Source organism: Motacilla alba, chromosome Z (assembly GCF_015832195.1).
Source record: "Motacilla alba alba isolate MOTALB_02 chromosome Z, Motacilla_alba_V1.0_pri, whole genome shotgun sequence".
Lineage (NCBI taxonomy): Eukaryota > Metazoa > Chordata > Aves > Passeriformes > Motacillidae > Motacilla > Motacilla alba.
Genome location: NC_052046.1, coordinates 70,226,374 through 70,297,404, shown reverse-complemented (window position 1 = coordinate 70,297,404; position 71,031 = coordinate 70,226,374). Strand labels below are relative to the sequence as shown.

The 71,031-nt window shown below is 44.0% G+C and overlaps 3 protein-coding genes across 6 annotated transcripts; 1 reads left to right on the top strand and 2 right to left on the bottom strand.

The window, feature by feature from the left end:
- The first annotated feature begins 37,285 nt into the window (after positions 1-37,285).
- On the top strand, positions 37,286-43,373 carry LOC119696078 (ketosamine-3-kinase-like). The gene is given in 7 exon segments (XM_038125596.1): positions 37,286-37,333; positions 37,629-37,814; positions 39,622-39,773; positions 41,160-41,251; positions 41,720-41,802; positions 42,206-42,328; positions 43,035-43,373. Coding segments are annotated over 7 exon segments (1,023 nt in total).
- A 9,575-nt stretch (positions 43,374-52,948) lies between these two features.
- Positions 52,949-63,523, bottom strand: RIOK2 (RIO kinase 2). 2 transcript variants are annotated; one of them, XM_038124559.1, is made up of 10 exons: positions 63,165-63,523; positions 62,490-62,628; positions 61,687-61,803; positions 60,686-60,861; positions 59,109-59,197; positions 57,795-57,986; positions 57,352-57,444; positions 55,864-56,385; positions 54,851-54,947; positions 52,949-53,264 (listed from the first exon to the last, which is right to left on the bottom strand). In XM_038124559.1, exons 1-10 carry the CDS (start codon positions 63,336-63,338, stop codon positions 53,103-53,105), a joined length of 1,761 nt encoding a protein of 586 aa, XP_037980487.1. In that variant the 5' UTR covers positions 63,339-63,523; the 3' UTR covers positions 52,949-53,102. The 2 variants fall into 2 exon arrangements, with proteins under 2 accessions (XP_037980487.1, XP_037980485.1); XM_038124557.1 differs by having other exon boundaries at positions 63,153-63,350.
- Positions 63,524-68,128: 4,605 nt separating this feature from the next.
- On the bottom strand, positions 68,129-69,550 carry LOC119695657 (39S ribosomal protein L50, mitochondrial-like). 3 transcript variants are annotated; one of them, XM_038124578.1, is made up of 2 exons: positions 69,394-69,550; positions 68,129-68,644 (listed from the first exon to the last, which is right to left on the bottom strand). In XM_038124578.1, the coding sequence occupies exons 1-2, from the start codon at positions 69,519-69,521 to the stop codon at positions 68,245-68,247; spliced, it is 528 nt and encodes a 175-aa protein (XP_037980506.1). In that variant the 5' UTR covers positions 69,522-69,550; the 3' UTR covers positions 68,129-68,244. The 3 variants fall into 3 exon arrangements, with proteins under 3 accessions (XP_037980506.1, XP_037980507.1, XP_037980505.1); XM_038124579.1 differs by having other exon boundaries at positions 68,129-68,641; positions 69,394-69,547; XM_038124577.1 differs by lacking the exon at positions 69,394-69,550 and adding an exon at positions 69,200-69,387 and having other exon boundaries at positions 68,129-68,641.
- Between the last annotated feature and the right edge of the window lie 1,481 nt (positions 69,551-71,031).

Genomic DNA, 71,031 nt, shown 5'->3' with positions numbered 1-71,031 from the left:
GGGTTTGGGCTGATAGACAGGGCAAAGGGGCTGGGTTGTCTTGAGAGACAGGGAAAAATCTGGTGAGGAGGGAGGAGATTCCTTGAGGGCCAGTTGGGCAGGAGGGCATAAGGCAGGGGAGAAACTAACTGTAATACCTCAGGGAACACTTGAACACACCATGAGATGACGGAACATTCGACTCAATAAACTAACACACCGCAACACAGAAATTCAGGCTTTCAGCTGCTGAGAGGTGGCAGTATTAGAACCCACAGCAGCTGGTGAAAGCCATCTCTCTCCTTCAGGTACTTGCTGTGTGGGAAGGTGCTGGGAGTTGTGGTGGCTGCACTCACCCTTTGCTGGGAGGATGATCTGTACCAGGGGAGAGCAGAAAGCTGCCAGGGTGAGCAGAACATGCTCAGAGCATTACAGTTCAGAGAATGATACTGCTGCCCCTGAAGTGCAAAAAGCTTGAAAGCAAAAAATTCTGTGCAGAAGTATTGTACAAATTTTCTCTTCTAGAACGTGCCCATTTTTGTATTCTGTAGATGAATGATCTGGTTTTATAGAATACATGGGGGTTTTTTCTTAAGGTTTTTGGGAGAACTCTCAATTTTCTTTTTATTTGCATTTTACATCCAGCATGTCTACAGATTTTTTTTTTTAATTGTTCTTTTGTAAGTACTTAGGGAACAAATACCCAAGCCATTTTTATTCCTTTGGGATATTGTGATTAATATTCTTAGAAAGAAAACCTTGTGGAGCAAGTGAGAAAACACAGAGAGAGGGAAAATAGCATAAAAGTCTTTCAAACCAGGGCATGTAATGAGGACTGCAGAACTGAGTAAATCTTCCCAGGGCAGAATTAGCAAGATATATTACCAAGGATAACTGCCAAGATACTTCCTTAAATCCAGGGAAATGTGGCCTGCAGCCACACCAAGTACAGCCAAAGCAAATGAAAACCTTTTGGATAAGAGGGAATTTTGCCATCAATCTGCCTGGATAACTGAGGGATGCCCATTGTCCTGGCAGCACATTCATCAATATTTGCGGTGTCTTTTCTCCCAATTTCTCTGAAGTGAATAAGCAGCTGCTGTTGCTTTACCATTAATTTAAGCTCTTAGGGGAATTAGCAAGCACCAGAAATGTTTTTTTTGTAGCTGAGCAGGACTTGAGTTTCCCAAATCTTCTACAAAGCAGAAGGGAACCCCACAGTTACTTGTGCTAATGGTAAGGAAGGGTTTCATGAAAGCAGGTGAATGAGAGCATTGCAGTATGCAACTTCCACATTCAAGAAAACAGGAGTGCACTTAGAATAAAAGATATGAGGCTAGCATAACATCAGAACAGGATAAAATGAAATCACTAGACAGGAAGTTCTGTAGGGATAAAAAAAGCCATTTCTGATAGACCTGCATGCATTTGCAAGCTAAAAGAGAAAAAGAAAGGCAGAGGTAAAAGGGAATGAAGATTTTAAAATTGCACTGTGCAGAAGAGACACAGGAACCAGCAGTGTAAACACAGCTGAGAGATTCAGCTTGGAGTTGGATATGAGTGGAATCCATTCACTGAAGGATTCTGGTGCACGTGAGTGCAAAGACTGAGGAAAAAAGGAGAAAAATTTAATTTCTGGAAGCCATTTAGATTTCTGGAAGCATTGTGTGGAGATCTGAAAAGCTAAAGCCTCAGAGAATCTGAATCTCAACTATTCCCAAATGGATTGATAAGTGTTCTAATGGGCTTTTATATTTTGTAATACTTTGTAATAGCTTTGTTTTTATATCCCCTCCTTTTTCCCAAGTGGTTTACCCCAGATTATACCCCCTCTGTCTACCTATGTAATCATTCTCCTTTGCTGAGCTCATCCCCAAATCCCTGCCCTGGCTCTCTCTCTGTCACTCAGCATCCCATCCTTTCTATCTAGAACTTTCGGTCCAAGTCGTCGAGTGATTAGTCCGAGGCCAGGAGTCAGCCCCCCAAGTATTATCCTATACGCTATCCAAATGTCCATTCCCTCAGGTTTCATCCCTGGAGGGTCTTTATTGGTTAGCAAATGTATCTACCTTTGGTTTCCTCCCACCCTTTAAATGTGACCTTAGCATTTCTCCCAGGCACTCTGAGCAAGAGGCCCACTGAGGAGAGGGGCCCCCTCGGGAGCTCTAAATCAACCTTGGACTGGCCCCTGCTGAGAGTCGGCCTTTTATCCTCTACGGCTGTCTCCAGTGTCTCTTCTGCTGCAAAGGCGACTAGCCGAATAGCCATCAGTACCCTCGGGGCACAAGAGAGTGTCCCCCCACTGTCGGCCGCTTCGGGGCTGCCCCCTCCCCGTTGTCTGCCGACCCGGGGCTGGCCGGGAATGCTGAGAGGCTTCCAGAGAGATGGAGACAGGGGACGATGGGAGTCAAATGGGTCCAGGAGATGAGAGTTTGGGAAAGCTTTGCAAAACAGGGGCTGCTGTTTCTGTGCCCTGCTCCTCTTCCGAACAAGAAGCCGCCAGATCTTGTCCTGAAGTTCTGCAGGCGGGGTCTGCCAAGGGGGGCTCTGGATCCATTCTGCTTTGCCGAGGGGCTGCGGGGGTCACCCCTGCCACGGTTTCCCCTTCCCAGGAAGTCACCTCCTCACATCGGGCTCAGGCGGGCAGTTTGCTTTGCAGCACTGAGGACTCTTTTCATATACATTCCTCTGGCAAGACTCTTCCGGGATTTTCAGCACTTGTAGCTCCCCAGCCTCTGGTTACAGCAGGTGGGGGGGCTTTGAACTTGGCTTGGCCTGCGGAGGAGTGGGCATGGGGGCGGACAGAGGCAGCGGGCAGCAGGCAGGGGTTGAGCAGGGCAGGGATGGCTCTGCCCACAGGGATGGATGGGGTGGAGGTGAGAGAGTAGGAGTATTAAGAAAACACATATTAATACACACACTAAGGCTTCCTTGATGCACAGCGGTAATTGCCCGAGACAGAAATAGAACATTTTCTGAATCATAGGATTATTGATTTTGGTGCTAACAATTGCAAACCCCCACAATGAATATTGTACTAGGAACTCTAAGGCATATTTTACAAACAGTTGCATACTTTTCTGACTTTTGTATGATAACACTTCAGTGTGTTTATTAGAGTTTTTGGAAGATGATAACCTTGATTTTTCAGGAGCTGAGGTGGTTGTGAGGTTTTGAAAAGCTTTGTAGGGCAACGTTGGCTTCCTGTTGGACTTGGTGAGAGAGTGGCTCTCTCTTAACTGCTGGGAAATGGCTGTGGCGTGTGGCCAGCACCATCTTTTCAGGATGGCGTGGTTGCTATTGCTCGCATGGCCCCACACCCTGGCACGCTTCTTTCCACTTTTTTTGGCTGGTTGGGCCCCCTGCAGGGGCTTTTCCCACACTCTGCTTCTGAGGTTGGTGTCTGCAGCTCTTCTCAGATCCATCCTTGGAGGAAGGCTCGGGCGCAGGGCCACTCCCGATGCAGACACGGCTAGGCTCCACGGTAGTGTGACGCTGGAGCCAGCCCACTCGCTTTCCATGCTAATGGGAAGAGAGGGTGGACCCTGTGCAAATGGCAGGGGGCGATCTCAGCAGCCACGTGGCATGGTGTAATGGCTGCGGAATTGTCCTTCAACCTGGGAGGGCTCAAAGCCGCTGCATGGCATGGTGTCCCCAGCCAAGCAGAAGCGCCCACCATTTGGTCTGCTCCCCCACAGCAGGGCAGTGTGGTGTGCCCGCCTGGGTCAGCTGCCGGAGCTGTGGCGGCCGCCATCTCTGCACGTGTCTGGATGGTGCAATTGGTGCTGCCAGGTCACTGGACAACGTCAGTGTCCTCGGCTCGGGCAGCCTCCAGATGGTCTCTGTTTTCCGGGATTCCCCCACTCCCCGGGGCTGCGCTGCTTCCCACGACCGCTCCACATCGGTCAGCCACAGTCCCATTGTAGTAGGGCACGTTTGCACAGTGGCCAGAGCCCGCCGGCTCCCGCGGCAATGCCAGCTCATGCAGAGAGTGGAACGAAGAGGCGGCTGCACTGCTGCCCTTCCCCCTCTGCCTTTCATAATTTGGTTTTTTAATAAGTCCAGAAGGAACATTCATGGTTCTATAATACCCATGGCTGCATCATTGCCAAAGGAGACTGCCTCAAATATATTTTGTCCAACCCTCTCCCAAAAGGGCAAATCTAAAACGTCCGCTGCTGCTATGTGCAGCTCTTGGTTTTCGCACCACGTGAATAAAGCTTGTAGAGCTCGTTCATGGTGGTTTATCCCTCTTCTTCGAAAGAAGAAAATCAGTACCTTCATGACAGAGTTTTCTGGTCCTGACATCCAAGCTCCCATGTTCTCCTAAGTGATTCCAGTCAGAAGAACAAGGCTAGAAACCTCATAGCACTTTACACTACTTAGCAAAGTGCCGTGTTTTCACCATATCGGCTCTGTCATTGTTCCCAGCTCCCAGGCTGTATTTCTCCTGTTCCAAACAGCAATCCAGGCTCTGACGCCCTTGATATCTGGTTCCCACACCGTTTCCCAGCTCTGACGCTGCTTGTAATCCGGTTCTACACCGATTTCCAGCTCTAACGCCGTGTGTCTCCTTTGCTGTCTGCTTCTGAGTTCTTATCACTTTGGGGTTCACCATGTGTTATGTCCCATGTGGGGGTTGCGGGTGCAGGAGACAGAGATTGCTCAGCCTTGAGGTTCGTGTGGCACAGAGAGCATTTATTTGCCCGGCTACCCCTTACACAGAGCATTTGAAAGACCCGGTCTGCATATTCTCATTGGTCTTGATAGTAAAAGGTTTTAAAATCATAAAATGTGGGGAGCTAGAAAGAAGCTAGACTTAGTGGGACCCTGGAAAAATGTTAGAAATAGACTCTGAAAATGTTGGGCTTTGTGTGTGCCAGATCTTGTGAAATCGCACCTGCCTAAGCGGTACATGATAAATGATATAATTGTTAGATGTGATGATTGTGTAGTAATTAAATATAATTATTGTTCAATCGTAAGAAGAATCATGAGAAAACTATGCTAGAAGTTTGAGGGGGACCGTGAGAAGCCATGCTTGGATGAAATCTATGTATACAATAGAACAGTATTAGTTTATTAATTAACATGAGAGTTATAGATCAGTAGAATATAAAAAGCATGTTCATCCCGAAGACATGTCGGAGTCAGATGTGGGTTTGTACCCTTGACACCCAGAGCTCTTCAATAAAAGCACCTGCATAGAATCATTTTGTGATTATGTGTTTCTGAACGCTAACAGTCTGAACTCCTTGCCCCCTCGGGATCTGGCCAGTGAAATGCTTGCAGCTCCCTAAGAGATCGGACTGGGAGAAGCCGCTGGCAGTCAGTCCTGGGGCTTGGTAGCAAGCTCATCTATGACATTCGGGAACACCAGCCAATGGGTGCCTTCTTTCTGTTCAGTTCTGTTAGGTCTGCCTTTGGTTTCAGTTATGTCAGGTTGAGATTAAAGGCATAAAAAGGGTGTGATTTTTACAATAAAGGGATCTCCTTTGGATGCTGGAGGGGCTCCGTGTCACTTTGTTCCACAGCGCTGCATGCAAATCTGCCTTTTGGGAGTGCTAATTCAATAAACAGTCACTATGCATAAAGAAAGCATGGGCTATAATGCTCCAAAACCTTAGAATTGTCTCAAGGAGTTTGGTTTTATTTGACAGAATACCTTATGAGTGGGGTAGAGAGTTCTATCTTACAGATTGCCTTAAAATAAGAGATACTGCAACCCCACAAAATCAGATCAACCAAAGCACTCCTAATCTATTAGTAAGAATTAACAAAGTCGGAACTTATGTTTTCTATCTCAAGGCTTTGTACATATATCCATCCACACAATAGCACTGGGATTACCTACACTGACACACAGGCTAGCATAAATATTATTTTCCCAAATATAGTGGAGCATGGTAGAGCAAAAGAAAATATTGATTGCAGCGTCTAAAGACACTGCATGTGGTTAAATATTGCCTTTGTGTTCACAGCTTTAAATTATAAAGAATAGCAAGCTTTATAAATAAAGGTACTAAGGGTATTATAAATAAAGGTACTAGAGGTTCCAATGAACTCCATAGATCTCAGAGAGGTGTTTGAAGGCTAGGTCTGTAGAAAGAGAGGTGTTTCATTAGCAGGTTTCAGTTGCAGAGTTTTCTGACTGAGTATTTGCCACCTGTCACTTCTGTTTACAGTGTCTATAAAATTATTTTCATCTTGAAAATGACTAACAACTACCTTGCATATTTATTCATGGTTAAGCACTCATGCCAAATCCTGTTGAAGTCAATATTTTCTTTTTTTTGAACCACATTATGACCATGGCTTTTAACATTGGGTTTTTGCAGCTAAGTATGCAGATGCAGTAATCACAGAACTGAGATAACTGGAGATTACAGAAAGGCAAAAAACTATGCACGGGAAGGTAATAACAGGAATTTCTAACTAACAAAGAATGGTTTGTCCTGCAGCCTTGAGGTCATGTCCTTAGACCCTTCCTAAAAGAAAACCTATTCGTTACAGTTGCATCATCATCTCAAAAACATGTTTAAATTGATTGGAACTGTGGACTAGCCCATGTCAATTAGCACCTTCCTTTTCATTTTCACTGACTAACTCTGATTCAATTTCAAATCATCAATCTTTCAAGGAAAAAATATAGCATGCAGAGGAAGACCCAAGGCATAGGCCTCTGTACATAGTACTGCCAATCCCTGTGTGACAGCCTCCTGCTAGCTTCCTGCATCAGACAGAAGGCAACTTCACTGCAACACAGACTTTCTTAATACTGGTGACCTTTTAAAATCCAAAGACACTGCTTGTTTTAAAGAAAGAGCATTCTAAGTTCCTGAAAGCAACCATAGAGGCACTAATTTGGTTTAGGAGAGAAGGTGTTTGTGCAGTTGGATAGCAGCTTGCATGCTGACGTGTCTGGGGGGATTTCTATGGTTGCGCTCACCTTGTTTGAGGCAATGAGCGCAACGTCGCCTGTGCATAGCCGGCACCAGTGTTTAAGACTCTATGCCTTGTAGGTGCAATGCTTAATTTGTAATCAAAGGGGAAATGTGTCTAAATTTATTAGCATAAACACTTTGCAAATAGACTGATCTAGAAACTTAGCCATTTTTAAGGAGTAGAATCCCAAGGTTATAAGGAAAATGCACAGAATTCACAGAATCCCTAGGTTGGAAGAGACCTTAAAGATCATCGAGTCCAAGCCATGCCCTAACACCTCAACGAAACCATGGCACCGAGTGCCAAATCCAGTCTTGTTTTAAACACATCCAGGGATGGTGACTCCACCACCTCCCCAGGCACACCATTCCAGAACTTTATCACCCTTTCTGTAAAAACCATTTTCCTAATATCCAACCTATATTTCTCTTGATGCAGCTTGAGACACAAGCACATAAGCTTTTCACTGCTTTACAGAATTTCCTTTGACACAATTTGATTTTCTGAAGCTTGACTTGTACACCTGCAAATACATCCTAAGGGTCTTGTTAAATTTATTTCAAAGGTAATTCAGACAGCAGGAGTAGCAGTAACATCTTTGATTTCAACAATGCTTGTTGGTTTCTTTTGTCGATGACTCCTAGGCTACTCATTTCCGTAAAATAGGATTGAATTTTTATACAGAGATATGGTATTGTTTTAGTCTACAACTGTTAATCAAAATTGAGTTTTGCAAAATGAATGCTCACAGAAGTGCTGATTTGACAATCTTAAGTAGTGCAGCACTTAAAGGAAAGAGCTCTCTATGCACATCCAATAAATGTGGAGTAGAGACCCCATCACCTGTGACTTCCTTTCTCAGTTCACAAGAATAGAGAAGTAGCTGGCCTTTAGCTGTGTGTCTGGATATGAAGCCACATGAGATTTTTGGATGGCTCCACACAAGTTTTTCAAGTTTTCTCTGAGTCTGCAGTTTCCCCAGCCCCAGGACCACCACTGGCCGCTTTTGTTGGTTTTGCATGGGTTACTTTTTGGAGAGGAGGACAGAAGGCAGCCACGAAAGTGGCATTTCTCTGAGGAGCTGCTGGAAGCTTTCTCAGTCCAGGCAAAACCAATCCCTGTCTGGCTCTGAAAATAAGCCCACTGCTAAGGCTCTGAAAATAAGCCCACTGCTTAGCCCACTGCTAAAAGCTGGTGACGCCCCTGGGTCAACATCTTTAAGAGAGGAAAAAAGCACAGGAAGCTCTCTTTCTTTCTGCCTGCCGAGGGGGGCTGCGGGCACAGCTGAGCCCCTTGCCGGCGGGGCCGGGGGCTCTGTCCCATCAGGGCCGCCGGGCCACGCTGCCGGGGCTCATCCCAGCGCCGCGAGCAGCTGCGGCCGAAGCCAGGAGTGAATGATTTTTTTTTGTGGGTGCACTGATGTTTGGCCAGCATTAATACCCAATGCCAGTGCATGAGCCCACAAAGTGCAGTGGAGGGAGCAGCTGGCCAAACTCAGGCTGTGCAATCTGGGAGACTGCACATTGTCCTAATGCAAATCCTCTGTGGGCGTCAGACTGAAAGGCAGGATAGGTCACAGGAAAGGCTTGACTAGATGCTTGGAACGATCAATTTCTGTCAAAGTACAGGCATCACTTTTCCTGCTTAATGATGTCATCATCTCCAAAATGTAACTTTTCAGAGGGTGACTGTGTTTTCTTCTAGATTGGGGATCAGGAATCAGTTTCAAACACAAAAACCACTCCCCAAAGCCCTGCTAAACACACTTCATCCTGTGTTCAGAAAATGAAACTGTTTCTTCAAAAGAAAGGAACTGAAAGCTCTAGCATCCAGTTCCCACCACAGAGTTTCCAAGGCATTTTTGTTCTCTGCTTTCTATGTCCTACTTCATAGCAAATGTGGTTGCTCCAAGCACAGTGACATGGAGACAGAACAGTCGCTCATGAGGAGCAACATAGCCTGGTGCTCCAGCCTGAAAGTTGCAACTTGGAGCCCACAAAACCTTGCTTTGAGGTGCAACTGACAGCAACCAGGGAATGCAGCCAGGGGTGACTGCTGGGGTCAGAGAAGGGCCCAAGGTGTTGCACAGAACCAGGAGAAAAGGCAGCATTGATTTAACAGCTGTAATAATTCCTAACAAATCCTCCCACATTTTTGCATTTTGATTGGACATTCCCAGGACTCCTGCTCATGTTAGTCTGCACCTCTGGCCCTTTTGGAAGCAGTCAAACTGGCAGCATCTGCCCGTCAGCAGCAGCTGCTCCAGGCTGGGAACGCAACTGGCGGTGCTGATTTCCAGAGGCTTCTGTGGCCCAGGTGAAGCCCAGGCAGGAGCGGGTTGAACGGTGATGCTGCTGCTGAGAGAGCCTCAGCTGGGCAGGGCACTATAGTAAATCAAGGCAACCCTAACAAGGGGGAGAAATTATGTACCTGATTTCATTGATATCAGAAGGTTAATTAATTACTTTATTATACTCTATTATTCTATACTATATCACACTATATGTCATGGTTTGACGCTGGCCCAATGCCAGTGCCCCCATGAAAACCCATCTTCCCCTGGTGTCTGCTGTGAGATGTGATCAGAGACAGAGCAAAGCAGGCCTCCACTTGTAAACAAAAGGAAAAAAAACTTTATTATCATATAACTACAATAAAATTAACACACAGAGCAGAATGGAAACCTCTCAAACATTTTCTCCTCCCCCCACTCAATTTCCCACAGAATAACACAAAACCTTAGTTCTTTATCCAGTCCATCACTCTTCAAATAATCAACACAGTCCATCTCCACCCTTCCGACAATCACCTCTCATTTCATCGAGGAGGGATGAGCCCCTCTTGTGCTACCACAGGTTTCCCCTGGAAAAAACACAGCCGAGTCCAGCTGTGTTTCCCCGTCACTCAGCACTACACATCGTGACTTCTTCCTTCCATGTTCAGTGCTCTCACCACTGCACATGGACCAGAGCTGCTTTTAGGGTTTCCCCTTTCAAGGATGCCTTGCCCAGTTCCAGAAGAGAACGACAGTCTCTCACCTTTTCGGGACACCAGTCCCCCCCAATATTTCACCCCCTGGGGCTGAGGGGTCTCACCATCACTTCATCACCTGTCGTCTCCGCTCACATCACTCCTTTGGCACCTCCTCCCCCTAAAATGCAGTCTCTGTATTACAGGAAAGGTTCTGTCCATGGCTATACAAGAAAAGTCCAGCCAAAAGCCACTCCATCATCTCCTCCACTTAGGATTTCTCAACATCTCTCAGTCATTCTTCACTTGCACAGCTCTCATCACACTTGCACATTTCCTCTTATCCGTCTCTCTCCTCCCTCGACTCGCGGAGGATCAGCATTTATAAGGTTTCCATCGTCCCACAGAAGGGTTAAAATCACAGTCTCTGCTCATTTCGAACTCCCACACTAGCTCACCGGGCACTCTTCCCTTGTCGGCCCCCCCTTCTCTTCCTCGGCCAGGCCGGTGCTATCAAGTTCAAGATAGCACTGGCACCTCTCTCCTTCTCTCTCTCTCCTGAGAAAGGGGGGCTGCCCGCTGCCTCTCTGAGTTCTTCCACCCCTCCGTCTCTGTGGGGAACTCACTCTTGTCCAAACCATCGCCTCCCGTCCTCTGCCCAAGGCTCCGGCCTACCTCCCTCGGCCACGTGATTTTCCCCTCCCCCGCCCAGCCCGAAGCTGGGCAGGGCAGGTCTGAACTCTTCCATCCACCGGAACCAAGAGAACGTTCCCCTGGGAGCTCCTCGCTTTTAACCCCTGTGTTCTCAGAGGCGTATCCATATCCTCAATGGTCAAACCAGGTGTCAATATCCACATCTGAGCACCTATTGGTTTGACCACCACCACCTCCCAAAAACTCATTTCCTCTCAGACCACGACACTATATTACACTACATCTGAACTGAATCTGCACAAGTCCCCAACTGCACATTATCTCGTGACTGGCTGCTGACAGTCCCGACACACACATCTGGATTCAATTGGTCAGTGAATCAAAACACTCACACCAGAATCTAATCAAGCAAATTCCTTCAGGTAAATAAACTTCCACAATGCTTTCCACTTGTGAACAACAGGAGGAGCACCAATTGAGATAAGAATTGTTTTTTCTTTCTCTGAGGTTCAGAGAATGTGAATCCCAGAAATATCCTTGGGAAGTTGTGCCTTGCTTTTCTCTGTGAAGAGAAATGCAGCTACAGGGCACGGTGCCCACTGCACTGTGGGCTCTTTCTCCTGCCCGAGCTGGGTACACCTGGGAACAAGGCATGACAACTTGTGGGGAAACCAAGGGATTTGTGGGGCTGCATTGCTCTGCACACACCCAGGCCACCCGCAGCACAGAGCTTTGGTGCCTAAAAAGATAAAGCAGAGGGGAAACAGCTGGAAAAGGTTTCATTTTGACCTGTCTTACCTGCTCAACAGAAGTCGCCAAAATGAAAGTTACCAAGCAGGCCTGATCCCTTCTCCTGCAGGAGGGGCCCTGCACTGGCTCCTGCCCAGGGCTGGTGCCCTTGTGCTGACATTCAGCCAACTGGGAGCAGAGCTCCTGGGGCCCCACAGGGATACACCAAGCCCAGTCCAGTTGCCTGGTAGCTATGCAAAGCTTGGGAAGGAAAAGATTTGAGTGGAAAAATGTAACTGTCATGATCACAATATTTTACTATGTTTACGTGCTGTATAGGACTGCAGTTTTATATATTTGCAGTATTTTCACACATTTTCGTCTCTGAAATACTGTCAGATACAGTTTAATTACTACTGGAAAGTCTTCAACTTTTAATTTAGCTTATAAAGTGAAGTCACTGACAGTAAATATGTACTTTGTAGTGTAGAAGGTTACAGTCATAGTGCGAGTGCTTATGATTGCTCAGGCACAATTGGCCTGGGTCTGTTCAGGAATGTGAATTTTGCAAGAAGAGAATATTTTCCCTACGTTTTGTAAAATATTTGAGAAACACTTCTTGTTTGAAGTAATATGTTGCAAACAACTTTTTACTTAAAAGCCAGAGGCAGGTTCTTACTTTTGAGAGCAGTACAAGTTTACATTTTAAGAAGAGAAAAATGTAGGCAGCTGATGAACTTCAGAATTATTGCAGACCAAATTTAGTCTTTCAGAAAGTATTAGTGATGTATATCTGATTCAATGCAGCTTTTAGCCAGGTTTATTTCATACCCATCTTTTCTTTTTATTGGCTATTGAATGTATCCAGTATGCATCAAATAAATCGGGCAGATGCTAAATCCAAAGTTGCGGCTTCAAGCAGATTTTAACAGTACTAATACAAATGGTTTCCTGTGTAATGTGAAAAGTAGCTGCAGCCTTTGACTCTGATTAACTTTGATATCATAACTTAATTGAATGTGATTTTGTTCTGAGAGCTGTTAAGTAGATAAGTGGTTAACTGGTTATTGAGCTAGTTAGATATGGAAATAACGAACTTGCTGGCATGAAAGAAGTGGTTTTTTAAAGACACTGGAAATTGGAGACTGGAGGAGTGTAATCAAAGCCTCCTTAGCCTCCAACCAACTTGTTTTATACCTTGCTTTCCTTTGATTTGTTTTTCTATCAGTTCCCTGTGGTCAAAAGGCAAGAGAATCTAGATTATCTTGAAACTGGAGAAAATCCTCTCCTCCTGGGGCTGGTCCTGCTCTGCAGCAACAGGCACAGAAGGGGGTTTGCTGGGAGCCCTGCTGGGTGGGGGTGGTCTCCAATGTGCCAGCTTCTTCCTGCATCTCTGCCACTGTACTGTGCAGGATGCTGCTCTCCACGGCCCCTGCCAGCCAACTACCAGCCCCAGTGTATTCCATCCTGCCTTTGCCTCAGCCAGGGCCGCACAGAGTCTGGAAGATGCCGTTTTCGATGGATTAGTCCTGCCCACCCAGGAGCACTGGGCAATGGGGGTTGTTCTCAGGGCACTGGCCCAGCCTGGCTGCTGGCCCCTGGTGACCCTGCCACGTCTGTCTCCATGGCAACGTCTGCCAGTAGCCCCAGAGCTGTGTGCCGAGGTGTGAGGGAATGAAGGTGTGCCATGACGTCCCATTGTGACATCACTGGATACTGGAGGATAACATCACTGGGTGGTGGATCATGATGTCACATGGGAGTGGCTTGTGACCTTGCACTCCTTTCTGCTTATATTCAGGTGCTAGATGTCCCTCTGTGGCATCCACCATTGAGTGGTGGATTGTGACATCACTGGGAGATGGCTATGAGGTCTCATCCTTCACTACTTGAATTTTGGTGCCAGCCAAGCTTGGATTCAGACTGGCTTGATCCTTGACTCCTGCCAAGCATGCCTGGTCCTCATCTCTCCCCTCCTGCTGCAAGAGACAGGCATGGCCACGGAGACAGAGTGGAGTTGCCCCATCTGCCGGGACACGCAGAACGACGTGGCTTCTGCTCTGCCCTGTCGCCACCAGTTCTGCCTGGGCTGTATCCTGCGGTGGGCAAAAAGAAATCCAGCGTGCCCTCTCTGCAGCAGTCCACTAGAGACTGTCAGGTTTTCTGAGCAGGGTGGACAGGACTACATACAATTTGCCATCAGCTACCCTGAAGAGTCACCAGAGACCAACAGACAGGCAGGGAGAGCTCCTGGAGAGTTGCTGGAGACCAACAGACAGGCAGGGAGAGCTCCCCTCCACCTTGCTGAAAATAGCCTCCATGGCCCTTTCATGTCTCCTCCATAGCCCTCATGGCCCTTTCACATCTCCTCCATCTTCCCCACAGGGAACACTGTCCCGAGCTGAGCAGGGGGCTGCAGAGCCAGAGCCTGTAAGTAGCCTTCTGCCCCAGGTGTGGGCAGGACTGTTCCAACAACAACAGCACCTCCTGGATCCTGTGCAGCCCTGGCTGTGCCAGAGGCTGGCAGAACTCTCTGGGCACCAGTGGTGGAGGGCAGAGGCTGCAGAGGCCTCCATCCTGCACAGCCTTTGTGCCCATGGTCCAAATGCAGAGGCCTTGGTGGAGGTGCTGCAGCCTCTCCTCAGCGGGCACACAGCACCACTGGTCCATGGCATCATCAGCACCATTGTGGGCCAGTGCAGCGAGGAGGCCCAGAGGCTGCTGCGCTTCCATCGCACCAGACAGGACAACAGGCCTGTGGCCAGCACCAGCTCCAGCAGCTCCAGCTGCACTGGCTTGCAGGAGAGGACTCCTGCCACTGGCCCCGCAAGCTTCAACACGGAGGAGGAAGCTGGAATGTCACAGGCCAGCCTCCAAGGGAGTCACAGCTGTCCCCAGCCCGTGCCTGACCCCGCAGAGTGGGACCAGCCCCAGGAGGAGCCAGAGCAAGCAGCAGTGGCAGGTCCATCTGCCCAGGGCAGCATCTGCAGCCCTTCTGCTCCTGGCCAGGGCAAGAACCACTCTCTTAGGGATTCCCAGCGTGCCCAAAAGAGGAGAGCCCCCAAATCCCAGGGTTCTCTTTAGCCCAGCAAGAGGCCGCCCTGATGGTGGCACAAGCGAAATTGCAGGAACCCTTTAGCCAAGAAAAAGTAAATAAATTCTATCGCTCTGACAGAGTTCCTGGGTTCTGCTTCCTCCTCCTTCTAATGTCTTTGCCTGACCCCCACGCCCCACCATCAGCTGAGGGCCTCTGGAGCCCCAGGACCATTTTGGCAACACCTCTCACACAGGAAGTCCTGCTGCAGCTGTGATGGTGGAAGAGCTTCTGAGAAAGTGAGTGCTGTGTACCACATTGTTATCCTGGAAGATGTGTCAAAGCTGTCTGCTGACTTACCAGGATTTCCATAAGGCTTTTGACACAGTTCCCTCCCAAGATCCCTCCCCTCAACAAGGGAGAAATGGATCAGGACAAAGCAGAAATCAAACTGAGTAAGTAGATCTAGAAGCAGAAATCCTGCTTAAAATAAGGAATCAAAATTCATTCTAAAAAGCAGGACCAGCCCCAGGAGCAGCTGTAGCCATGGAGACAGGCCTGGAAAGGTCACCAGAAGCTACCAACTAGGCAGGCACAGCTGGCAATGCCCTGAAAACAGCTTCAGATAGCTCAGTATCTCCAGTTTGTCTGTTTGTGAGCTCTTTGGTTGCTTGGCTGGTTATTTGGTTTTTTATTTATGTCTGGACAGGTTTTTTCCAGATGATTTTCATTTTCATTAGGATTTGTTAACTACTGACATTCTGCTTCGGATGTGTAAAATAAATATTTTCATTAATATTTTCCTCAAAACAGTCATTTTTATCCTCTTTCTAATTAAACGTCTAAATGTTCATTTTAAAAGATATAATCTCACAACTACTGCTGAAGAGAGCAGGGTTTTTTTCATTGGAAAACAGTTGGTGACACAATCCCTGGTGAATAATCTCCAAATGTTATATACACTCACAACAAAGAAATCTATTATTATACTGCAACCAGTTCTAGCATCTGTGATTTTGCCATTTTTTAATCCTAAGGGTTTAATTCCAATATTTTTTAAGATGGCAAGTGAATGTGATTGGAGAGTAATTTTTGCCCTCTGTCCTGTCACTGTAAGATTCGCAACCTTTCTCTTTTAAGGTGGTTTTTTTTTTTTCTCCTTTCTCTGTGGTTTCCTTTGTCTTTGCTTGAAGGACTTTCCAAATGAGATTCCACACTGCTTTTCCACTGCAATCTCATTGCAGCTCTACACTCACCATTTCAGCAGCACTATGTCATACTTTGAACTTCATTAATAGTGACCACTCTCATTATTTCTCACACTTTTTTTTTTTTTTTTTGGTTCATAAAGACTGTTTTTCCTGTTGTATTTTTCTACTCCCCTAACCCAAATCCATTAACATGAAATTCACTTTGTAAAGTGATCCCATGCTTGAAATCTGTGTTCACATTCACTACACTGAAGGTCCACCATTCTTCCTGCTTTCTATTTAATAGCTTATTTGTTATGTTGATTTCAGAGACAGAAAGGTTGCATTAAAAAAAAACACCAAAAAAACCCCACCAAAAAACCCCAAAAACAAACAAACAAACAAAAAAACCAACAAAAAACAAAAACAAAAACAAAAACAAACCAAACCCAAAAACAAACCAGCAAGCAAAACTCTAGGTACTTGCAGAACATTTTTATCATTACTACAAGTATTCAGAAACTGAAAAGAAAAACCCAAATTTAGTTCCCAGTGCAGTACTTGTGACCAACTGGTGACTATAACCCCCAAAATTCAGTTAAGTAAATAAACGTGAGCTACATGTTGATGGACCAGAAGATAACTCTGTTATTGTAAAATGCTAAAAAGCTGATGTCATTTCGTTCTGGTTTGAAAGCAAAACCAATGAAAGACTCCAAGTACAAAATACAGTTTATTAGGAAAAGGGGAAAAAATACATGCAATAAATCAAAAAAGCCCCACTGGCAGAGTCAGAATACAACCTGACACCCTGCTAGTAAGGGAGCAGTCCAGATTAAATGGTCTTGCTGAAGTGGTGATCCCATAGAAAAGATCTGGTAGCTCTTGTTCTCTGGAAACCAGTGGGTAAGGGCAGCTGTTTTGTCCCAAAGCCCAGATTATGTCCAGGTGGGGATGCTTAGCTCCTCTCCCCTGGGCAGAGCATCTCACAATGAGCTGGTATCATTCTGAGTCATGCAGTGGGTCCTTGATTACCCATTACACAGAAATGGCTCCCGGAGGGAGTTATCTCTGAGTCATCCTGCACGGCATTGATGGGCCCATTAACAGGAGATAAGGAAAAACAATGCCCCTCTTGGTTTCAACAGCTCTTGAGGACAGGACTAGAATACATCTTTATATTGTAACCTAGGACACATTTCCTTAAAAAACAACCAACCAACCAACCAACCAAACACACAAAACCCCCTCTTTTTTAAAAAATCTTGCCTATGATAATTTTGAATTTTTCTCAGTGCCTTCTACCAAATGCCCAGTGTCCACCACATCCCCACCGTGCAACATCTAATTAGCTGCAGCAATCAAAGATAAGAGGGGACAAGTTTGTCATAAAACTCAGCCTTCTGAAAGAATGATTTCTGTTAAAGATTCCAGCAGCTCTTCCTGATTAAATACCTCTCCTCCATTACTTCCCAGTTCTCATAAATACTACACAGATTCAGCCTTAATGCAGGGCCTTGTGCTGACTCTCAGTTCTTGTCATGGTGAATGTGTTTCTTTATCTTGTACTTGATTAGGTCGATTCTGAATTCTGCCTATTCATTTGCTCTACTTTTTCTCCATTTTCAGATTTCTCAGTCATAACTACAGTGTCACAACACAATGCTCCTGACAACTTGTTGCCAAATTTCACATTGTTTTCAAAGATCAGTTGTGCAACTTTCACTTCACCTTTACTGCCTCACATTCAAATGACAGATGAACTTTTATCAGCCTTGCAAAATGTCAATTCAGCTCTTCAAGAAACAATCAATTACAAACCAATCTGTATTTCCAACCTTCTTTTTGTAGCCCCTCCATCACATATTTACATTTCAGGTTTGGAGATCAGTCAGTGTATTTTGAGAGTACAGCTTCAGAAGTGAGCTCCTCCCTTCTAATGTGTAATAAATACAGGTAATAAATACAGCAAACACTTCAATTGGCTTTCTATGGTGATCTGAAAAGACACAGATGGAAATGGTCTTTGAAATTTCTTCCAATGATCTCTTTACCTCTGTGGTTTCAAGCCAGGCATAGCATTCTACCTGGTGCTGTTTAGCCTGTTCAGGGCATTAGTACTTTTTATTTTACCTTTCTACCATAAAATGCTCAGGAATCACCACATGGCACCTACTGATGCGCATCCATTTTATTTGTCTCTAACCCAGCCGCCCTTTTCCATCTCTGTCTTTTTCCTTCATTACTTCCTGAGATCCTCTTAAAAAAAGTCTCAAAAAAAGTGATTACAGCCCTTTGTTCAATCAAAAGCTTAGCAGCTGAAATTTGAGAGGCTTGGACTGAAGATAAGGAAAACCTTTTTCCCCCAAGGACAAGGAGGGGGAGTGAAGGCCTGCAGAAATTGTGCCACCGTGGAGGATTTCAAGTCTTGATTGCCTGAAGTCCCAGGCAACCTGGTCGGACCCCACAAAGGATTGCTTTGAGCAGGAAGCAGGAGGAGAGATCTCCAGAGATGCCTTCCAACCTTAATTACTGTTCAGTTCTGCAACACATCCAAGTCCCGGTTCTACCTCTTTTGGGTGGGAAGGCCAAGGCAAAGCAGGGCTGGGCTGCAGCTGCTGCTGCTCTGGGAGCCCTGCCGTGCGTGCAGGCGCTCCCAGAGCCGTGGGTGGGGCTGGGCAGGAGCTGCAGCTTTCTTGTCCCCGTGGTAACCTGGTGCCTGCAGTCCTGTTTCCATCTGGGAAATCTTCAGCTGGCAAACTGGCCAGTCTTGCTGTCCGTGTTCCAGAGCTCAGTCACCTTGCTCTTGGGCAGCTCTGTGGGAAGAGATGTGCGCTCCCATGCAATCCCTGCAAAGCTGCAGCCTGGATGAGACTGCTGTACTCAGGACTGTGGAGGGAGGAGCCCATCCCTGTGCCAGGAGCTGGCAGGACTCCTCCTTAGCAGCCATTCCATGTATCAGTGTCACCCTGTTAGTGTTCAGAAACACATAATCATGGAATGATTCTATGCAGGTGCTTTTATGAAAGAGCTCTGGGTGTCAGGGGTACAGACGCAAATCTGACTCTGACATGGGTTCAGGATGAACATGTTTCTATACCCTTATCGTTATAGAGCTACATATTACTTATTAAACTTATATTGTTCTATTGTATGCATTGATTCCATCCAAGCATGGATTCTTGTAATCTTCATCAAACTCCCCAAACATCGTTTCTCATTATTCTTATTACAGTTAAAGAATAATTCCATCTAATTACCAAACAATCATATCATTTATCATATAACAATCATATCATTTATCATAGTCATTAAATGATTATACAGGTGCAGTTTTGCATGACCCAGTAAAGCCTAACATTTTCCCAGGGCCTACCAGGCCCAACCTTTCTTTCTAACTCCCCTGAATAGCCTATGATTTTAGAAACATTTTATCCCTATACTATCAACCCTGTGTTTAACATGGTCAGCTTTGACAGCTTTTGGACCATGTCTGAGAAGTCAACCTTCTCCATTGCTGAAAGCCTTTCGGGCCCAGACTACGATGTTAGGAATGAGGGACTGAGCTCTTAAGCATGTGAGCCACAGACGTGTTGGAGTACATTCCAAGTGCTAACTTCAGGATTTTACTTTCTCAATGGAACAGAAACACTACTCAGTTGTCTTACTTTTTGGGATTTTTTTTTTTTTTTTTACCTTACAGATTTTTGCCACATAATCCTGGAAATACCCTAGGTGCATCAATGTTTGCCTGGATCATACATGTGGGGCAGCAGCAGAGGGCTCCAAAAAGCACCAACTTGTGATGGGTTGTCTGAGTGGTCGGGTGGGGGTGGTGAGACTCCCGGCCAGAAATGTGTGCTTTGCGTGTGGGTGTGCAGCACACAGCCCTGGACAGGGCTGGGAGCGAGCTCTGCCCTGGATGACAGCCGTGCTGGCAGCAGGGAGAGCCCCTGGCTTTCTGCTGGCTGATTTCTTCCAGCTCATGGGATAAGCCAGGATCAGAGTGTGAGGGCTCATCCCCTCACTTGGTGTCTTCTGGTTTTCTGCATTCACGTTTTTCCTCAAAGGTGTTATAGATGGATAATGAGATGATTGGCTCTCACAATTAAGGGATAACTACTGTGTGAATATTAGGAAAAGCTTTAGTGATGTATAGTTATGTTATTGTAGTTTAGAGGTCCTCTGTTCTCCCCATACTTCCCTTCCCCCCCCCCCCCCAGGATTGTTACTGTTATAAATAAGAAGCTCGACTAGGCCAATATTCAAGCAGCAATCAATTTATTATTTAATATGGTAAAGTATGAGCAAAACAGCGCTGGGTACAGTGGGAGAAGTTTTCCCTCCAGCTGCACAATTGTTGAGGCTTACAGGTATTTATAGGGGTACTCATAATCTTTCTCAGCAGTTTCTATTCCAAACTTTTACGTCACAATTCTATACACTCTTGTGAGTTAGTTTTTCTCAGGATGTACCCCAGAAAGGAGTATTCCCAGATGGTGGGCGCCGACTTCCAAAAGAAGAAAGAGGTCTCCCAGCTGGTGCGGTCCAGACTCCAGATGTCAGCCCACCTTTTAATTGCAAAGACTATAAATCTCATAGCAGTGATGTCCAGCTTCCTGTGGTCGAAACCATCAATCCTTGGGTTGATGTTCATCTTCCTTTCTCAAGCTGCTTTTTACTGTTTTGCTAAGGTGTTGAGATAAGCATGTTTCCTTTACACATATTCTAAAGCTCTAGTTTCAAAGCTCCTTCCTATGAGCAATATTCTAAAATTATACTTCAAAAAGTTTTTATTGCAAAGCTGTTCAAGGCTTGGCTACAAGCAGAAAGTTCCTGTCAAACAGCAACCTCCTTAAAGCTTTAATTAAAACGCTATAAAGGTTAATTGCGAACAAAGGATAGGTTCAATGGCCTTCTTTCATGCTTTACGCCCTCAGTTATTTATTAGAATTTGTCTTTATAACTGTCCCATGATCAGTTTCCACACATATCACAATCACAAGTACACACGCTGCCTGTATGTACCTGACATGAAACACAGCTTTGTATTTCACATTACCATCAGACAGGCTGGGTTGTCTAGGACAGGTAAAAAGGAGGCGTGCACAGGTGCCCCTCACACAGGGCAGTTGGGAATGGAAAAGCTTGTTGCTAAGGGGGTGCGGGTGCGGCATGGCAACACCTGATCTCCAATCAAATTACAAGAAAGCAGTCCCCACCAATAAATGGCAAAGAAGAGCTGACTGACAGGCTTTAAGAGGGGCCAGAGCTGGCTGATACAGCCCACCCCCCCACGCCCCCCAGGCGTATAAAAGACTGAGCATCCCTCTTGAAGATGAACTGGTCACATGGTATCCACAAGGGCAGTTCCCAGCACTGCGAATTTTTCCTTCTGTAGTCCTTTTGTAGTATTTTTGTTAATGGTTTAATAAACCTTTTTAATTTTCAAAGTGAGCAGTTGTTTCTCACAAAGATCATTTTGTAACAGCTTGAATTTCACTTTGGCCACCTGAATTCTGAGTTTAAAACCTGCTGGCCGGGCACTTTGTTCTCTCTCATCTGACAGAGACAGATGTACTTTTCACAGTCTGCTCCTTATTTCACTTTCCTTTGCAAAAATAGAGAGTCCTCAAGCCTCAAATATTTCCTCCTCTTTATATCGGGATGTTTAAATAGAGATAAAATCAATTTCCATTCACTTTTTTTTCCAAAATAGTCTTTGTGAGGGTTTTAGGATATTTTCCTTCCCATGTCTCATACAAGGAAAAAAAAAATCCTCCCTCATCCCCTGCCCCAAAGGCTCTTGCATAGTTTCTTTGTGCCATTTCTGGTTCTTTATCATTGTTGAATATATGTTTAAATCTCACTGTGATAATGAACACAACTGCAGATATGGATATGGATAAATATGGATTTGAACATGAAGCTCATTTTAATATTTGCTCTAGTGATAGGGTAGGCAAAGCATGTTTTAGTTGTATAAAATGATTTTAGTTTCTTGGTGTTTTGTTTCGAAAGTGGGATTTTTTTCCTCTGCTCTTTACTTTTATAGAGAATTGAGCCATATATAGGTCCCCTATATATATAGATAGATAGATAGATAGATAGATAGATAGATAGATAGATAGATAGATAGATAGATAGATATAGGTCCTCTATAGAGAACTAATGGCTTTTCACATATATTTACATGTGCATGAAGAGGAACTCTTCATTTGAAACCAGTCAATTACTCTCTTAGATCAGCTCAGGCAAAAAAGCTCAGGCAGCAATTAATTCTGTTCTGGTTGGAATTTATAGTATGCTCTCCAGTCCATGCATAGAAGAGCTAAACTAAGACAGCACATATGTCCTTAACTGTGGAACATCACTGATGTCAGGGAAGAGTCCATGGGTGCATCTCCTTGGGGAATAACTTAGACTGTTCTTCTTGCTGGCTTGAACTAATCCCAGTAGCAGGACATACTAAAGTGAGCTGTACATCTTGTCCTGAACCTGTTCTTACCCATCATTTCTACTTTATTATCTGAATCTTCTGTATCTCCATGGGAACTTGGAGGTTCATGACTACTTTTGCCAGGACAGGTGGGAAGTCAAATTTTACATGACTGCTTTGGTGGCTAAACAAATACAGACCACAAGCTAAAATGCACCTGCCAGCCAAACAATGGCTACAGTGAATTTGAAACGGGTAATAAAATGTAAATTTGACACATCTGCCATTGGCCCATGTAATTGGACTGATGATCCCAATGATCTTAGGAGTTTTTCTTTCCTAGGTGTACACTGAGGAAGAAATATAGCTAAACATCTAAGAATATACATCATTAGAGAGTTTCAGAATAGCCATTTCATCTCCTTTGCCTAATTAAGAAGCCCATGAAAGCACTCCCTTTGTTTCCTCAGTAGCAAAAGAAGTGGGGAAAAAAGCCTTGAAATGAAAAGCAGACAGATTAAGGTGGCCTATGTAGGCACACTTCCCCGGTTCACAGAACAAAGGGACTTTAAGAACTGACACCTGTGGTTCACAAATGTCCTATCAGGGAGATTCCCTGAGACTTCAGTCCTGAAAGGAAAGGACTCCTGAGATAGATGAGTGCAAATGGGAAATATGGGCAGGGACACGCTGTAGTTCTGACAATACAAACCCTGTTATTTTCTCCTCTTCACTGTTACTTTTGTGATCTCCATTTATGAGCAACTTCACAAATGGGGGACATACCACCTGCTAATGTTACTTTAGGAATGCTACTGACCCCAAGCACTGGACCTTGCCAAGGAGCATCCTCCTGCAAGCCTGACTCCCTACATCGAGCTCCTTTACTCTTGTGGGTAGTTAAGGACTCCAAAGGGCAGTCCAGGGGAATGGAAGTGGCTGCTGTTAGAACAGACTTAGCAGAGTCCGCCACTGTGGTAGGAACACTCAAATGAAGTCGTGCACTGGAATCACATAATGAGGTGGGAAAGGACCTTGGGAAGTCTTTATCCCAACCTCCTCCTCAACACTGCATCAGCCATGGCAGATTGCTCAGAGCTTTTTCCAGTTTCTCTTGAAAATTCAAAGCAAGGAGAGTGCACAGCCTCTCTAGGTCTGCGCAGGAACTCCCAGAATCTGGTTAGTTGCAGAAAATGTCTGGCCTGCTGAACACTTGTCTCCCATCTTCAAATGAAAAAACAAACCAAAACCAACAAAACCTCAGCCAACCTCCAAACCAAACCAGTGTTCTGACTGAATTGTGGCATTGCAAAAAAATTAGACTAGTATTTTCTATCGAGTTACCACCACATGACCGACCTTTCTACCAGATGAAGAGCTGTTTGCACAGCTGGTGGGCTGATACAATGCCTCTTCTTCAAAAATCACTGGCCTGTGGAACTGCACAATGCTTATTCTAGGACCATGTTGAACATTAACCAAGAAGAACAGGAAACAGCCCAGTTATGCCAACTTTTCTGCTAATTTGGAAAGAAGCACCTGACTTTTGGGTGGTCAGTTATGACTTGGGGGTGACTGACCACCAAGGACCAACAAAGAGACCCTTGGGGCAGCAGATCATATGAACAGAGTGGAGGAATCACACTAATGATTTGGGAAAAAATGGTTATGAGATGTATGTTTATTCCAGGAAAATCAATGATTATGTGCATAAAATAGAATATATTAACAGAAGTTTTTTTATATCAGCATGCATGGTATTTCAGAAGAGATATCCCCTTGTGCATCTGGCTAAATAAAGAATGCCTGCTTCTTAATGCTTAATTGATGTTATAGACTTTCATTTTGCCAATTTGTGGCAATAACTTGACTCAGAGCAGATGAACTAAACCACCTAATCATCTTGTGGCAATTTTGCCAGCACTGTATTTGTGTGAGCTTGTGCCTTTACAAAAGTTTATTTGTATGGAAAATGTACAGAAGTTTTCCTTGTACAGCTCTCAGCCCCTCCCCAGCACACACACATGTGCACACACACACATGTAACTCACACCCTTTAAGACATTTTCAGAAGCATCTGTTTGTGATAAACCTCTTGCTGGAAGCAGTAGCTGTTTTCTAACTACCTGAAGAACAACAGCAGAAGAAACTTCCTCACATACCCAGTAGAAAATTGTCTTGTTGAAATCAGACTTGGCAGAAATTACTCTGCTTTCCCACATTCAGCCTTAGAGAGGTCTGAGCTTTGTTCACTGAGAATGGGGAAGATGAGGGCAATGCAAGGAGTTGGAAAAAACATTCAGAGAGTTGCATTTTGCCCATAATTGTTACATCTTCATCTCCAAGGAGGCTGTAAAGGGCAGGCCCATGTGTTAAAATAACTCACAGCTCAGAGAGAGGGACAGGAGTGCCTTGCCTGGGTGGCAGAGACGTAGAATCTGAGTGCAGCAAGTCAAGGCAATGGCTGGAGATTTTATTGCAGCACAGCACTGCCAGCACTGACTGATCTCATCATGATGAGGTGACTGGTACTGATAGTTTTCCTTTCCTTTTGTCTGCAAACCAAGGCTTTCAGTGTTTCTGTGTTTGTATTAACGAGAAGGATAGCATTTAGGTTTGTGGTTTAATGGAGAGCAAAGCAGTGTCCAAATTCAACTGATTTCATTTTTGTTTTGATGACCTTTTTTTCTGTCCTAAAAGTCTGAAAATCAAGGACATCTTTCTGGAAGTGCTCAGAATCCAAGATCTCTGATTTTGCTTTGGTAGTAGCTCAGAGTGATCCCTCAGAGCCTGCTTGCCTTGAACTGAGTACACAAAGATGTGAGGCTTTTTTGGTCTCTTTTTTTTAGAGAGAAAAAAAACCCAGACTCAAACCTAATTCAACCTGTGTTGAATTCTCTGAAAAACCTGACTTATTGAAGGAAGTAACATTTTGTGATACTTGTGGTATCAGAATATGCAAAATTTACAATTCATTCAGACACTTGTTAATCCAGACCAATAAGGCTCTTATTAATGTTTTAACACAGTTGATGGAAATAAAGTTACTTGAAATTTTGGCTTCAGTCTTCAATGATATTTTGAATATGAGAATATTCATTTGGGAGAGGAACAGAATGCACTTACACAGTTCTAGTATGGTTTTTTTCAACATGCATGTCTTCTCATTTCTCTTCTCTAACTTAAGCATTAAAGCAAACACCTGCTTTTAAAATGCAGCTCAAATGTAACTGTTTCTGCTATTTTACAGGGTTTTTTTCCCATTATCTGAAATATTCAGCATTCTTTGTAATTGTGGTACTGAAGGAATGACCAGAAGAATTTTTCTCAACCACAGAACGCATCTAGAACAGTATTAGACTCTTTGTCAACATTTGTATTTTGCTTTATATATACCATTATTAAATCTATGCTTTGTAATGAATTTTACCAAGCAGTTCATTTACAGCAATTGCTTTTCAGCAAGCTAGATGAAGAAAGCATTCATTTAGGAAAGCAAGTTTTCCACATACTCCTTGTGCATTATTCCCCCTGAGTGAACTCCTTGCAGTTCAGTAATTACAGTGTAATATAACAAAACTATCAGCTACTGTAAAAGAGTAGAGAAGGTTAATTTATTAAAGTTAACTCCTTCATTCCAGCACCACTGCTGTATCTGGGACTACATTTTCAAATGTGCTCACATTTCAGTGTGTCATGTTCTGTCACTTACTGAGGGATCTTGGACCCCCCAGCACCAGAGGACTGCCCCAGCAGGGACTTCACCAGGCCCTGCGTGGCAGCAAGACCTGGGAAGATGCAGTTGTTTCCCGAAGTTGCTGTAGGCTTGCTTGGTCCAGGTTTCATCTCTTCCTCTGATGAGAGCCCCTCAGGACTGCAGGGTTGCACAGGTGCCTGCCTTGGCCTCTTGCTGGGTGGGGGAGAATCCTGGGGGCTGGGGGCTCTCCTCTTTCGGGCACACCGAGGCTCCCTGCGAGACTGGTCCCAGCCCTGCACCTGGCTGCAGATGCCACCCTGGGCAGATGGACCTGCCACCACTGCCTGCTCTGGTTCCTCCTGGGACTTGGCCCTCTCTGTGGGAATGGGCGCAGGTGGGCGGCGCCTGGGACCCCCTTGGAGGGCAGCCTCTGCTGCTCCTGCTTTCTCCTCCACGTTTAATCCTGCTGGGACACTGGCAGAAATCCTCTCCCAGGAGCTGCTGGAACTGGGGCTGCTGGACATGGAGCTGGAGCTGGAGCTGGGCCTGGCCACAAGGCTGTCAGTCTCCTCCCTGCCAATGCTGAAAAGCAGCAGCCTCTGGGCCTCATCATTACATTTGGCCATAATGACAGTGATGAGGCCATGGACCAGTGGTGCTGTGTGTTCCCCAAGGTAGTTCTGCAGTGTCCGGACCAAGTTCTCTACATGCAGACCATGGAGGCAGAGATCATGCAGGATGTTGCTCTGTGCAACTTGTACCAGCCACCACTGGTCCTGGAATATTCCCTCCAGCCTCTGGCACAGCCAGGGCCGCACAGGATCCAGGAGGTGCTGTCGTTGTTGGAACAGTCTTGCCCACACCTCAGGAAGGAGGCCACCCACAGGCTCTGGTCCAGCAGCCCCCTGCTCAGCTGGGGACAGTGTTCCCTGTGCAGAAGGTGCAGGAGACACCAGAGGGCCATGGGGGCTGTTTTCATCCAGGAGGATGGGAGCTGCCCCTGTGTGGCTGCTGGTCTCTGGTGACTCTTCAGGGGGGATGACAGCAAACAGCAGATAGTCCTGTTCACCCCGCTCAGAAAACATGACAGTCTCTATCAGTGTCCTGCAGAGTGGGCATGATGGATTTGTTTGTGTCCACCGTATGATGCAGCCCAGACAGAACTGGTGGTGACAGGGCAGAGTAGAAGCCACGTCCTTTGGAGTGTCCTGGCAGATGAGGCAGTTCCTGTCATTTTCTCTGGCCATTTTTGTGCTTGGCAGCATTTTGAGGAGAGCTGAGGATCAGGAGCTGCTCCCCTTCATTGGCGTCACACACTGCAGGAGAAGCTGTAGTCACTGACTGTCCCAGGGAGGGGATGAAGGAATGGCCAGGCCCCTGAAGAAGAGCACTCTCCACCCTCCCTTAGTCCCATCACCCACCCCATGGCCACTCCAGTGGGACATTTTTGTGCACAGCTCACCCTCAGTGCTGCACCTGCAGTACCCGGCTGCCCCAACCAGGCAGGGCAGGGAAACAGGAGTGATGGCTCCAGGATGGGCACTCTAGGAGAGATGTTGATGGCAGTCCCCAACACACCCCCAGTGCTGGGAAAAGCCTGGTTTGACTCTGCAGACCCCAGAGTCTTCCTCAGCACAAGTCAAGGCTTGGGCCAGATTGACCCAGTTACTGCTGGTGCCTAAATAAAATTACCAGTAGATATGTTGTCACAATCTGCTACTTGGGATGTCACCTTCCAGAGCCTGGTGATGTCACAATGGGATGTTGCCCACTACAGGTGCACAGTGCCAGGAAAGAAAAAAAAAATAGCTTCTTGCTTTGAACTTCTACATTTTCATGTTGCTTTCCCTTGGTCATCTGTGTCATGCATCCCTGGCTGTGTGTCTTGTCCCTGCTCCTGACACATTGCCAAGGTGTCCCAATGAGCAGGAATGTGGTGGGAGCAATCGGCATGGACTGAGTGTGGCTGGATGATGCCTCCTTCCCTCACTGCCTTTCCCTGTGCAATGCCAGGATTTGGAGTATTTGGGTGGGGGTGGCCAGCCCTGGGTGAGAGGAAGGCCCACACCAGATTTTCCCAGGATTTTTTGACGTCAGAGTCTGTCATCTCTAGAACCCTGCTGGATCAATGGCGATGGCACAAAGACACTTTCTGCTACTTTCTGGGACTGTGGGACTGTTCTGCTTTGCTTATCCAGTAAAAAGTTTTGGGAGTGGCATTTGGGAAAATCAACAGATGCTCAAGCATAGATTTCCTTCTGGTGTTACATTTTAGTTAAATGGTATGCTCTGTCTCACCCCTCGAAAATGTACGGTTTATTCCAAGCCTGTGATCCTCCCCTGAAATATCATGGATCTGTAATCACATTGGCCCAAGTCTTATTCCACGCCCACTTTGATTCTCCTTGTTAAGCTGTGAGAGGGAGATGAGACGCTTTCTTGGCCCTTTTTCTCCCTGGGCTCTCCCTCTCTCCCCCTCCCTCCCCCTTCCCCCCTTCTCTCCCAGAAACTGTGCTGCTCCCGGGAGTGGGACCCCAATAAACCCTCATCTAATTTACACCCTCAGAAGCCGTGTGGAGTCTCCTTGCCTGCCTGCTGCTACCAGAGAACATACAGCTTAGGGGGCCCCTCGGGGACCCCCAAACAGCAACATTTCCTCTCTTTTCTCTCTAAGTAACTGTAAACTCCTTCCCAGTTTTTTCCCAAACACCTAAAAGCTACAATTAGCTCAGGTTTTTTAAAAAGGTAATGAGAATCAATCCATTTCATTAGACAAGTGTGAAAATTCTTTATTGACTTGAGGCAATTCAGAGAAGGTGTCCAATAGCAAATATCACAATCTGTTCTAAAATGTAATAAAGAAAATTCTCATGACAAGTTTTGTAAGTATTGCCAGTGGTTCCATCTCAGAAACTCTTGCTTCTGTTCTTCACTATTTGCAGTAGTTTCCCTTGTACTTTTTAGCATGATTTATTCATAAATAATTTCCACTCTTCCTTCAGGGGAAAAAAAACGAAACCATCTGTCCTAGTTTAGGGCAAATTTGGGAGAAAACCTGCAAAAGGAGGCCCCTTCAGAAAGCAAACCCACACAGCCCCTCCCTCCAACCGGTTCGGGATGGATTCCTCGGAGAGAAGTGGAAAGAACCTGTTTATTTAACAGGCACAGCACCCCCCAGCACACAGAATGAACAATACCAGATGATAACACTCCTTCACCACTCTGAAAAGGATGACAAATTCAGAAAGTCTCTCCTGGGGGGTGGTTGCTCTGTTGTCAGTCCCTCCGGCGCTGGAGATGGCTGCTACAAGCCACGAGGTGCAAGCTCTCGGTGTTTCTAGGTCCCAGTCCAGAGCAGGTTCAAGTAGTTCCAAAAAGGGGAGGAAAAAAAAAAAGGAAAAAAGGAAAAAAAAGGAAAAAGAAAAAAAACAGTCCAGGGGGAAAAAAATTGGACTGCTTAGCTAAACTAGCTAATGAGCAGAAGCAAAAGCAAAAGCAAGAGCGAAGCAGGAGCAAGCAGAAGCCAGAGCAAGAGCAAAGCAAAAAAGCCCAGCAAAAAGCAAAAGCCCCACTATGTACTCCCTGTCTCTGTGTCCCGCCAGCCGTGGGGGAGCGGGCTGATAACAAAACCCAAAACAAAACATTCACTCTTCAGAGCCAGTCTTGAAGGCACAGAACATAATATCCAGCAGAAACAGAACACACAAATGGGGATACAAGCATCATAACGTCACCCTAGGACACCATCTATTAATCCTAAAAAAAAATAAAATAAATAAATCCACCAAAAAAGCCCCCACCAAAAATGAAATATACACAAAGATTTCCTATTCACCAATTCCTAGAGCACCCAGTTGGTCAATACTGGGGCCAAAACATCATTTAATGTCCTGGTGAATGACCTGGGAGCTGGGACAGAGAGCACCCTCAGCAAGCTGGGCTTGTCCTTAACTCCAGTGGCACCAAGGCTAGCTGAGCACTTGCAGGTTTAGCCATCAGAACCTTCTTTATTATCCCCTCTCAAAATGCTCAGTCATGGTCTGGTCTTTCTTCGGCAGAACTAGAAATAGAAGGTACTTCTTGCCTGTCTCTGGTGACGTGACTCCTCTTCATGCCAAAATGCAGGGATGGCATTTGGTCACCTCATAAAAGATGATGAACAAATATCAAAATGTGATTATTGATATCCTAAACACAAGCATGAGACACAGTGCAGACTGTGAAAAAAAAGGAAAAAAATTTTCTGGATATTAATAATCCTCCAAAAGAGAATTTTTAAAAAGTTTAAATAGAACACTTTTTCCTTCTTTTAGACTAGTCTGTAAAAAACCCACTATTATAATTACCCACACTCTTTGGTTCACAGCAAGGACATAACCAACAATTGGCACATAGCAATGTCATCAGCTCCTTAGTGAGCACTCTGTACTGTAGGTAAATGTGCCACACTTGTAACACTAGCAGCAGACAAGAGAAGAGATGCAGAGGCCTGGAGCCTTCGATCACTCGAGGATCCACAGGATTCCGGGGGCTCTACTTTTAACATAAAAATTAATTTTAAGACCAGTTACTTCAAAGCAGAAAAGAGAAAATTCTGCAAAGAACTCTGCTGGTCTCACAGTCTCTGGGCACCCTGAAGTGGTGGGTGTTCCTGAGTACCAGTTCCACCTGGAATATGCCATCATACCATTCTTAACCCAAGTTCAGAACTGGATCTCCATACAATACTCTTTTTTTGCCTTATTTGCATTGCCAGCCTCGTGCCACAGCTACCCGCTGAGGTCTGCAGCTGTGCAAGGCAGAGTGCCAGGCTTGGCTCCAGCAGACAAAGGGCAATCTTGTGGAATTGGCATATACCCTCCGCCGCTGCGTGGCCTGCCTCCGAGTTTTGCAAAACCAAGGCAAAAAAGTTGTTCAGCCCTCAGATTTTACCTGCTTGAGCTGTCTGTGGATGTGCAGCAGCATGAGATACATCCCAAAGAGAGTCTTCAAGCATGACCCTTTTTTAATGCCTATTGACAGGTTTAACTGCAGATCTTGGATGACACAGGGGGTTGAGATTTGTTTCTGCAAAGCAGGAGAATGGTGGCTGACAGAGAAAAAAATACCTTGTGTCAAATTTAGTATATTTTTAGTGTTTTACATAAATTTACATTTTCTGGTAGTGCAGAAATGTTCTTCATTTTGACTTCGTAGGGGTTTTTTGTCCTGAAGATGCTTCTTAGAAAAGTCTTACAGTATCAGAAGACAAAACAGTCTCTGGGAGGCAGTAAACTCTGAGCCTTGCTCAAGGCTGTTTTAAAGCAAAGAACCTGAAATTCTAAACTCTGCAGAAATGTTTGCATGCCCAAATTTTATCTCTGCTTTATAGTTTGGCCACAGCTACTCTGAGGTGAAGAACAGATGCCAGTATCTCCACAACAAGCTGCCCACATGAAGAGATTAATACAGGAACCGGACAATCAGGAAGCGGAGTCCTGGCATCAGTTGTCTGCTTCAGCCAGCCAGTCTATCGAGAGTAGGTTATTTACTTAAAACTTAGTATTAATACCTGTAAGATTATGTATGCCATTATTGAATTGTAACTTAATTATTTAAGATGATTAGTGTCAAACTAATTAAATTAGTGTCAAATTTTAGTATTAAAGAAGTTTCAGTATTGTAACTACTTTTCTTGTTATTGCTCATACCATATTTGAAGCTGCTTTTTTTCTTGTCTTTTTCAAGGCTTAGGTTTTGTGCATTGAAATAAATTTATCAGTAGACACTGGAGGCACAGTAATTCTCCTGGGAAGTTGTGCACATTTTAAGAAAAATATGGTAGGAAATTGAAATACTTTAGGATAAGTCTAAGTCTGTTTTCTCTTCTGTCTTGTTAATGCAAACTACTTGCCTGGAGTGATAGAAGGACTAGAAATTTGCAGAAAAGAACAAGGTATTACCTTGTTTTGGAGGGTTAAAGAGGCAGAAACTCACCCCTGCAACTTCAGCCCCCACTGCACTGACGGCTACAAGTATTTGCTTGTAATTGTAGTTTTTTCCTAGAAAATTGCTGCTTCCACTGTGGAAAATAAGAGCATTCAACAATCTAGTAGTTCCTCAGCTATAATATTATTGGGAAAAGGAATGTTTTACAAAAATGAAACATAAGTAGATTTTGGGCAAGATTATAACTTAAACATGTTAGGATCTATTTATATGCTATTATCAAGCATTTTTGAAAAGAGAGAGGAAAAGAAGGTATTGTTTACATGAAATATTTATTGAAAGATTTTTGCCCTGGGTGCCATAAATATAACAAAGATGACATGTCTGTAACAATAAACTACCATGACTACCAAATAGCAGAAACTTTCATTTCATACAGCTTTTTGGTTGATTTTAATGTAAATTGTTGCTTACTTTATCCTGTGACAACCACAGATTATCTGGTCAAAACTGAGCTAAATCTTTTAGTGTCTCACTGCATTTGTCATTTCAAAATGCTGCCAAGTGAAAAGGGAAGCATTATGTTTTCAAATCTTTTTTTTGGTGCTTTTGACAAGATGTTGGTTCTTTTGACAAGATTTTGGTGGCATGGCTAGCCACATTCATCTCCAGCATCAAATTCCCCTGTGGTGGGTCATTGTGAATCAGAAAATGTTTCTCTTTCAGAAAACAGGCAGTTCTCCATACTGGGATCCATTCTGGCAGTTCTGTGCCCTGTATCTAAGCCACATGCCCGGGTCTGACATGAGCTGCCACTTGGGACACAGCACCTCTGTGTGTGTGCCCATTCGTAGCCCTGTCCCTGGGTCATGACTGATGGATTATTTTCTTCACCTGTCTTTCATAGCACTGACCTGTACTTGCCTGCACCTCTGGGTTACAGGCTGTGCCGACACTGCAGCTGGAAGTCAGTGCTGCTGCAGAGGTCCAGCACTGCAGTTCATCTTTGGACGTGGCAGGGCTTTAATGGGAGGTTTTGCTCCCCTTGCACTGAGCGTTTCTGAAGCCTTGTGAGTGTCCACAACAGCCTGTGTGCTGCAAAGCAGTACTGTGAATCTGCATCTCTCTTGTGTACCTGGAGTGGACATTGGTTCAGCGAATGCTGGGAGCCCACTGAAGCAGGGCTCCTGATGGTGTTACTGCCTGCCCTGTAGACCTGACTGGCTCACACAGACACACAAACATTGCCTGTGGTGACATGCTGGCAGGGGTGGCTGATAAAGTGTGCAAGAGTGCTGCTGTCATGTGCAGGCAGAGAAACGGGAAAGATGTGCTGGTGAAGAGGAAGGAATTTGTTCTGGCCCATTTGAGTAAGTGTGCTGCTTCAGAAGGTGCTGGAAATCCAGTGCTATTCCTTCAGGATTCTACTCCATCACCTCCTCAATGCTGCAGGTGATGTAGACAGGTAAACTCCACACAGGATCTCACTAATCCTTGATCCTGGCCGCTGTAAATCCTCATGCTGGTATCTAGCAGTGATCAAACAGCATCTCTCTGCTCTTTTTTCTCCACCATCAAGCCAGTGCAGAGAACTGACTCCAGCTCAAGACATTCCACATGATCAACAGGAAACCTGGCTTTGTCTTTCTGGCATGCAGTTCTGCTCAATGATGGGATACAGCTTAACTGCATTGTTGCGGTGTGATGTCATAGCCTGCCTCAGTAATCCTGGTCCTTCCCCAGGGGCCAATCACCTCTCCTTTCCTCCCACCCTGACCCCTGCTGAGTGCTGTCTGTCAGTCCTGGCATTCCAGAAGGGTGTCGAGTGATTGGCAGAGTTCAAAAGATGCCTTCCACCCCTGGGGGCCATTGGCCCATCCAGGTGTCCCTGAGACCTGCCCGCCCTGTACCTGGTTGGTGGGTTTCCTGGCTGTCCCTTCCCCCTCTCCCCCAGATAAAAGAGCAAGCAAACCATGCAGTCGTGGTCTGTTGGAGCTGTTGCCAGATTCACGGGGAGCACACGGCCCAGAATAAAATCCCTGGATCGAAACCCTCCATCAGAACTGACTCCCTCCTTCACCATCGCCTTAAAGCTTCTCCATCAGTGAGAACCTGAGGAGCGGACCCTCTGCCAGAGGAACACTCCATCCAGCCACTTACCTGGGGCTCTACATGCCTGGACTTGTCCTCTCCCGCCCTGCCACAACATCCAGCTAGCCAACAGTGTCTCTGAGGTAAAACACCTCAGTTGCCGCTGTTTGGTTCAGACGCAGGGCCAGGCAAGCTGAGGCACGTCCCAATCAGTAATACTGGTAATTATTCCAATACTGCATCACTTGTCTGAAAAATCAAAATAGGCTTTGAACATCTTGTGTTTTGAAAGCATTAACTTTGAGAATCTAAAACTTCTGCCAGTTTCAGCAATACTGTGGAAAATATAATGGGAGGTAAAGGAGTATAAAAAGAAGGCTATACCTCAGTTGCAGAAGGTATATATCTCATTTGCATAAAGCATGAATTTTTTAAAAATAAAACTTAAAAAAACTTTTATTGATGGTTTTTTTCTCAAGTACACATCATTTTTGCCAATTAATGCTCCCATCACTTTTTCCCACTCTTGCTCCTCCATCCTCACCAACACCATGGAAGGATGAAGTGGGACATGTCCTCAAAACACAAAATGAAAATACTTGCAACGCCTGAAAGCTTTCAAAGGAAACACAAGGAATGGCAGAGCCAGGCAGAGCTCTCTGTGGATCTTTGCTTTCATTGAATCCATGAGTAGTTTGGGTTGAAAGGGGATTAAACACCACGTCATTCCATCCCCTGGCATGGGCAGGGACAGCTTCCACTACCCCAGATTGCTTCAAGCCCTGTCCAGCTTGGCCTTGGACACTTCCAGGGATGAGGCAGCCACAGCTTCTCTGAGCACCCTATTCCAGGGCCTCACCACCCTCACAGGGAAGATTTTCTTCCCACTATCCAATTTAACCTTGCCCTCTTCCAGCCTGAAGACATAACCCCTTGTCCAATCACTCCAGACTTTGTCTGAAGTCTCCCTCTAGTTCTCTTGGAGTCCCTCTAGGCTGAAAGGGGCTCAAAGGTCTCCCTGAAGCCTTCCCTTCTCCAGGCTGAGCCCCTCCAGCTCTCACCACCTGTCTCCATAGCAGAGGAGCTCCATCCTTGGCATCAGACTAACTAAATTAAATCTCAAGGCAGAAATCAAGTACCTGATTGTGATGAACCATCAGGCTTCCAGATAAATTATGTTTAACATGTCTCAGCAGTTGCAGAAGCTACAGAAAGATAATAAAAGCAAGTAAATTGAGGTAAACTAAAAGCAAACATAACAGAATGCTGACATCTTCAAATCAAGGACACATGGCCAAACAGGTAAGACAAGGCCATGTTATGTCTGCCCAATTATCCCATTAAAAAAACCCCAAACAAAATTAAATGTAGCAGCAATTTTATTTAAGTAGCTTAATATATAAAATTGAATACACTCAAAATATTGACAATATAATTTGGTTAAAAAAAGGGATAATTTGGTTCTTATAATAGCGCATAAGCAAACAAAACAAAACAAAAAACCACGCGAGCTACACAGGGGGTACGGAGTGCAGGGCTTTTGGACCCCTGCCATCTCACATACAAGCTTGCCAAGCTAAAATCCCCCATTTATGCTGTATGTCATCATCATCTCATTTTCAATTCGTCACACTTGTATCTCCACCATCATCATCACCTTCATCACGCATGCTACACCATCCTTTTAGGTGGTTGCATCACTCTTTGGGGGTCGTCTTGAAGCAGGTCTTCTCTTCTTCCTCAGTGTCCATTATTTCACCTTTTGGATTACACATGTGCACCAAGCTGGTATAGTATAAGCCAAAGCTAACATAATATAAGCCAATATTATGTTCTAACACTAAAGCAATAAATCTCATATAATTAACATTTTCCTGGTGTCCAACCAAGTTTTCTTCTCTTCCAGATAAATTTAGAAATAGTTATCTCTTGCTTCTTCCTGTTCTGAACATCTGCAGAAGAAGGGGGGACCCCTCCTCCTCCTTCCTTTTTTTGGCATTTACCTTTTGACTGTTTTATTATTTCTGTGATAAATAGGTGTGATTCATGCTGACAAAATTGAAACAGTGATCAATATTGATACAGTAATTAATAGCTGGAGATAATAAAATGGTTAAAAAAGTGTAATGCCAGGGGAGGGATCCGTTCCCCCCTCTTTCTCTTACAGATGTTCAGGACAGGAAGGAGTAAGAGATAAGTATTACTCAATTTATCTGGAAAAGAGAGGGAAAACTTGGGTGGAAATCAGGAACATATGAATTTGATGAGCTATATTGCTTTAATGTTGGAACATGGTATTGCCTTATATAATGTTAGTTTTGGCTGATATTATACCAGCTTGGTATGCATGTGTAATCCAAAGGTGAAATAAAGGACACCTGAGGAAGAGGAGAAGCCTTCCTCAGACAACCCCCAAAGAGTGGTGCGACCACCTAAAAGGAATGGTGGCCCGTGCGTGATGAAGATGATGATGAGGGTGGGGATACGAATGTGACAAATCAAAAATGGGAGGAGATGGTGATGGCACACAGCCTAAAAAAGGGAATTGTCACTTAATCACCTTGTACGTGAGGTAGCCGGGGTCCCGAAGCCCTTGCACTCCGTACCCCACGGTAATCTTTTGCTTATGCGCTATTATAAGAACCAGATTCTACCTCATTTTAACCAAATTATACTGCTAATATTTTGAGTGTATTCAATTTTATATATTCTAAACTACTTCATTAAATTTGCTGCTAGATTTAATTCTGTTTGGTTTTTTATTGTGATTGGAGAACTGGGCAAACCTAACATTTCCAAATATTAATTACTGTAACAATATTGATTACCGTTTCAATGTTGTCAGCACAAATCACACCTCTTTATCACAGCCAGATTATGAGGAACAAAATAAGGGCAACTCATCAAACTGGGTAAAGTGTAACTGTGGCAGGGGAAATTGTGATCACCAACTCATGTGCACCAACCCATGAAACCCACCAACTTAACAGATGGGTGAAGGGCTGGAGCACAAGTTTCATGGAGACCAGCTGAGGGAGATGGGGGGCTTAGCCTGGAGAAAAGGAGGCTCAGGGGGACTTTCTGGCTCTCCACAACTCCTGACAGGAGGGTGCAGCCAGGTGGAGGTCAGGCTCTGCTCCCAGGGAACAAGGGACAAGATGAGAGGATACAGTCTTAGGCTGCACCAGCAGAGGTTTAGGTTGGACATTATGAGGTATTTCTTTCCAGAAAGGGTGATTAAACACTGGAAGGGGCTGCCCAGGGAGGTGCTGGAGTCAGTGTCCCTGGAAGTTTTAAGGAACATGGCACATCAGTGCCATGGTCTGGTTGACAAAGTGGTGTCTGGTCACAGGCTGGACTTGATGATCTCAGAGCTCTTTCGCAATTAGTCAGAGGAGACATCTTATTGCTGTATTCAACTTTGTGTGGGAAGTGAAGGGACACAGACTGAATTCTGCCCAGTGACAGGAGCCAACGGGACCTGAAAATATATCAGGGGAGGTTTAGGTTGGATATTTGGAAAAGCTTCTTCCCCCAGAAGGTGTTTGTGCACTGCGAGAGGGAAGTGGTCACAGCACCAACCCGACAGACCTCAAGGTGCACATTTGGACAATGCTCTCAGGCACACGATGCAATTGCTGCAGTGTCCTGGGCAGGAGCCGGACTCGACGAACCATGTGGGTCCCTTCCAACTCAGAACGTTCTGCTATTCTGTAATTGATTCTGTCATGAGCCCAAGAACAAAACTGAGCACGCGAACTGAAGCTGGCACATGAGGAGCGAGAGAGCCCTTGGACAGCAGCGTCCGGGGTCATCAGCCCGGCTCCTTGAGCTGCCTCAGCCGCTTCTGCCACCCTTTCGCTGGCCTAAGCCGCCCTTTGACCCCCCTCCGACTCCCTTTGCCGCCCTCAAACGCCCTTTCTCCACCCCGGCTGCCCCTTCCCGCCCCTTCTCGCCCTGCCTTTCCCCGAGCCTTTCCTTCCTGTCCCGCCCGTGGCTCGCCTCACGGCGGCCACCACGGAGGCCGCGCTGAAGCGAGCTCGGGGCACCGCGGGGCTGCGGCCGACCGGGCCCTCGGGCGGCGGCTGCATCAGCCTGGGCCGGAGCTGCGGCACGGACCGCGGCCGGGGGTTCGTGAAGAGCAGCTGCGAGGGGGAGGTGTGGCAGGGTGGGGATCGGGGGTGCCGGGGCTGGGCGGGCGCCGCGGTGGGGATCCCTGGGTTGCGCCGGTCCGGGTGTGGCAGCGGGGCCGGGGCAGTGACTGTCCCCTGTGCTGGGCACTGATGAGGCCGCACCTCGAAAGCTGGGGGCAATTTTGGGCTTCTCGTGACGGTGTTATGAGTGCGATTGCCAATTTAATTTTATCAATAATTTGCCAGAGCCAAATTATGATATAAAAACAATGTACAAAATTTATTTTGCGCAAATTGACAAAATTTCGGTAAGCCACGGATCGGACAGAGTCTAGCCCGGGAATAGACTCTGGGTGACGCCCTGAGCAACTCTAAGCACTGGCAGCTTTAGAGTGCGGCGAGCACACCAGCTTTCTCCATGTAGGTCTTTTTATCCCATTTTTCTTGCCGCGGGCTAGGAAGTCTATTGTCCTTTTCATAACCAAACAAGTTCCAAAGGTTTCTCCGGTCCAGTAGAATGGTATCTGATGGAAGGTGGTCCTGTCCTCGATGTCTTCGGGAATAATTTATCGACTTTTGGTCTTGCGCTAGACAGGATTAATCTTAACAGTACACAATCACATCCTGAGAGAGATATCCTTATCATCCGATATTCAGTTCTTACTGGAAATCTCTTTTGCAAACCGAAGTTTCCCAGAACTGTTTTAAAATTCTAAGTAGTGTGTTCCCCCCTTCAGTCAGGGGATCCAGGTGTGCTGCTGATGACATCATTCCCTGTGGGGCTGCAATTGTGAAACTGACTGTCTCTGTTGGGTTTTTACATGTAAATAGAGTCTATCGGTGTGGTAGGCGTTGGTGCTTTGCTGCACTGACTTTTCTAGTGTATTTCCCTGAGAACATGTCCAAACGTAACTCTCCTTCTACCTTATTCTATACTATTCTGAATCTATTTTTCTACTCTAATAAATATGAATTTTGACACTCATTCATAACAACGGGAAAAGCATTGAGGGGCTGGAGGATGTCAAGAGAAGGGAACGGAGCTGGGGAAGGGGCTGGAGCACCAGGAACGGCTGCGGGAGCTGGGGAAGGGGCTCAGCCTGGAGGAGAGAAGGCTCAGGAGAGACCTTGTGGCTCTACACAACCCCCTGATGGGAGGGTGCAGGTCAGGCTCTGCTCCCAGGGAGCAGGTGAGAAGAAGCAACCTCAAGTTGTGTCAGGGGAGGTTTAGATTGGATGTTGGAGAAAATTTCTTCACACGCAGGGTTGTCAGGCACTGACAGAGTGCCCAGGGCAGTGCTGGGTTAGTGGTTACCCTCAGGGATCTTAGAGGGCTTTTTCAACCTTAACAATTGCATGGTTCTGTGATTCTGTGGCTGCAAATAGAGCTGGTTTTGAAGCTGACTCTGTTTCTTGGTCTGGACAGTCATGGTGTCTGTGAATGTCAGCACCATTCTTCTAGCCTGCCAGCTGATGGTCTGTATTGTCCATGCTTCCTAGACATTTGCTAGACATTTGCTGTATTGATAGAATATTGCACACATTTTGTGTGTATGAAGTTTGCACTCCTTCAACTGTAAACAGAGTTTCTAAGTTAGAGAGAATGCTAGAATCTAAGTTGATTTTAGCTTTGTTTTACAAACTGAAATTTCTGCAACTGTAAAACAATCATCAAGCCTGATGGTACCATTCTGTCTGTATCTTGTGCATCAATAAACATTTGCTCCAAACTTATATTTATTTCATATTTTATTTTATTTTATTTTATTTTATTTTATTTTACCTGTGACTGATGCTTGTAGAAACTAATGCTTTTCTTTAATATCTGGCAGGCCAGAAGAATGTTTCTGGGAGAACTGGCAAGTTTGGAAGCCATCCTGAAAACGCAGACCGTAAGAGTGCCTAAACCTATCAAGGTTGTAGAACTGCCTGGGGAAAATACTGTGCTGGTGATGGAACATTTGGAAATGAAGAGCTTACACAGGTAAAACAGTTATTTTTGCCTCCTTTGACCAGAAATTTTGGCTATTATGACAAATAAATTACTTGCTTTCATAGGAGGAACTGTTTAAATTTTTTATAAAGCATGTCAAGGGACATATGAGAAGTTATACAGCAGAGAATTACATAAAATACTTTATAATGCCTCACCTAGCAAACTGATAATACATCAAGAAGTGACTCTGGGTTTTGATTACTTTTGGCTTGTTTGTTTAGGTAATTAGCAGTTTTTACAATAAGGTTCCTTTCTACAGTAGGGAAAAGGACCAACCTGATCACCTGTTTTGTGTACTTGCCTTTAATATAAGAACTGGTGCTGTAATGTTTGCCACAAGTATGCAGAGGCACTTTCCCAAATGAATTAATCTTGATTTCAATATTTTTGCAACTCTTAACCTTCATTTTGATAGTTGAAAACTTTTGACCCTTCTCTGTGACTAGTCCTTAATATGATGAATCCCATCTGATTCCACTGGAGAAGTGATCATGACCAATTTCTTTTCTCATTTTCAGAACTTCTGTAGCCAGTTTTAAGTCCTGTCCCTCATCCTGCTCATTGCCAGGGTTTGATTCATGAAGAGCTCTCAGTGAGTCCCAGGAGAAAGGACAGAGATCTCGCTGGTTTGGATTTCAAATGGTACCTTTGGGGTGCATATCTGGGGGATAGCTGCTTTCTGTATTACCAGGAACAAAATGAAGAATTAAATTTGCTTTAAATGACAGTGCCTTAAGAACAGAGGAAGTTCAGAATGGTCAAGAAAAGGAAAAGGAACAGCATTTTGTTAACATGGGGGGCAACGGCTGTAAGGGTTGTTTGCAATTACTACAAGACTTTGCTGAACTTTGTAGAGGATCAGCTTTTATTAAAAATAGATAATAAACTAGGCCTACCCGACACCCACTGTTCGGGCCTTTCAGAGAAGAGCAGCCAGAGACAGTGATAGAAGGAAGAGGATCAGCCTTGTTTGGTTCTATTTTCCAAAGACGGTTTGCCAGAGGAAATTAAAAAAAGAAGGCATAACATGTTCCACATTATGTGCATGCTTTCTTTCACATGCCTTACTGAAAATGCTTAGGGAAGTGATATCACACAGGAATTAGAATTGATAGTTTATCGTTGTTGGTGAGTGTATGATTTCACTTTCAATAGTGGTGTCAGAAACAACCAGGTAAGTACATTTTGTCTGTATTAATATGCAGTCTTGATAGGAAGACAAAGTGTTTATAATACTGGAATATTTTGGGAAGCTGTTTTGTTAGAGGTGAAGAACTGCTACTTGCTTGATAGATGTTTTCAAGTAACTCCTGGAATATCAAGATCTGGATTTGTTCGTGTGTCAGAGTTGCTAACATTATTTTTGTTTCTTAGACATTCAGCACTGCTTGGAACTCAGCTGGCTGATCTTCACCTTCATAACCAGCAACTTAGAGAGAAGATGAAGAAGGAAGGGAGGACAGTTGGTACAGTACACAGCTGTTTGCAAATTCAACCTAATGAATAATAATTTACAAAATAATTAAAATAGCTTTTGCCACTTCAGGACAGGTTCATCTTCTTCCACTGAAGATAGTATGAGAATAGGTTGGGATGAAACACACAGGCGGGGGTGTTCTTCTTTTTGCTTTTGTTTGCCCTGTTTGGATCTCTGTGATCAATTCAATTTGGGAGCCTGAACCACAATCTCTTCAAGGACATGGTATCAGAAGAAATACAGTACCTCAAAATACAAAAATGAGGAGTAAAACACTGAGCTTTACATTTAAACACCAGCAGCAGCAACCATTGTAACAGAAAGAACATTAAAGTGCAACTTTTTTTATTCTCAGTGGAAGCAGCATTGTACCCTTGCATAGTTTTTAAGGTTCGTTTGCATTTTGGATGCTCAGTATTTTGTCATTGATGTTGAATTTTTGTCTTTGGTTTGAAAGGTACAGGACAAGTGCAAATGGAAGTCCAGTTTGTGGATCAGTTTGGCTTTCGTACAGTTACGTGCTGTGGTTATCTTCCACAGGTAGGTTGTATTTCATCAGACTGATAGAATTTTAAGTTTGCCTCATTTTTCCTATGGTGACAAAATTATCATAATGTAAATAAATGCATTTTTGTGGAGCCATGAATAAGAAGAAGCATGGTTTATCCTGCTAAGAAAAGTAGTGCTTTGGACAGCAGTTATAGCTGCATTGGACACTGATGGCTCTTCAATTTTTTGGGTTTTAATCACTGAGAGACTGAGAGAAAATTAATTATTCCTCTAATTTAACATTTTAGGATAACATTCAATTAAATGGTAGCACTTACTGTCCTGGATGGTACCAGCACAAAGGCTGCGTGATCCTCAAAAAGTTGATTTGAAAAAGAAGCAAACCTGCCTTTTGTGTGGTGTAGAACTGACATCTGCAGTCCTGGTCCTTCAGGTGAACAAGTGGCGCAGTGACTGAGTGAGTTTCTTTGCCAGACAAAGGATCCAGCCCCAGAAGGACCTGAAGGAAAGGAGCTCAGGAGACAGGGAAGCAAGGGAACTTTGGGCACAGCTTCAGGTACAAGCAATTCTCTCAGTTCTCATTACAGTGACAGCTGGGTATCAGTTATCTAGATTGCATTTTCTTAAAACAAACCTCCTGTTTGTTGGTGTGCACCAGGTTCTGTCGGTAGGAGACTCCAGTTTTTAGGGATCAAAATGCCCTTTATTCTAAGATGTAATGGCTTTTGCCACATCACCCTATGCTAACATTCCAGACTGAATTCCAAAGTGCCAGAACTTTGCCTTACTATTTGGGAAATCTTACAGATGGACATCATATTTCTCACTCCCTGGAACACTTCCATGATGAGAAAGGTACATAAGCAGTACTGTTCTGCACATTGCTGATTTTCTGTTTGCATCTGGTTAAGTGACTGCAGTTTTGGCTCTTTGGATAGTTCCTCAAGGTTGCTGAGAGATGCCTGAGCCTTCCAATGCCGAAATGGTGGTAGTTGTATAAAATCTGGTCGACATTACATCAAGTGCAGTTTTAAATTCATTACTGTCCTCCTATAAGAGATTGACTGTTCTGCTGCTAGCTTTTATGAAAAACAGGAATCCTCTGGATTTGCTCAGCATCTCTGTTAACTTGGTCCTGTGCTGTTTGAAGTTACAGGTTTATTTAACTGACTTTTAAAAAGTTTAAAGTATGCAGATAAACCTCTACATTTTAAGGTGAATGATTGTAGTAATTTACACGTCTTGCTTTTCCCCGCCTGCAGCTGAAGATACCCAGTTTTTTCTGGGGTGTAGAAATCATTCCTTCTCTCCTGCATGGGGATCTCTGGGGAGGAAATGTAACTGAGGATGATTCTGGTCCAATTATCTTTGATCCAGCTTCTTTCTACGGCCATTCAGAGTATGATCTTGCAATAGCTGGGATGTTTGGTGGCTTCAGCACTTCTTTTTATTCTGCTTACCACAGTAAAATCCCCAGAGCCGCAGGGTTTGAGAAATGCCTGAAGCTTTATCAGCTGTTCCACGACATGAACCACTGGAACCTTTTTGGTTCAGGGTACAGAGGGTCTTCTATAAACATTATGAGAAACCTTGTGAAGTAAGTTGCTGCTTAAGCCAAGTACATCTTGTGCTGTTTGGAAAACCCCAGGCTTGCTAGTGCAGCTGAAGGTGTAGTGATGTTAAAAAACCCCTGTGAGATCCTTGACCTTCTTGCTTAGCTGAAGACCTGAGAATTAGTGAGTCCTACTGAGTATACCAAGTAGGTACTTTTTAGGATTGTTGGGAATGGTTTTATCATGGAAATACCTGCAGAAGGAGCTTCTTCATTTGCATAGTGAATAAATTAATCTCAGCATCCAGAAAGCACTTCAGATTATGCAAAGTCATACAATTAAATACTGAGGAGATGCCTAAAAAAGTTGCTCTTTGTGTTTTGCTGTGTCTTCCCCTGTCTTTCTCGTGCAGTTGTGAGCATGAGAGCAAGTTTAACAACATGGTTTGAAAGCCAACAGGAAAATAATGTAACAGGAACTGTGAGAAGGGAGTTGGACTTGCCATTTATTATCACAGAATCACAGAATGGGTGAGGCTGGAAGGGATCACTGGATGTCATCAAGTCCAGCCTTCCTGCTTTAAGCAGAGTAAAGCACATTACTCAAGGTTGTGTCCAGAGGCTTTTAAAGACCTTCAGTGTGTTGCTAATGTGATTCTTTTGGATGGAGACTATTCTCTTATAAAGTGGAGTGAAATTTTGGTGCCTCCTAGCATGCTTGTAGGTTGTTCTGTACTTTCTGGTCAGAAGAGAACTAGTTATTTTCTTTTTTTTTTAGATTATGTTTATTTGAATAGCGTGCATTCTTAAAGAACTCTCCAGGTAAGACACTTTGCATGTACACATCTTGTGGAGGTGTATTCTCTCACCACTGCAAACAGAAGATGCTTTTTGACTGTTGTCACTGCCCACACAACAATGCCATCTGGTCGTGGTGCAGTCTTCACATACATTTTCTGTAGCTTTAGAGTACAGGTGCCATAAGCTAACATTTTATTTCAGTCCTTGTGGAGAAATATTAAAAGACAAGTCTGAGCAAAGAGAAGTCCGTGATGGCAGTAGTTCAATGGAAACAAGAAGTCTGCAGCCGCAAGAGCAGGGACACTGAGGGAGCCTGGTGTGCTGCCCTGAGAGAAGCAGGAAACAAAGGATGGAGTGGCATGGAGGCGTTGTGGCCATGCTCTGTTTAAACCAATGCAGCCAATGGGAGCTAAGCCAAGGAAGGGCCCAACCAGTCACCAAAAGCTGAATTTTGTTTTATTGGCTTGAAAATACACAAAACTTTTCATACCTGCATATGCTAATGAAGTAAAACCTCTACATGCTTTACATGTGTGAACTAAAATCACTCAGTCTCCATGTAACCGTAAAAATACATCAGCTGGAACTTTGTCTTTTCCCCACCCCCAAAGAAAACTATAAATACAGCATAGGAGGGGAGGGGGTCAGAGGAGACTTGCCCTGTGTATCCTGGGAAGGCTGATGGGCTGTACCCTGCTGTTTCTCCACAGGGGTGCCTGCCCCTTTTATTCCAAGAGGATTCTACTGCTTGTGCTTTCTCATATCAGTGCATTTATAAGGATAGTTTATGACCCTTACTCTGTCACAATGATCAGTAAACCACACTGTTAATGCCTCTGAAATTGGGAATGTGCCCATTCTTGATTGTGCGCCTTCTGTGCATCTGTGTTCATGAGAGTTCTAAGGCAGGCATAGAGTGCTGCACTGTTCACTGTAAAATATTATCTGTGAAGGTCTCCCAGGGACTCAGACAGACTAAGGAGGGGAAGATGTAGACACCTCTGGGCCCAGGACATCTTTGGATAACCTGGAAAGCAAGGGGGCCTTCCTTTCCTACATTTTTACATCACAATCCCTGCTGAGTGCATGTGCTGTAGCTCTTGTGGTAAGAGACATGAAACCAAAGAAGAGAAATATGTCATTCAGAGGACAGCACCTCACCAGTGTCAGAAGCCCATGATGATAGTTCCACAGACTATGGCTTTTGCCTCCACAATGGTAGAGGCAAAATTTCACCCAATGGTGAAATTGTTCTCTTCTTGGTGTAGGCCAGTAGCGGTGCTTCTGTGCAAGCATACCAGGTAGGTGAGAGAGATGCATGATATCTAACATGCACTTTGTTAGAATTCCCCAACAAGTTGAGGGGAATTACTTTTATTAACAAAATTGGCTTTGCAGTGGACATTGGCGTATTACTGAGGGTTTTTTTGGGTGCTGGATTGCAGTTACACAAAGTGGGAGCAAGTTTGGAGAAGGCTGTCACTTCCTACAGTTTTTGCTCCTTAATTCTGCTGTTTGTCTCACTGGCTGTTTGACTCTTCCTGCACAAAGTCTGCTTGGTAAAATAGGTTTTAATTTTACCTTGTTGCTTAAATACAAGTTTTCCAGTTGATTATGGTTGTCTCTGTTTCTTAAATTAAAGCCTTACATCTTTGTTTATTCTTGGGTAGCTGCTTGCTTTGACCTGCTAAAAGTTGCTACTATGTGAGAGAGTTATGATCATCAGAGGTGTTTATGGGAATATGCATGGTCATGGATTGGTCTGGAGCAGTGTGTCACTGAAGAAAATGTACATGTTGTTCATTACAGTGCAATTTGAGGACCTACTCTGCCTTCAGTTTTTCATGTATTTTACCAGTGTGTGAATGCTGATGACAAAATGTTCTGTCTGTGCCTTTTTTCCTTGTTCCATTCACCCAAACTTAGTCCAGTCGGTTGAGAAAATGCTGTGGAGCTTTAGCCAGCAGTCAGTCTGGTTAGATCCCTTAACTAATCCATCTTCCTCCATAATAAACTTAGAAGTTACTTAACATGGTCGTTCTCTTTACAAATCTTCCACAAGGATGTTGATTTTTCTAAAATACCAAATACTTTTTATTTTTAGCAGGGCAAAATAAATATGAAAGTGGATTTTCTGACAGTCTTAGATGCGAAATAAACTCACTGATACAAACAGTAAGTCTTCAGAGGTGACCTTTTCCTAATAGAAGTGAATCAAAGTATTTTTGTCAATGAAGAAAAATAGTGTTATTTCTAAGTTACACAAAGGTAAACAATTGTATTTACAGTGTTAATGTAAGGGACATTATGTTCATTTTTCAAAGCTGTTTTGTGCTGTCATTAAAATTGGAAGGGGTATAAAGAGGCAGACAAATGGGATGTAACAGCAGGCTCTCCTTTTCCGTGGATCCCTTGTCTTTGAGCACTTCTAGACGGCAGCTGAATCTGGAGATGGAGAAGGGAATGAAATCTCCTGAAGGCAGAGTGCTGGTGGTTCCTCAAAAAGATACTGCAATTCTACAAGTTAATTTGGGTTTTTTTAATGCATTTTGTGTAGTTCGGCAATGCTCTTAGAATTCTTTCTCCTGAGATCATTTTGTTGCCTTAAGTGTTCTAGGCATGCCTTTGTAAGTATTCATCTTTTTCTCTCACATTTTGAAGATTGTGTCCTGCTTCTTATCTATTCCTCTCTTTTGGCTCCCTCTGTCAGTTCTTAGTCTGATGAGCACATTTCCTTATATCCATGTTCGCCTTCTGTATGTCCTGGTTCTCTGCCATAATTTTACTGACTTTCTGTTTTAGTTTGGACAAGGGAAAAAGGTAAAAACCCCAAACAAACAAACAAACCACTTGGTTTTTCTGGAATATACAGTGTTTTTTGCAGTTTATGTTGTAAGCAGTTATAATGTCCTCTAAATAATAGTTCCAAGTCTTTTCTCAAGATGTATCACACCACATGCATAATTTAAACTAAATTTTGAAATTAATTCCTTAGGGAATTATACGGTGGTTTCAGATCTGATTATGCATAATTTGAGTAACATTAGCTTCTGCCTTGGAAGAAGCAAGGCAGAAGCTTCCTTCCCTTCCTCTGTCAGGGAAAGGGAAACGTGGAAATCAGAACTCAATGGGAAGAATCTTAGGAAAATTCGGGTTGGGATAGACCTCAGAACGTCACTTATTTCATATCTTCTCCATAGAGCAGGATGAGTGACAGGGGCAGGCCAGGTCACTCAGGTCTTTGCCTGGTCTTATAACCCTCCAAGAATGGAGTTGCCACAACCACTCTGGGCTTCACTGTCATTTTTGTGCAGACACCTCTCTGCAAGAACCTGCCTTCATGTTGAATTGCTTACTGTTCCTGCATGCCCAGCACTTTAGTGTCATTCCTCTTTTCATTGCCAAGGACTGCTGCCACCTGCAAAAACTGCCTGCAGATACAAATACTGCACTCGAGTACTGGTTTTCCATGTACTTTTCATCTTCAGTGCTGTTCCAAAATAGATCTGGTGATTTAAAGTGCTGTGAGGCTGTTTTAACAGAAGTAAAAGCGGGTGGGAAGTGGTATAGAATTATATACAGCTCTGAATTAGCTTGTCATTAGGCATTGAATGTGACAAAAGAACAACTATATACTGAATTCCTAATAGTTCTCACCTGTCAACTTTTTTTTAGCATCCCCGCCTGCCCCTGCCTGAGATCCATCACAAACCCTTTATTTTGTCTTGCAGTTTCCCTCTGTGCAGTCATGCTTTCTAGCACTGTTGCAGCTTCTATCTACGTACAACTCACAGATCAACCATCCTTTTCCCCTTCTGTTGGAATTAAACTCTCCAGCCAACTTTTCTCAACCAGGATCAGTTTGACACAGAAATATTAAATTTATTTTAATATAAGATTTTATGTTTCCTTGCAGATTAGTAGTGAGTACCTCAGTCCCAATTTGTCTGTTCAGCATAACTCCCTCCTCAACTTTTTATTTTAACTGATTGTTGCAGAGTTTTTGACCCCATGTGACACTGCTGTATTGCTTTTTTTTCTAAAATTTTTATACCAAGCTATAGCAAAATCCTGCATTTATTACTAAAAATAAAATAGTGAAGCAAAAAGCATGTCCCATACATGCAGGAGCTTTTCCTTTCCTCCATGGGAGACCTTAGTTAATCCAGCTGAAATAAATAGAAATTGTTCCATGAGATATCAATAAAACTGGATTTGCTACAAGTGTCCATGTTAGCTTTCTTTTACTTCTGTTAGAGGCAACTCCCACCCCTTTCTCGCCCAATACATTCTATACATCTTCCTATATTTTTCTTTTTTTAAATTCTGGAAGTGTAAAGTGTGAGAAGAGACAGAATGAAAGACATCACAGAGTTGCATTTTTAAATTACCAACAAAATCTTAGGAGAAAGTACCGAAAAAATACTGCTTGTTATTATTGTGTTGTATTTTAGAAATAGGCTTGTATCACAAGTCACTATGGCTCTGGGTCAGTGTCGGAATCCAGAACATCCCTCTGGGTGTCCTGGATGGCCAGAGCCGCTGGCAGGGGGCTCTGAGACTCTGGCATGCAGCCAAAGACACTCTTGGGGTTTCAATCTTAGCCCATGGAGCAAATTACTAACTCTATATGAAGAATTACAAGCCACACACACACAAGTTTAGATAGCATAGTAGAAGTAGTCACGAAGTAAAGGGTAGGATTTTTGAGTGCTGTACAGGGGGGTTTCAAGCCTTGTACGCAGGGGTCCAAGTTTTGTATATGTGGGTCAGGAGATCTAAGATGGAGGGACTTGGGTGTGCCCTGTCCTCTTTCTTTCTCCTTCCTAGCCTCCATGTCTTTGGTGATGTTGGCACTCACAGATTGGTCTAGAGTAGAAAGTCACCATTCAATATAGATAGTAGGTATTGGAGAAAAAACATAAACATGTAGTACGTAATATATGATATAAAAGATGGCACCAGCCCCCTGAGAGGGCAGAGAGTGCCTTTGTCTGAGCTGCTGAACGGGCCACAGCAGTTCAGGGAGAAGAATCTTGTAGATAACCAACAATAAACAACCTTGAGAACAGACAACAGAAGACTACTGAGTCTTTCTTCGAAGGCACGGGTTGGAGGAGGGACTTTTCCATCTTTCGGGGTCACCCCAATCCGGGGGTGAAACCCCACAGGTCAGTTACACGTTTGATTTAGACAATGAGCAGAGTAACTTCAGCTGGAGGTCTGGCAAGGCAGCCAGAAGGGTATTGCAACAGTGTAACACTATTGAGGAATATAATTATACCTTTGGGGTGAAATGCCAGTAATATTAAAAGAAAACAAAATTACAGACAATTACAGTAGAGGAAAACTACTCCTTTATAAGTTACTGTTTCAGAAAATGAAACAGAAGAAAGGTATTTCTGTTTAACTAGTGTGAAAAATCTGTCATTTAAAAAACACTTGTAATGCTGTATATCGTAAGACAATAACATTATAAAAGTTTTCACTAGCTAAGATATGTTAATATAAATTAAGTGAAATGATTCTCAGGCAGAAGGAACAACAGAAAGAACAACAAAATCCATTTAGTGCCACACTCACACTGTGTTTTTTAAAGGAGATAAAAAGATAGCTTTACTCTGCTTATGATGCATTGTACTCAACTCTAACATGGAGAGGGAACATCTTTTCACACACATGCCTAAGTTTGCCTGTCATATGTGCTCACAGCAGTCAAATAATGAAAGGAATTATCCACTTTGTGAAGCCAAAATTAAATTTTAAATTGCACCATCTGAGAACTAACTTCATACTAACTTCAACTAATCATGATCTCCCACAAAAAAAAAAAAAAAAAAAAAAAAAAAAGTTTATCAAGAAAGAAAACAGCTACAGTTTCTGATATGATGATACAATTTCAATACTAGAAAGTATCTGTCTCTTCTATTGTAACCTTTTGTTGTTTTCATGTTTCCTTGGTTTAGCTGGGAGGCCTCCCTTAAACTTTCAATTTACTGTGGATATCGCATCCTACAAATATTCAGAAGCCAGGAAACTTTATGGGCTTCAGGTTGCTAAGTTAGGTACATGATATCTCTGGTATGATATCTAAAAAGTCACTTTAAAATATGATCCATCAGTTTAACTAAAATGAGGTCAAAAGGGCTATTCTTTTATATTCTTTCTGTCATTTATGTTACAAGGCACGAAGGGTGAAACAAACTCAAAAGTCTGTCTATGCCTAGCAAAATGTATGAGGTTTTATATTTCAGATGCAAAGAGGAGGCACAGCTCAAAAGTCTTGAAGCAGATGAAAGGCAAAATTCTAGCTCACTCAAAAAAGGTCACTTACTGTCAGTCCTCTGAAGAAAGTTTCGGATTCAGAGTAACAGAGTCAGAGCTTGGGGGATGATGCACTCTGGAAATACACACCTGCACCAAAGGCAGAGTGAGGATAACAGGAGCAGGTTCCTCTGTATCTCACCCAATATGGCAGGATTACTCGGGAGGGAGTGCAGCACAGAGAGGAAAATGCAGGCTACAGGGCTCCATGTTGTGACAGCAGAGAGATGGATGTTTTCAGAAAAGGAATTGCTTCTCTGAAGCCAGAGATTTATGGCCATAGAAAAAGACACCTGAAAGATTCCTTCATAAGATATTAGTGGATAATTTAAGGCAGTGGTTAAATAACAAAAAAATCTTACCTGTACAGGGACATCTAAAAAAGGTCAGCAACTGGCTTTTGAAACCAGTGTTGAGAAGGAGGTATTTCCTTAAAAATAGCATGGTTTTCTTTTTATCTTCAGTAGAACATGAAAAATCATAACTGTACTAGGAATGTATTTAATATTGATCTAACAAATATCTATTACAATTAAATCATATAGTAATAAATAAAGCTATTTTAGAGTTCTGCTAGCGCTTTTCTTTCCTCTGTATGAAAAGACAAATATCTGTGATCTATGCCTATCTATCATTTACAAACTTCTCACCCTCCCTTCCTTGCATTTAGAACCTCCAGAAAATAGAGACCGCTAGAACACTGCCTCTTTGAGAGGAATTACGGAGCAAACAAGCCTGAGGATGCAGCTTCTGAGAAAGGAAGAAAATAGAGGATTCACTGCCAATGTTATGTCCTGTCAAACATCCCTCCTTAGCCATACAAAGGAGCGGGGGAAAGGGAAGATGTACCGGGGGCACGCACGAAGACTCCCGGCGCGGGAGGGGGCGGGCGGCAGCGGGGAAGGGGCTCTGGGTGGGGAGATGCCCGGGGGACCGAAAAGGAGGCGGGGGAGGAGTTTCAGGCTCGTCCCTTCCCGTGGAGCGCGTCCTGCCGTCCTCGCCTGCAGAGCAGGTCGGCGGCGCTCCCGGCCCGGCGCTCCCGGAGCGCGGCGGCGGCGAAGGTGCCGCTCGCTCCTCCCAGAGCGCGGAGCGCCAGCGGATGAGGCTGCTGCGGCCCCGCCAGGCAGCCCAGAGCCACCGCCGCCTCCCCATCCCGCGGCCATCCCGGCGGGAAGGGGCGGCGGGCGGGCAGCCGGGGAGGGGCACGGCTCGGCTTCTGGCGGGGAAAGGCTTCGGCCGCGGAAACTCCTCCTGCTGCCCTCCCCCGTCCGCCCGGCCGCCGCAGGGGACACGGGGTACCAGCGACGGCCCGACCGTACTCTGCCCGGCAGCGTGGGCTCTGAGCTTCGATAGCCACGCGGCTGTGTCAGCGCTCCTCGTGCAGACAGCCGCTGCTGCACCCTGGTCGTGGGCAGAGTGAAGGGAACTGGGAGCCACAGGCGACAATATCCAGTGCCAGCGAGTGCCAGTGAAAATGAGAAGTTGGAATTTTCCCATTTAACACCCAAACCGCCAGTTCCATCACTTCCTGCTACTTCTTGTAAAACAGCAGCAGTGTCTGCTTATGGTGACTAGGAAGATAAATGTTCTGGTGTTTGTGAAGGGCCCCTGGCGATAAGAATGAGCACTGTGTCCGTAGGGACTGTATTCTAGGGGTTTTTAATGTTTTGGGGTTTCTTGCCTACTGAGTACTGTCCAGGTCATGTGAAGACACTGAATATTAAAAGAAAACCAAAACAACAAACCATCAACCGAACAACTCCAAAACTAATCAGAATGGATACACAAATGAGACTAAATTAGTGTTGGTCAGCTCTGCCAGTACTGATGACTGCAACAGAAAAATGAATGGAATCGTGTTGAGATAGCACACTGTGCAAATGACAGGGACGTATGAGGGATGAACACTGCCAAGCAAAATACTGACAAATTTCTAAATGACTGCTGAACACTGCTTTTAGAGATCTCTGTCAGTTGTATTTCATTATTATTTTATGATTAACTTTTTATATCTACTGTAAGCTACTTTTACCTTCAGAATAAAGTAGTTGGATGGCAGTAGGGTTTTTCGTGCTTCAGTACTGTTTTGTAGAACAGCACTTCAAAATGTGTTTGTGCCCATAAATAATTTTAGTTCTACTATTTACGTTTTTAAGCTCCAGCAGACAAGGCACATCGTGCACCAAATGATTATTTCAGCCAATGAAACCAGCTTTTGTTACATCTGACTAAGTCCCCACGTTTTGGAGGAAAAGTTTAAAGAAGTAATGTCCCCTGTCACTAACTTAGCAAAAACTATTTCCATTTTACATTCATGCAAATAATTGTGCATCTACAACTGAAAGAAAGGCTTTTTGTGCCTCTGCACAACAAAGACACCACAATTCAGTTATGACAAAACACTGCGGGAAATTCCTGTCATAATCTTATCAATGCTACTGATTTAATGTAAATTACAGTCAACAGTTTTGACTAGAAACACAAAACACAACCTCCCAGTCAAGGTCACAGGAATGAGAATGAGATTTATTAACTCCCAGAAAAACATCTGGTTTGAATAGCAGATTGCTCCTTTACATAAAAGGATTTTTGGTAAATTAGCACGATCCTTTTAGCTGTGTACATTCCTCATTTCCACAGAAGCTTTAATAAACTATCCCCAGAAATTGGCTGCATCCAAGCTTGACTTAATGTTGTGCATATTTTCTCGACGTTGTTTGGTGTAAATATTTGCCTCCCCTTTTTGCAGCCGTTGCTTCAGAGCAGATTTCTGCTGCTTGGTCAGCTGACGCTTTATCTTCTGTTTCACCAGCTCCTACAAACAAACACGCAATTTGTCATCAAAACTTCTTTAAATCATTTAGCAGTATGACATGACATGATGTCAGAACTTTCTCATGAACATTCTGCATGAACATTCATGATTCATGATGTTCACCTTGACTGTAGAAATGAACAGAGTTCTTTCCTTGTAGAAAAATCATAAAACAGTTCAGCTGACTGAAAAAGGAGATTCTCTGCTATGGACGAGGTCTGCATGGAGTGCTGTGTGTGTGCTCTGATAGTCTTCATTAGAATAAATAGCATTTTAAATATTTTTATAATTTTGAAGTTAATCTTCAAGTGTGTTCCCTACTGAGATGCTAAAGGACCCACACCTCTCAGTGCAGAACACAGGCCTTACACAAAAACATAAAAGCTGATTACACTACAGAACATTCCATGCTCAGCAGTAATTGTTTGGTTTGTGCATGTTTTTTTAGCACCCTGGTTATTCTGAAGTTTGGATTACAAAAATATGACTGATTCTAACAGAAAACAACAACTCGGTAACACAAGTGTGGCTAAGAGAGAAGGGTAATTAGTGATTTATAATTCCTCCTCCAGGTTTTCCCATTCCAACAAACTGGAGTAGTTCTATGAAATTTCATCTGTTACTTGCACCTGTGGCTCATTCTGAGCTCTGCTCCCCATTGTGATGGCAATATCTGCCCCCAGCAAAAACGAAGCCATGATTTTGCAGATTGTGGCATGGTCCCAGCTCAAGTTGCCACACTGATTCCATGTGCACACTTAGCGTATTTTTTCTTGGATGAAAAAGAGAAATCAAATTATTTTCACCTATTTCATCATGGTGGAGTCACGTCTTGCTGGAACTCTGCTAGAATAAATTCTGCAAGGCAGATACATTACATTACATGTCATAATGGTAAGTTCACCAAATTCTATTGCTGAACTGCAGCACTTGGTGTAAAGACTCATCAGTCTTTCCACCATCACAACCTACATGTGTTCCAAAATTCCTGAGACCAAGTACACCTATCACCTACTGCTTGCTCTGGGGTTGAAGAAAAGCACATTAAATTCTGCTGAAAATGTCCTGATTTATGTAATTCAGAAGGTCAAATTCAAATTGCCAAAGAGATCTCTGCTGAAGGCGAGTTCACAGAAATCTTTCAGAAAAGAATGGCAAGAAATCTCTAAGAAGAGAGGTGAGAAAGGCAAAATTAATTCTAGACTCAAGTATCCACATTCAAAATAAAAAATATTGTGACTAGCAACAGAAATAGATGAACTGATGCTGTTAGTGCATTAACATATATTAATATAAATTAGTTATTGGGTAAATGAGAGTTGTTAGTGGTGATATGGAGCTTCAGTGAGAGACCAAAAGGCAAAATACGAAGGAGAGTGCTGGAAGGCACTCCCTGTAAGCAGTTACAGCAGTATCAGTCCTATTTTTCTGTGGGAATGGAGATACACACTGGAGAGGCAGATGGTAACTGTTTTTAAAGATTATTCATGCCAGAGAAGAATTTCAGAAACAGGGTCTAACAGCTATGCACAATTTAAGGTGGTCTGAGGGTCAACTAGATGACAACATAACAAAATAATATTTACCGGAGGAATGGTTGAACAGCTGCCAACACTTCTGACTGATGTGATGCTCTTAGTCCTTGTTCTGTGCCCAGCAATGGGAACAATACACTCTTCATTACTGAAACACATAAATCAATGTATTATCCCATGAGCAAGATAAACACACCTTTGCTTTTACAAGCACCCTGTTCAAGTCTTCACTTTCTGGGCTACAACTTGAAAACTGGCAACAAAACATGCAAGTTTTAAACATTACATGTTTAAACAATCAGTTTAAACATTAACACCGGTTGTTCAAGACAGGCACTTTGTGAAAAAAGAATTTGTTGCACAACAGCCATGTAAGTATCGAGCACAAGAAGAGAAACCTCAGGGCACTAAAACACTTCAGATCCTGCACAACGTTTTGACAGTATTTAACTGAGAAGCAAAAGCGAATGAGGAGGAGCATGATCTCTGCATCCCCATACACGGTGGCTGGCAAAGTCAAGAAATATAATTTCACACACAAGGGGTTAGTCTGAAGGCAAGCAGGAATTTCTAAGTACGTCAGGAAAGGAATTAAAAGCCAGAACAACATACAGTACAATATATTTGAATGAAACACTCCAAGCAGCTTGTTATTGATAACTCCAGCTGAGTGAGTAGCAGAACATTTGCCTTTGATACAAAGTATTTGAATTATAAACATCCTCAGGGAAGTTATTTAGAAGCAGTATTTTAACATCAAGAACTCCTTCATTATCAATACTAGCTGAAATGAAGAGAAAGGGGGAAAAAATCCACCACAGAAAATAGGCTGGTCTTTAAAGTGCAAAACCTGTTTTCTCACTAGATAAATACAACAGAGCTGGACAACCACACCACCAATAGGAAGGATATTTACTGGTGTATTTTCAAAATAAATTTAATTTTTAGTCTTCAGTTTAAACAAGGGCAGCTGAAGAGCAATCCTTCTTGAGCTACTTGACACATGTACATTTTTGGGAGCAAGGAAAGGGTCAGACTTCTAGACAGTAAATGTGAATCTTCACCTGTAATGACTGAATTCCTCATTTAAGGCTGGTGAGTTGACCAGCTCAGGGCACTCATCTTCATTGCACCCTCCTTGACCTGCCTGACCTTCCAGTTCAGCAGCATTTCCAGTTAGTCTTTTGCCCTTAAAAGAAGTAATTGCAGGCCTCTCTACATCTTCACTGGACTTCCAAGGCACAGCTGGCCCTTCATCTTCTTCCAAGGCTGAACTCGACTCTGCCATATTTAGTCTTAGTGTATTTTCCCTGCTTTTAGCTGTATCAGCCTCTTCCTCACTGCTGCTTGCAGCGTTGTCAGAGGCTCTGCTTTCAGAGAAATCATCCACGTCACATGTGAAGTCTTCACTGTTCTGTTCATTTCTGCTGAAGAAGTTGAGCTCTTGCTCAGCATCCTCTAGAAGTTCTAACACCTCTGTATTGTCATCCTCATCAGAACCGCTGGGGCAAAGCAGTTCACCATCTTCCTGCATCTCCTTTGCATAGCCACTGGCAGCAATCTCTTTATCAAGAGAACACTCTCTCCTGTGGAAAAGGAATGTTTTCTTTAAATATGCTAAATTTAATAAGCCAAGTTATCAATACTACATTTTGGGTTCAAAATGCTAACCAAGCTAGACTAAAATTACCCACTATCAATAAAAAAGATACACTGTTGAAACACACAAAATACATGATGGTGCTGAGCTTTAGGTGAAATACTAACTTAGAATGTAATCCAAGAGAAGAAAACTCCTCCAGAAGATGATTCCATCTACATAATCTGTATTCATAGTTGTTTGGGGTTTTTTTTCAGGAAATTGTTCTAGTTTAGCAGGAATAACATGTTGGTTTAAGTTCAAATCATGCTTAAGCAAGCAGAATAATAAAGGGTCTGATATACAAAGGCTGATTAAAGTCTAGAGCTCCTTAGGAAAAGTGCTCAGAATGAAATAAAACCATTTTCATTGTAACAGTTTCAGTCCCTTTACACAGTTTCAGTGTAAGTTTTGGTCTTAAAATGAGTGAAAAGTAAGTTTACTTTTCAGAAGGAGCAAAAGACAACAGGAAGAAAAGTTTAAATGTAATAATCTCTAAGGAGGCAGCCACTCTATTTACAAGCATTTAAAAACAATTTTGAAACAGAAATCCAAATTAATCTTCAATATATTAGAATTGTTAAACTGTTAATTAAAATCAAACAGGCTGATTCTGCATCACAGTTAAAATTTCCTGGACAGTCACCATTTGGATCAAGCTTTGAGGTTGACCTCTCTTCCTTGGTTGCAAGAAAACAAAGAAGGCAGCAGAGGATATTAAAGCATACTTGAAAACCACCTACAGTAACTTCAAAGAAAACACCATAGAAATGAGAAAAATGTAACTTAAAATTGCATAGTTGGACATATTTTTTTTATTTCTCCCACAGGCATCTCTCACAGGAATTCCCTTTTCTCAGAATACCAACACTAGTGCCATAAGTAGAACTCAAATTCATCTGGTCATTTCTACCTGACGTCTTTGAAGGTTGGGAAGAGCTCACTTTCATAGTTGAAGCGTTTCTTGAAGAACTCTTTAATACAGTTAACATCTCTGTTAAAATACCTGTAAAAAATACAGAATTGTACAAACAAATTGTACCAAAAATCAGTGGAGTCTATTGCAATAAGAAGCATTTACCCTACATGGTTTTATTTGAAAATTATTTCTAGTAGTGATCTCAAGCCAAAAGGCTAGGAAGGGAAACTGGATATGGATCATTTCTGAGTGAGACGCAATTAATCACACATGTATTCAGCAGAGACATTTCTACTCATTCTTTGTTTGGAACATGACTTGTGCTGCATCACAACAGTGGCAGAAAAAGATTCAGGAGAAGACTTAGGGAAACAAGTTGTGGTTGACTGTTTGCTTTTGTCAGATTCACCTGGAAAACACCTTTGGACCTAACCTACCATTCAGCATTTGCATGGGATGTTGACATCATCTGAGGGAAATCAATCAAAGTGGCATGGTCGTTATTATCCAAGATGAGATTAAACTCATTGAAATCCCCATGGATCAGGCCATGATTGGCAAGTTTTACAATCAGGTCCATTAATTCACTGTAGATGGCAGCAGGATCTTCCACTTGGCGCACCTGGCACCTGAAAAGTTAAGTAAAATTAAATAATCTCAACCTTGAAAGACTTAATTTAAAAATACAGAGAAAGTGTATGAAATACACTTGACAGAATGCCAGAGTAATTCAAATTAAAAGAGCCCTCAGGTCTCTGGTCCAGCATCCTCCTGAAAGCAGGGTCAAATCTGAGACCAGACCAGAGTGCTCAGATCTCTGGCTAGCTGGGATAGAAAACTTCTGGGAACAGAGAGAGACAGTGAAACCTTCCCAAGCAACTTGTGCCACTGCCTCTCTGTCCTCAAGAGGAGAAAATACCTCCTTCTATCCAGGCTAAACCTCACCTGAACTCACTCACTGTCTTCCACTGAGCACTGCTGTCATAATGCATTATGTAAATAATGGACCAGCAAACTTCTAGGTTTCTCCTGTTTTAGGTAATCTTATTGTGTCAGTAGGAGCCAAATCTTCTTATGCTGAAATTCAAATGGCCTGTGGCATTTTCTTCTACAAAATTAGATTTTCTAGATTATGTTAGGAAAAGAAGAAAAACTAAACTTCCACTGCAGACTGCCACAAGGAACTTGAAAGTGTTCTGTTTACACAATGGATGTGGAATTATTTAACAAATGAGGGTGGGAAGTCTTTTCCACATTATTCTTCAACTCTTTTACTTTGGAATTAATTCCCTTTTGATTAAACTTAAGATCTTGAATCCTATACAAGACAATGGACTGGTCTGTTCTGTAACTAGACACTTTAAATCTCTGGATTAGACCTGGGTTATGAAAGAGACAGGCCTTTTGCATTCAAAACCAAACCAACCTTTCACCTACAAACCTCAAATAATATTTAATGTTCCTAGAGGTTGAAAAGCTCAAGCAAAATAAACTTTCTCAAAGGTGCAAAACCAGATTATACGTGGTAGTCTGTTATAAACAGTGCAGAACTGAGTTACAAACTCACCTCTATTAACAGAGCACGGATCACAAAGTGGAGCTCAGAACATGATATTAATACTCTGTATACCAAGTAGCATATGGAATGTGCAATTTCTGTGCAGGAAACAAGGAAAAACCCTAACCCTGTTGCTTTTCCTAGGGTTGTCAGGGTCTCTGTAACACAGAGAACTCAAGCTTTCACTACTTACAAAGGATATCCATCAACAAGTTCCATAACAACTGCATGCCTGTTGTAGTCTATGGGCTTTGGAACAGGAAATTCTCTGTCGTGCAAAGCCTGGAAAGAGACAACACATTGAACAATTGAAATTCAATAGGTAAGGAAACGTTACACACATTGACAAACCCACACCTAAGATAAGCAGTACGTATCACTGTGATAGCAGCATGTATTGCCCAAATCACATGCCTAGGAAGGAAAACAGCCTCACAGCCATTTCAACTCTCTCTGCAAAGACAATAAAATTCAGAAGTTTAGACACTGAGTGCACCGCCTACAATTTAGTTATCATGCATCTGGAAGAAAATCACAACAAACTGGAGAAATGACAGAACCTTATCTGGTACATTAGCCTGTGGAATCAGCAACAGGAATAGGAAATGGGGTGTTTGGCATTAGAAAAGATTTCCACATTAAGCTGCTGCCAGTACACTCCTGCCTGATTAGCCAACTCAGTTGCTGTAAACACAAGTATGTGTTTGTTTGTGCCTGTGAACACAAGTTCATTCCTAAACAGTAATAATCAGCTTTATGCCACACTTAAGATTAAACAAAGATAGGTCATAATATTTTGAAGCTCTCCTGTTTGCATTTTCTAGCACAAATTTAGTAATTAACTAGATCCACTCAACTTTTTTATGGGTCCATTCTGTTTTTACTCATTCTGTTGTTACCAGGGAACTTTTCTAGAGAGTCCTAAATTAAAGCAACATAAATGCAGTTTTTGTTACTAAAGTATTACTGCTTTTAAGCACTCAATTAAACCTCCCCCAATCCTCTGCTCAGGGAACCTGACCCCACCTGGACAGAGGTTCTAAATGATGGTGTTAGTTCTTTCTCTCTCCGTGGAGGCCACCGAGACAATTAATCATGGTTCTTTATTTACAAGAACAAGAAAATAATTTCATGTATATATTACTCTTGAATAACTCAAAAGGAGAAACAAAAACCAGGTTTTTATTACTAATTAGTCTTCACCTATCATCTTTCATCACTATACAATATTTGTGGTTTTTTGAAGCAGCTAAAACCCCTCAGAATTCAAGATTAGCAGTATAATGAAATCTTTTCTCACAGCACAGAACTAAATGTGCCTTTTTAGATCAAAAGAGCAGTTTTGATCTGAAAGATTTCCCTCAACAGCACAGCAACAAGTGAAAGCTTGGTAAAATAAAAAACAGGTTAATTTTAAGAAATGACAACTGCTTCCTAGTTTATGCAATAAATTTTGAAGGAAAAACTGCAGAACTGGTGATATACAGATTATCTATCCATAAATAACATCATTAATTTGAAATTCTCTCATGATCCCTGAATCTGTTCCACATGATTTCAATGGCAAAGCTTAATTTTGGCACTGGGAAGTGTACAAAGCATGTTGCATTGAAGCTTTCTGAAATGTATACTTTAGCTCCATGAGGGGAGAGAAAAAAAATGAAGCACAAATCCTAGCAGTACTGCGAACACAAAGTGATCAAAAGACACCCTGAGAAGCATCTTCCAGCATGTCCCACCATTGCTGGCTCTGTGTGAGTGGCCACCTACCTTCATGTAGGCAAACTCCTTCATTGCTGCTAGCCGGGACAAGTACAGCCAGGACATTTTGTGCCTGTGCTTGTGGTAGTCACGTTTGTTTTTCAGGTTTCGAAAGGAGGTTCTCCCCAGCCGGTGCAACTTCAGTGCAAACTGTTGCTCCTCTTCATTGGCAACAATATAAATATCTAGAAAATACATAACAGCACAGATCTAAGAAATTAATCATATCTAACAAGCCAGATGAAAAAGTGCAGTGAAAGTTTGCTACCTCACTCCTCATCCTTTCTGACCCTCAAGTTTTAGCAAAGGCAGCTAATTACATAGTGTGTATCAGAAGTTTGAGCATGAAGAAATTACTGTGAAAGAATTCATGGTACTCCAACAGAAGAAATGCTGACAGGATCTGAAGCATCTTTCAGTGCTCTGGTGTTCTTGACCACATCCTGGAAGAGCTTCTCCTTCCCGATCAATGGAGAGACAAGCCAAGGGACCAGACTCCTAATTTTGTGTTAACAAATACCCTAAACTTAATTTCTAGTATTTGTCCCAAATAATCCCCTTCTTCAATTACAAAAGTCACAATCTGGGTCAAACTACATGAACATAACAGGAACCAAGAAAGCGTTCCGATACTTTTGGGCCTATTTTACTTTACTACCTTACCTTTAAGTGGGATGAAAAAGCTGAAATTATCTTTTTGTTAAATGGTTTGAAACTCTCCACAAAGCACAACACAAGCAGCACCTGCCTGCCAAGTACCTTGTTAAATAATGAACTAAGAAATGAACACATTGGGCAAAATGCAATTACACTTTTGTAAAAAAACACTCAAGTGTAGCCAGAAGCCTCACAGAGCACTCGAACGTGCTATGTTCAAATACATCTTGGTGTTTGACAGATTAGCTGATCTGCCTATCCAGAGGAAAACTCCCCTAGTTTCCAGCAAAATATTTGCAGTATTACAGATGTGTTTGCTTAAAAAAATTATTAAAAATGTTATTTTAGTTTACCTGATTCTTTGCCAACACCCATCTGGTTCCCCACAGAACTGATGACTTGTCGGGAAGAGAGAGTTTTCAGAGCCAGGTAATCGTATCCTGCATTAGTTAACCGATAACCCTGGACAGCTGGGTGAAAATAAAATACATTTCACTCCTCGTTATGCATACATCACATTTAAAACAAATCTCAACTTAGTGTTGTTTCTTGCAGTACACAGCACCCAAGCAATATTTCACCCCTTGGCTCGTACCAGCCCCATTTGCCTGAATGGTGAAGATGTTTAAATTGTATTGGAGCAACCCTCAGTCCTCTAAGAACTGGGACAAAAGGGAGAACACAGGGAGACATCTCCACTGTGTTTGCAGGGCCAGATCCAACTAAAAGGCTGAAGGGAATGGGGAAAGGCCTGCACAACCTTGTCATATGGCAGATAATAAATACTGCTTTAGCAGCTGTTCCTGAGGCAGAGAAATGTCCAAGGACTGTGCAGTCTGTTCCAGAACTGTGAGGATATCACTCACTTGGATTGATTCCTGCAAGCATTTGAACACTGCTTCAAGCGATGATTCTTTTTACCTTATTCTGAGCAAAAAAGTAAGTTAACTGTTCATCTTTTTTCTGTCTCTCACTTCTACAGATACAAGCAGACAAAGCATCTGGTGCTGCACAAACCCACGTTTCCAGGCTGAGGCCAAGAGAAGGCAAAGCAAACACTCTGGGCACTCCCACATCCCAACCTGTTGGGCAGGTGCCACTGTGAGGCACAGGGCACAGGGTAAGAAAGGGAGTCCGACACAAAATTCAAACTCACTTTTAGTTCGTTCGTAAGCCAGAAGTTTGTGCTTCGCCAACTCTCTCAAGATTTTATTACAGCCACCGTGTTTAAGGCTGGCAATGGAAGCAATTAAGCTAGCAGGAACTATTTCATGGTTCTTCATGCCCATTTCCACCTAAAAGAGTAATTAAAAACAGATTTGTCAATCCTGTCTTGAAGTACAATGAAGTACAGATCCGGCTCAAGAGTAAAATCCCTTTTCAAATGAGCACTTTTTAAAGACTACAGATTTTAAGACTTAACTTTCTACGTTTTAAGCCTTAACAAATCTTTCCACTTGCTTCGCTGCTCCTTGGCAGCCGATGTACAACCCACGCAGGGAAGTTCTTCAGTGCAAGCCACGACACGAGTGGCTAACTAGATTTCGGTCCCCGTCGCGGCGAGCAGAGCGAGCAGAGACGCTGGGGCTGCCGCCTCACCGCGATGGGTCTGCGACCACCCGGGCACCCCCAGGGACTTCCCTGGCATCCCCAAGAACTCCCTGCGCCTCCCGATTCGCCCCGGCCGGGCGGCCGAAGCAGACACGGGCCCGAGCCGGGCCCTCCCCAGCGCAGCCCCGCGCGGAGCCCGGGGGAGGCGGCGGCCCCGCAGGCGGCCCCTCCCGCCGCGGCTGCGACACCGCCCGGCCCGCCCGCTCACCGCGGTCAGCACCCTGAAGTGCTCCCGGGACAGGTACCGCAGCATCACCACGTTCAGCTTCCCCATGGCCGCGGCGGCAGAGGCGCGGAGACGGGGGAAAGAGGAAAAGGATGAAAAAGATCGGGAAAGGGATGACGGGAAAGACGCAGCGCGCGAGGCGGGGGAGGAGAAGCTCGGGCCGCGCATGCGCAGCAGCGCCCTGGCGAGGTCCTGGCAGCCGCGCGCGCTGCCGCGCTCGGCCGGGCCCCGCCGCGCTCCGCCCGTCACCGAGCCGGAGCCGAAGCGAGCCCAGAGAAACTCTGCTCCGAGCTCCGCGGGACCCCCTTCCACGCCTCCCTGCCGCGGGGGAGCTTTTTGGGACGCCCGTGCAGCTGCCAGGACCGGTTCCCCTGAGGAGTCCTTCCCGTTGTCACGAGACGCTGTGGGAGAGGGCGGGATGTCCGGGAGATGCGCGGTCACTGTGTCCGGGAAAGAGCTCTCCTCTCCGAAGGAGAACCCGGTGCTGCCAACCTATTTAAACACAAATCCAGACGTTTTGGTGTTATAAGTAAGAAGCTTGACTAGGCCAATATTCAAACAGCAATCAATTTATTAATTAATGTGGTAAAGTATGAGCAAAACAGCGCTGGGTACAGTGGGGGGAGTTTTCCCTCCAACTGCACAACGATGGTTGGGGCGTACAGATATTTATAGGGGTGCACATGAGCTTTTTTTTCAGCAGTTTCTATTCCCGATTTTTACGTCACAATTCTATACACTATTGTGAGTTAGTTTTTCTCAGGATGTACCCCAGAAAGGAGCATCCCCAGATGGTGGGGTCCGACTTCCGAAAGAAGGAAGAGGTCTCCCAGCTGGTGCGGTCCAGACTCCAGATGTGGGTCCACCTTTTAATTGCAAAGACTATAAATCTCATAACAGTGATGTCCAGCTTCCCTTGGTCGAAGCCATCAATCCTTGAGTTGATGTTCATCTTCCTTTCTCAAGCTGCTTTTTACTGTTTTGCTAAGGTGTTGATATAAGCATGTTTCCTTTACATATATTCTAAACTTATATTTTCAAAGCTCCTTCCTACAAGCAATATTCTAAAATTATACTTGAAAAGCTTATTATTGCAAAGCTGTTTAATGCTTAGCTAGGTGCAAAAAGTTCCTGTCCAGCAGCAACATCCTTTAAGCTTTAATTCAGATGCTGTAAAGGTTAATTGCAAACAAAGGATAAGTTCAAAGGCCTTCTTCCATGCTTTACTCCCTCAGTTATTTTTTTGGAATTCATCCTCTAATTGTCCCATGATCAGTTTCCATACATATCACAATCACAAGCACACACACTGCCTGTATGTACCTGACACGAAACACAGCTTTGTATCTCACATTGGCAAGCTAATGCAGAGAAAAACTCTTTGGTCTTGACACTTCACAGTGAATATTTCACTAGAAGAAAGTGAAGAAGGCTCGCATTCAATCCCCTAGACCTCTGTAAGAGCAAGTTCTGAATGCCAAAATGTCGACACTTGTTGCAGTTTCCTTCACGTTAGCATACTAGAACCTCATCTGGCATGTTTCTTGCTCTCCCATTTTTTTTCTTCCTTTTTCCCCCACTGTCTGTTGTAGGTGTGAAGAGAAGAAGGCAAGATAATGCTCATTTCTCTCACCACCCGTCTTCAGCTGTCTGTTCAGATACCTTGAAAAAAGAAAAAAAATAAAACAAAAACGATCCAAAGAGCAGAAGACAGCCCCATCACGTGCACATATTGTGAACAAAGAACCATATTTACTATCTGTGATCTCTGACTCTTACATCCCTTGTAGTCTATATGTTTCCTCATTAAATTTCCATCCTTTATTGTGGTTTGTAAATTTTAGAGAATATAACTGTTACAGATTACAGGCAAAGTTAATTTTATCTGTCTGTCTTTGTTTTCATCTACCTGCCAATGCCATGGTCAGTACTCTCAGATGAGTCCATTTCATGGACCCACAGCAGGGAACAGGCTGAACTGCACCCTACAAAGTACTTCGATTTTGACCCAATTCCTCATCCAGCTGGCACAAAACAAGCATTCCCCTTTTCCAGGCACATCTAGTAGCAAATGAAGACCATTTTTTTCTACTCTGAACTGGATTTTTTTTAAGAACCCTTGGCTTTTCTGCCTTGCTCTGATTCTAGACCTGTGAACTGAAAAGATCTTGTTGTGAGATACAAAGCTGAGTCAGGTACATACAGGCAGCGTGTGTACTTGTGATTGTGATATGTGTGGAAACTGATCATGGGACAATTAAAAGATGAATTCTGAAAAATAACGGAGGGAATAAAGCATGGAAGAAGGCCTTTGAACTTATCCTTTGTTTGCAATTAACCTTTACAGCATCTGAATTAAAGCTTTAAGGATGTTGCTGCTGGACAGGAACTTTTTGCACCTAGCTAAGCATTAAACAGCTTTGCAATAATAAGCTTTTCAAGTATAATTTTAGAATATTGCTTGTAGGAAGGAGCTTTGAAAATATAAGTTTAGAACATATGTAAAGGAAACATGCTTATCTCAACACCTTAGCAAAACAGTAAAAAGCAGCTTGAGAAAGGAAGATGAACATCAACCCAACGATTGATGGCTTCGACCAAGGGAAGCTGGACATCACTGTTATGAGATTTATAGTCTTTGCAATTAAAAGGTGGGCCCACATCTGGAGTCTGGACCGCACCAGCTGGGAGACCTCTTTCTTCTTTTGGAAGTCGGCACCCACCATCTGGGAATACTCCTTTCTGGGGTACATCCTGAGAAAAACTAACTCACAAGAGTGTATAGAATTGTGACGTAAAAATCGGGAATAGAAACTGCTGAGAAAAGCTTATGTGCACCCCTAGAAATACCTGTAAGCCTCAACCATCGATGTGCAGCTGGAGGGAAAACTTCTCCCACTGTACCCAGCGCTGTTTTGCTCATACTTTACCACATTAATTAATAAATTGATTGCTGCTTGAATATTGGCCTAGTCAAGCTTCTTATTTATAACACTGCCACTGATTCTGGAACAGATTTTGCTACCTGGTTAGCAGGGGAAGAAAGAAGAGAAACTTCCAGCTTCAGGAGACAGGGAAATGAAGATGTGAGGCTTGGTGTCCTTGTCCAGCTTTCCAATATGAATTTATGACCTTTGTCTATATTTTCCTTTATAATCTGACTGCCTAAAGAACCAGTTAGTAAATTCCATGCTCCTGATATTTCACTATTCCATTTGCCAACAGAAGTAAAAAGAGCCCCAAAGAACCCACAACTGTGTGGATATAAATTATTCTGCAGGGAACTGTCTTTTTCTAAGGTTGTGAAATCTCCAGGAAGAGGAGATCCAATCATTAGAGTCAGACTTACTGACAGCATTCTAGAAATAGAAAATGCTATGTAAAATACCTACCTTCTTCTCCTTCAGAATTTCATGAAGATTTGTTTTGCTTTCTGTGACTGTACTTTTGGAAAGATTACAGTATAAGCTGCTCTATCATGTACAGGAATTTCTTTATGAACGCATGGAAAAAAAAAAAAAACACCAAAAATGCAGACAGCTAAAAGCAGACAGCTGATTCCCAGAGACAAGAATTAAATGGTTAATTTTTCCTTTAATTAGAAACTGTCTGGATGCTTAAGGAGAATGTATCCCTGATCCATAACTCAGGGATGTAAAGTTGTAAAGCCTGGTGGCATGTTCAACAAATTCATGGATTACTTAGACATCACTGTACTGCAATTTTGCAGTGTTCTGATATTTTCAAGTGAAAGTAAATATAGGGAAAAGCTCAACTGAATTGTCTGTTATAAAACCCACCAAGTTTCATATTCTGGAAAGAAATCATAAATTTTGACTATGTTGAGTGTTTCATTCCATGACAGCTCTTGTTGACATATGGTAAGACATGAAACAGGTCAATTGAACAAATTTTCATCTTTTGTTTGTTTTTTCCTTTTGAGAAAGGGAAATGGAAAGATCACAGCATCCTGAGGGCTAGCACAGACTAATCCTCACACCAGTCCTGTTGGCAACTCCTTCAATTGTTTTGACAGCCTGATCTGGGCCGACCAGGAACAGTCTGAAGAAATCTAGGCAGGCAGACAGCTGCAGTGCCATTCACCAGTGCCAGAAAAGGCATTCCAGAGCTTGGCATCTGTGCTCCAGTGCTTGCCAAGCACATCCCCAGAGTGGCCACACAGGCACTGGCTTTCACAGCAGCGAAACAGAAGGAAAGCAGAAGATCTCTGTGAGGCACAGTGTGAGCAGTGGGAAGCACACTGCCACGCTCCTGAGAATCAGAAAGGTAAAAGCTGGGAAACTCGTGCGTTGGGATAAGGACAGTTTCATGGGGGAAGCAAAGGCTGCACACACAAGCAAAGCAAAATAAGGAATTAATCCCCTGCTTCCCATGGCTGGGCTGGTGTTCAGCACCTCCAGCAGAGCAGGGTCCCATTGCACATCACAGTGACTTGGAAGGACAAATGCCATCGTTCCACATGTCCCCTGCTTCCTTCTTCCCCCATTTTTTATACACTGAGCCTGATGCCATATGGTCTGGAATATCCCTTGGGTCAGTTTGGGCCACCTATCCTGGCTGTGTCTCCTCCCATGTACCCCCAATCCCCTCACCTGTGTGGCAGCAAGAATAACAGGAAAGGCCTTGGCTTTGTGGAAGCCCTGCTCTGCTCAGCAATAGCAAAAACATCTCTGTATTATCAGCCCTGAGTTCAGCACAGGTCAAAAATACAGCCCCACAACAGCCCCTGGGAACAAAAGTAAGTCTACCCCAGCCAAAACCAATACAGAGGTGCAGAGTAGAAACGGTGGAGATGGCCCCCTTGTTGATCCCCACTGGATCCTGTCAGTGCCCGGCAGCAGGGAAAGGGCAGGGGGCAGCTGGCAGTGCCCACGCCGCACCAGTGCCTCGCAAGAACCGGTCTGCAGGGAAAAAAGAGCAGAACAGGAACAGCCAAACCTGAGCACAGCTCAGTGAACCTTTATTACTGAAATTCACAGATCTCAGCCCAACCAGAGGGCTCTGCTGCTGCCCTGCAGCACCAGCCAGGCACAGGGATGCTGCGTGGGGGCACTCACTGCTGCCAAATGATTTTCAGGTTCGGGGGCAGCTCTGCGGCCGCGAGTTCATCGATCTTGGTGCCGTCCTTCACGGGCGTGCGATAGAAACCCAGCACGTCCCCGGCGCGGCGCATGCGGTGCAGCTGCGAGTTGGGGACAGCGTGTCCCAGCTCTGCCGCCAGCCGGGCCAGCAGGCGGTGCTTCAGCCTGTTCTCCTGCAGGGGAGCCTGCTGCCAGTCCTCGGGAACACAGGCCCCGAAGACCTCCCTGACGTGGGACTCCAGGCAGCTCTGCAGGTCCTCGGGCGGGACGTAGCTCCGGCGGCGGGGCGGGGGGTGGATCAGGCTGGGCTCGCTCCTCTCCTCCTTCTCACGAACTGCTCCGTCTGCTTCCACTTCTCTTTCCTCCTTCCTGCTGGCACCAGAACACATTTTCAGCCTCTGAGCTACTCCAGACAGAGTCAGAGCATTTTCGTATTCGTGGTGTTTTTAACCACTCAATCCAGACTTTTCACACAGCCCACGGACTCATCAGGTCCGTTAGCCAGAAGTGCACAGGCTTTCCCCGAGTGCTGCTCCCCACACAGGCTGCCTCTGCAGAGCAATCACCCACCCACCTTCCTCCACTGGTCTGAGTGAAAACAGCATTTTAACAAGATTAGTTACTTCTTTTCTGTTACAGCTCCGTTTTCTAATCTGCTGTGAATAAAAAGCATATCAGAAAATAACCACTACTACAGAAGAAAATCAGTGCCCATATGCAAAAAAAAAAAAAAAAATCACTAATTTTTAGTTAAGAATTTTATCTTCTCATATGCCACAACCTAGTCAGCAACCCATGGGTAGTTTCACGCAAAATGTTACAGAGGAACTGGTTTTCATTCCCGCGAAATCCCTCTCTTCCCACTCCTAACAAAAGCAGCTCTAAAGGCTCCAACCCTGCACCGCTGCACCCCTACCAGCAGCGGACCTCGGTGGGCGCTGGCTGCCCAGAGAACCCGTGGAGTCTCCTTCCCTAAGGCCATTCCAAAGCCGCCCGGACAAACCCTGAGGGACTTGCTCAGGGGGTGCCGGGCTAAATGACCTCCAGAGAGCCACGGCCCGGTGAAGGCCCAGCATGCGGAGAAGGCCAGAAGCCACCCCCACCCTGTGCCCTGCGGGTACCTGCGGCCGCCCCAGAGCGCCCTGAGCCCCGCGGGGCCGAGCCCCGGCCTCCGCCGCGCCGCCACCCGCAGCGCCGCCATGCTGGGGCCGCGCCGGGCGCCTTCCCGCGGCCACGGCGAGTGACGCATTTCTGCCGCGCCCCGCAAAGCCTCGCGGGAAATGTAGTCCGGCCCCTCCGGGCAGCCCCCTCGCTGGGCAACGGAATGTGTGGGAATTTCCTCAGGAAAAGGCGTTCTTTGATGTTAGGTCTTTGTGGGCTTTCAGGCCTAATCGACAGGAAGGGAGATTTAATCAAGCAGGCAACAAGCTGTAAGTGATGCCCAGGTGCTGAAAATTTGCAGAATCACAGAATATGCTGAATTGTTAGGGGACATTGAGTCCCACTCCTGGCCCTGCACAGCACCATTCCCAAAAGTCACACCATGTGCCCGAGGGTATCGTCCAAATGCTTCTTGAGCTCTGTCAGGCTGGTGCCATTGCAGTGACTTCCTAAGTGTTACACTGCTTTTCCTCACTGCAAAATCTAGCATGGAAACATATTTTCCAGATGGTATATGGAAAGGCAAAATGTCATGCTACAGTATCAGGTTTAATGAAGGAGCAAGTTGTGATGTCCTGTAACACAATGTACAGGTGACAATCATGTTTGTCAGACCAAAGGCCCACATTGAGGTGCACAGCTGCAAGACAGATTTTCTCCCCAAAATTCTACATACCCACCCACATTGCAATGACATGCAAACTTCTCTGTTGTGATGCCCGAAAAATGGGCTGCAAATAAAAGCACATAGACCGGTGTCTATAGAGTAGGTATTTGTTTACTGCAGCGCTGGAGGTGAGGGGGATTTCTCCTCTTAGCTCGCCCACGCTTGTCAAGTGCTGTGGTATATTTATACAATTTATTTATTATATTTATAATATAACTATTGCTTAGTGTTACTGTGTCACTAAAACATCATCATATTCATGCCGGAACTAATTGACATAGTGTGATCTCACGGTTTATTTAGTTGTTTTGCGCCGTGCTTGGGCCTCCCCAGTTCGGGGATCATCAGGGGTCTTTGATGAAGGCTTCAAAAGTCTTCTTTGCATCTGAACTTTTCAATTTTGACTTTGGAGCATGTACAGTTATGCTGTTCCTTGGTCTGTCTGGTCTTTACTGGCCTAAATTCTTTGTTTTGTGGCTAATTGGCTTTTCATTTGCCAATTTTTCATTAGTACTAATCTATCTCTGAAACTATCCACCTGGTAAGGTTTTTTTTTTTTCTTTTTTTTTTTTTTTTTTTTTTTTCTATTCAGCATTAAGCAACTAGTTAACAATATACTAGCCATTGCATCGTACAAGAAGTTATTTATATCAGGTTATATAGATGTAAAAGTTATGACTCAGGTTACATAGGTATAAAAAGCTGTGATTCAGGTTATGTAGATCTATAAAAAGTCATGATTTAGGTTATATAGATACATCAGGTTATATTGGTATCTTAAAACTCAAGCTAAATAAGCACCTTTTAACTTTGATCTAAGTTATATAGGCATCAATTGCTTAGCAAAATTTTTCAGTGAAAAATACAGATGCTGTATAAATGGTTTATCAGCATTGCAGTTTATATGAATCCACACTACAACCATTCACCA

Bases quoted from the DNA above. Each gene is read 5' to 3' on its own strand.
- RIOK2 (XM_038124557.1), bottom strand. From the start codon at position 63,338: ATGCGCGGCCCGAGCTTCTCCTCCCCCGCCTCGCGCGCTGCGTCTTTC. The intron at 60,862-61,686 runs GTAAACTAAAAT...TGTATTTTCTAG, and splicing joins GGGTGTTGGCAAAGAATCAG to ATATTTATATTGTTGCCAAT. The intron at 59,198-60,685 runs GTAGGTGGCCAC...GTCTCTTTCCAG, and splicing joins AGGAGTTTGCCTACATGAAG to GCTTTGCACGACAGAGAATT.
- LOC119695657 (XM_038124577.1), bottom strand. From the start codon at position 69,348: ATGCTGGGCCTTCACCGGGCCGTGGCTCTCTGGAGGTCATTTAGCCCG. The intron at 68,642-69,199 runs GTCCGCTGCTGG...TGGTGCCAGCAG, and splicing joins GGCAGCCAGCGCCCACCGAG to GAAGGAGGAAAGAGAAGTGG.